Source organism: Akebia trifoliata, chromosome 7 (genome assembly GCF_017979445.1).
Source record: "Akebia trifoliata isolate Shusen 1 chromosome 7, ASM1797944v1, whole genome shotgun sequence".
Lineage (NCBI taxonomy): Eukaryota > Viridiplantae > Streptophyta > Magnoliopsida > Ranunculales > Lardizabalaceae > Akebia > Akebia trifoliata.
The window spans coordinates 17617647-17689735 of NC_141381.1; the positions used below are offsets into that span (position 1 = coordinate 17617647).

The 72089-nt window shown below is 34.8% G+C and overlaps 3 protein-coding genes across 3 annotated transcripts in view; all 3 read right to left on the minus strand.

Annotated features, from left to right (window-relative positions):
- Positions 1 to 23991: 23991 nt before the first annotated feature.
- Positions 23992 to 42009, minus strand: LOC147398298 (syntaxin-22-like). The gene is made up of 7 exons (XM_086447457.1): positions 41693 to 42009; positions 41498 to 41591; positions 33812 to 33951; positions 33631 to 33702; positions 25607 to 25764; positions 25391 to 25491; positions 23992 to 24231 (listed from the first exon to the last, which is right to left on the minus strand). Exons 1-7 carry the CDS (start codon positions 41992 to 41994, stop codon positions 24166 to 24168), a joined length of 933 nt encoding a protein of 310 aa, XP_086303583.1. The 5' UTR covers positions 41995 to 42009; the 3' UTR covers positions 23992 to 24165.
- A 10481-nt stretch (positions 42010 to 52490) lies between these two features.
- LOC147398299 (uncharacterized) lies at positions 52491 to 52799 on the minus strand. Its single transcript, XM_086446698.1, has one exon. It carries the CDS (start codon positions 52797 to 52799, stop codon positions 52491 to 52493), a length of 309 nt encoding a protein of 102 aa, XP_086302824.1.
- Positions 52800 to 61965: 9166 nt separating this feature from the next.
- Positions 61966 to 72089, minus strand: part of LOC147398300 (DEAD/DEAH box helicase) — a 17030-nt gene continuing 6906 nt past the window's right edge. The window contains exons 4-15 of the mRNA XM_086447458.1: positions 71605 to 71739; positions 70535 to 70659; positions 70107 to 70246; positions 68082 to 68152; positions 66974 to 67135; positions 65959 to 66045; positions 65577 to 65750; positions 65177 to 65221; positions 63789 to 64145; positions 62914 to 63291; positions 62732 to 62803; positions 61966 to 62258 (exon numbers count right to left, since the gene is read on the minus strand). Of these exons, the coding sequence (XP_086303584.1) occupies positions 63190 to 63291; positions 63789 to 64145; positions 65177 to 65221; positions 65577 to 65750; positions 65959 to 66045; positions 66974 to 67135; positions 68082 to 68152; positions 70107 to 70246; positions 70535 to 70659; positions 71605 to 71739 (1398 nt within the window). The 3' untranslated portion in view covers positions 61966 to 62258; positions 62732 to 62803; positions 62914 to 63189. The remainder of the gene's footprint in view (positions 62259 to 62731; positions 62804 to 62913; positions 63292 to 63788; positions 64146 to 65176; positions 65222 to 65576; positions 65751 to 65958; positions 66046 to 66973; positions 67136 to 68081; positions 68153 to 70106; positions 70247 to 70534; positions 70660 to 71604; positions 71740 to 72089) is intronic.

Consider the following 72089-nt stretch of genomic DNA (forward strand, 5'->3'; position numbering starts at 1 on the left):
AGATTTCATCCGTTTCGAGGTTAAACCGTCTTCCGCCGCAGAAGGAAGAAAAAACGACGGTGTCGAGATCTTCGAAACCACCAGGTTAGATTCGAAAATCAATAGTCTCGAACTTCGAGCCATCTTGATTTTTGCGTCGTTAGCCTCGATTTCCGTTCACGTGCTTCTATCATTTTGCACAGAGATTGTAAGGAACTCTCAATTTCTACTAGTAATCGTAGATTGTGAAAATTGCATTTAGGATTTTATTAAAAATTTGTGGTGAGTTTCCAAAAAATTTCAAATTCAATTGGTTATTTCCAATTTACGCCAGAACTTGCATGTTTGATATGTTTAACTGTATTTTATAACAAATTATACGTGGGTAGGATATTTCATCGGATTATTTCCTTCAGTTGGGTTATGTGCATCGTTTGGACCGCATTTTGATTTAAGTTTTGTACTTTTTCAATGTTATTGATAAAAATAAATTTCATAGTTGGAAAAATGATTTAATATTCAATGAACTCATATTGAGTTGATGAATATCAAAAAGTGGATATTTTATTTGAGAGATTGAAAACTGTAAAAAAATTGAAAAAATAGAAAAAGATGATGAAACGGTAAAATGTCAAAGTCACATCCGAAGGGTGATGTCTGCATTTTACATTGTTGTGTTGTGTGTAGGTTGGTGAACGGATATCCAAGGATAATGACTGGTTGCATATTTATTTACTTTCTGTTAGTGCGAGGCGTTGTTTACTTTTCCGTTCTGTTATTTATTTTAGGTCGGTGGCCATACTTGCATGGTAGGAAATTGGATATCCATTCTCAACCTTGTATTGTTAATTTCTCTTTTGTTTCAAATGAAAATAATATATATATAGTTATTTTGTGAGCTATTAAAGAGTCTGTGAATGCTTGAAGGGATAGTGCGTCATATCATCCGGAATAGTGTACTATCTTGGGATGTACGGTAGGGACCACCAAGCTCATACGTGGTATGGGACGCGTATGAAAGTGGAGTCACAACTGGAATCTGGGTTTATTCCTCTCTATTTTTACCAATGAACTTGTACTGTAAAGGTGGTCGTATATGAATGGTTTGTATATATGGGAATCACATCTACGCCTAATAGGCATAGACGAAGATGATTAGTTAGTGGTCACTAACAATCTACAATAATCGAACGTTCTGATACATCGAAAAGAAACCCATTGCTTACGATCACGTCAAACGACTAGCCTGAGCTGGATAAATGGTCAACCGAACGTGGTAAATACAACGATCAGTCACAAAATCAGGAACTAAAAATCATTAAAAAGTGTAACATCATGTCCCGACTGGGAACGATCCAGTCGTGAATCCCAACTCTCTAATTCCACTACTCCACCATGTGTATTATGTATATGTTACCTTATTTTAATTTATAAAATGAAATGCAAGTTTAATGTTTCCATTTGATCAATAGATTTGTATAAAAAGAAAATGTTATAGTTAGTATTGTTGGTTGATGTAATATCAGTTTTAAATTGTTTAGTTGCTCATCTCTGACTATACATTCCAGTTAATCGTAGTTTTTTTTATAAAAATTTGCATATGCTAAAATGATTCAGTATATTTATTCATTCATGTTAGGAGAGGTTATTGGCAGAAATTGCTTGCTTCCTTACTGGATAACCATTGTTACTCACCCTTTCATTCTTTATTTTTTAGTTTCAGCACTTGCAGTTACCGAGGCAGACGCAGAGTCGGTAAGTGAGGAGTGCCTAATCGATCAGATTGACGATTAGAGTCTGTTTCATGGTAAGCACTAGGGCTATACCCTTTAGTGTTGTCAGTTTCGTCCAGGATGGATATAAATTTTGGGGTCGAGTGTTAAGTTTATATTAGAGTGAGAATATTTTTTGTAATCCTATATATTGTTAAACTTTCGCACTCTGATCCACTTACGTGTTAATTATATTTAGTCTTCTACTGTTATCTCGTTTTTGTAATTTTATATACAGGATTTGTTGTTTATTGGTTTATCAGATTTTGAGTTCTGTGAAATGCTAACATAAACAGAGGAGACCATGTCGAAATTTTGAGGTGCCACCTAGTACCTTGAGTTTTGGCATTGGAATTTGTGTTAGCGTTCAGCAGGGCACCACATTACTTGATTGGACTTCCTGATTGCAATACAGCCTTGGTTGATTGATTTGTTGTTCATCTAGATGGGTTGATCATTGACTTGTACAATGAACACACGTGATCAATTTTTCGAAAATTACATTTATTTTGTGAAATTAAGCCTAATTAACATGGTATAACATGAAATGTGAAAAATTAAGGCTTAACATACTTATTTAGCGAATGCAGCAAGCCTTTAAATCGCTAGGTTACCCCTACTAAAACTCTAAACTTTTTTACTTTGATTCTTTTGAATCTTCCTTTTTCGCTTTTAAGGTACCCAGTGTAATTCAATGGTTGTTGTTCAAAACATATTCCAGTTCTGTTTTTCTTCTAATTAACCAATCAAATGAACAAAGAAATAAAAGTTCATCAAATCCTGATTTTTCCTTATACTCTAAGTAGAAAGAAGGTAACAAGTTCACTCAATTCAACCTAGACTCTTGGTAACCTTATTAAAAGTGACTATAAACAAAAAGGTAACTTTGATTTAACTTTTGCCTAAAAGAAACACAAATGGAGACCCTAGATCAAACCTTCCAACTAAAGACTAATTTAGTGTTTTTAACTAAATGTTTAAAGATACAAGCTAAGATCTTGAACAAAATTCAACAAAGTTGCCAAAATATTATTTTTTTCAAAATTTTGAAATTTTTGAATACAAAATAAAATAAAATAAAACATGTAGAAATCCGACCCTATACCCCCAAAGTTAAACTAAATTTAACAAAAGGAAATGAAGGTTGCATAGCACCTGAAAATGATCCAACAATCTTATGATATTACACAATGTCTCTTGAAATGGGACAACACACAACTCACCACTATCGCAGCGTCAATTGTATATGTCGTATTAATTATGATCATGTTGTATGATGCTAGAAGCACCATGAAATATACTGTGATCATAGTCTAGGTAATTGGTTCCTAAGCTATGTTGGAAAGACACACCAGTATTTTCAGCCTATATTGTGTAAACTAGCACATGACAAAATAATTATGAAAAAGAAAATAATTTTTGAAAAATATTGCAAACAGAAACTATTTTTGGAACAAAACATGGATATCACATTATTCAGATAAAACAAAAACAACTACTTAACAAGGTAAAATAAACCTAATAGCAAAACTAATAAAAACTCCTAATGAAAACATCTACTCAACCATTTAATCCCTTCAAGATCTATTTCTAGGAGTGGCTATCTCAAACTCTCTCATTCTCTCGCGTTATTCAGCTGTATTGAGTCATCGCTCTAAAATCTTTTGTCCTCTATTCAACTTACCCATCCCCTTGAAATTTTTTGTAAATGCCTTTTGCAGGGGATGTGATTTGACAACATCTAAAAAGGACGTGTTCTCAAAATTTAGACTAGACGATCTAGGTTCACTTGTTCCAACCTTGTCAAATTTGTGTCTTGGGCGCTCATAACCATGAGGGCTTTCGTGCTCTGGTATCGATTTCCATAAATCTGGGGCACACTTTGCAAAAGACAATGAACCATTAAATTCTAAAAGTTTGACCATCTTGCCTTGGGGTGCTAGCACTACCATTGGTACTCTCATTGGTCTTTCAAAAATATGATAGACTAAGTATGAGAAAACTAGCGAACGACCCTTCTTCGGCTTGACGCAGGCATCGATCAGAGTTTCTAATATGAGACGAGACATGCAAAAAGTCAGATCCTTGGTTTGGATCGCGTACATGATGTACATGTGCTTTGCAAAAAGCAAAGTATTGTTTTGCATCTCTAATATGTTAGATGTCATCCATAACCAACAGAAATACTGATTAGCTTGAAAACTTTTTGATAATAAACCTCTACTCCTTTTGCTGATGCGTTATGACTCAATACCCAATCATGTGACAAAAAATTCAAACGGATGATGTGTCTGGGAAGTTCCATCCTCGACTTTCATAATGCCTAAAATCACATTGATATCTTTAAAACCAATGGCAAGCGTGATGCCACAGATGATAAACGACGGAACGACAGGATTGCCTGAAACAACGAAAGTATAAAATTCTCTCACTAATTTCGTACTATAAACTTCGAAACTGATGTAGATTGCTCCATCCTTTCTTAGCGATGGTCTTGCGAAACCATGACCCGTTAATGCCTTGAAAGTAGAGACCGAAAACAAACTCCTCAAAAATAATTCGTTTGGATGAAACCATAGGTACTAGTACAATTAAGAGGAAAAAATGATCAATTGTCTAAAATCTAGAGATGATTGGTGTTAGGATGACTACGACGTAGTGAATATGGACTGTGACACAGTGAAGGTGATTAATTTGCAAATGCAGTAACTACGATATGATCGCAATTAGATGCTGACTGCGTTGATCACTTCATATTTGCACAAATACAATGGAGAATATAGATTTGCAAAATAGATCTTTGAGGGTTATTGATTTAGAAGAATTTGAAAATGAAAAATAGAGAAGATGAGTTAGAGATTAGGGCTTGTTATTTGAATTTAAGGTATATGGGAAACTTCCAAAATAACCTTGAATCTAAGGAAAATCCTAAAACTAAAACTAATCCTAAAATGCTAAAATTAATGAAATAAACACTAATTTGCTACAATAAAGAATCTAAGGAAAGAAAATTAATAGTTCCTATAGTTTTGGATGGGAAGGTAGCTGAGAAAATCGCTTGACATGATAAAGGATTAGCTCGTCACTTTTTAGCACGTAGAGCTTGAGTGCATCGGGTATGTCGTTTCGATTCGTCGGTGACTATTTGAAGAAGACCAGCAAAGAGGAAACCTATCGATGGGTTGACCATTCATTTCTACTAAGTTTTGTGCAACCTTAAACATATGAGACCAATTATGATTTTTTCTTTTAGAACCTACTACTTTGATTCTGAACTGGTAATTATTCCCAATGAGTGAAATGATCAAGTTCTAGGCCTAACTAAAATGAAAAACTACATTATTCATCCAAAAACTTCTAAATCTAACAAAAAACAAAAACAAAAAGAATGGGTTACCTCCCAGAAGCGCTAAGTTTAACGCCTTCAGCCAGACAAAACTCTATTAATCCTGATAAATAGATTCATTGAGGAAAAGAACTTCCTCTGGAGGTACACACTTGAGATACAATTTGAGATGTTGGCCATTCATTTTAAAAGTGGATCCATCCTTATGATTAAGAACGTCAACAGCACCATGGTGGTAAACTGTTTGGATGATAAACAGACCAGTCAAACGAGATTTGAGTTTTCCTAGAAATAAATGGAATTTGTTGTTATGCAACAAAATTCATTGACCACGTTCAAAATTTTGTCGAACAATGTATTTGTCGTGATATAATTTTGTACGCTCTTTGTAGAGTTTAGCACAATCATAAGAGTCATTTCTAATCTCTTCTAATTCATTAAGTTGTAACTTATAATGTTTACCGACTTTATCTAGTTCGAAGTTGAGGCACTTTGTTGCTCAATAAACTCGATGCTCAAGTTCTACAAGGAAATGACAGGCCTTGCAAAAAATTAACCTGTAGGGAGACATCTCTATTGGTGTTTTGAAAGCAGTTCAATAATCATAATGCATCATTTAATTTCAAAAACCAATCTTTTCGTGAAATATTGATTATTTTTTCTAAAATGGTTTTGATGTTCCTATTAGAAATCTCTACTTGTCTACAGGTTTGTGGATGGTAAGGTGTTGAAATTTTATGAGTTATGAAGTATTTTCTCACCAATGGTGCAAAGATTTTATTGCAGAAATGCGAGCCACCATCATTTATGATAACTCGCAGAATACTAAATCTTATTAAGATGGTCTCCTTGACAAAGTTGATCATCACCTTTTAATCATTTGTTTTACACCCCATAACTTCTACCCATTTGAATACGTAATCAACAGCAATAAGGATATATTGGAAACCCTAGGAGATAGGAAAAGGTCACATAAAATCTATGCCCCAAACGTTAAAAATGTCGATGATCAAAATAGGGTTTTGAGATATTTCATTTCTCTTGAAATTTTTTTCTAGTTTCTGACATTGACTACAAGATTTGCTAAACTCATGGGCATCTCGAAAAATAGTTGACCAAAAAAAATCGCACTGCACGATTTTTATAATGGTCTTCTTACCACTGAAGTACCCTTCGCAAGCATGATTATAATAAAACTCTAAGATATTGGCTTGCTCACAGGTAGGAAAACAATGTCTAATAATCTGGTTAGGACAATACTTGAATAAGTATGGTTCGTCCCAGAAATACCATTTAGCTTTTGAAAGGAGATGGAGTTTCTCTTGCTTAGTCATTGAGATTGGCAATTGACCTATAACTAAGTAGTTGATAATGTCAACATACCACAAAATGTTAAAATTGAAGATTTGCATAAGTTGCTCATTAGGAAAGGATTCAAAAATGGGTAAAGATTTCTTAAACAACTCAGTAACAATCCTAGGTAGATGATCAATTACGACATTTTCTACATATTTTTTTATCTTGGATCTCAATATCAAACTCTTGCAAGAATAGAATCTAACAGATTAACCTTACTTTAGCATTTCTCTTAGATATAAGGTACTTCAAAGCAGCATGGTCTGTGTAAACCACGAATTTTAATCCTATTAAGTAGGGATAGAATTTATCAATGAAATAGACCACTACTAGCATTTTCTTCTCTATTATTGTAGACACCCCATTTTCGCACTCGCCAGATTAATCAACTCGTCAACTTGATTGCGACGATTCCCAATGACGGATGAATATTCTAATATTTTTGTTGTTGTTACTAGATATGTTTTTAAAATTCGAATGATATATTTCAAGAATTATACGCTAGAAAAATATGACCAAAAATATAGAAATCACCATTTTCGAACAAAAAAAGCTTTACGAGAAAAATCACTAAAAAATGATCAAATTATCAAAATACCCCTAACATCAAAACATCCATAGAGCCTACATTACATTTAGAAAAATCATTTCGAATACATAAAATAACAAATTAATAACAAATAAATTATTTCGTCAATTTTTACAAAATTGAACAAAATTACGAAGACGCCCCTCATAGGGTCCACGATTATTTCACGTCGAAAACCCATAAATGACAAAAAAACTAATACTCTCATTAAAATTCTTATGAAAAACTAATTCCAAAATATTCAAAAATGTCAAAAATTAATCTCTAAACGCAAAAGCCCTCTTTAAGGGCAAAAAAATAATTTTTCAATCCCTAAAAATTAAAATTTTAAATTTAATAATTAGAATATTAATTAACGTAAAATGAAATATTAATAAATCAAATTAAAATTTTAAATGAATAAAATTAATTAATTAAGCCCATGGGCCAAATTTTAAGTGGTAGCCCATATATTTAAGTGGGGCCCACATGATAAAACCTAATCAAACCTTAGTCTCCCAAAAGCTTTTTAAAAAGGAGCCTCCACCACCTAAATTCGCAGGTCAAAAAAAATCCTAGAAAAGAGAGGCCAAAAACTCTCCCCAAGACTTCCCAAAATCCTAATCTAAAGTCCCATGTGGTGCCCTGCCAAACACTAACACAAAATCCCATGTCAGATCTCGAGGCACTAGGTGGCGCCTCGAAATTTCGACATGCTCTCCTCTGTTTATGTTAGAATTCCAAGGCGTTCAACCTGCACTTGATAAACGACATACATTATCTTGCATATATATATACAAAATATAATAACAGCGAAAGCCTATATATATTTAATAACGTACGATAGATCAGAGTGCGGAATAAGAAATTTATATATGGGATTATTAAAAAATTTCTTATTCTAACAAAAGTCCTTACGCTAAGCACAAATCAATATTACTTTTGGATAAATAGAGTATAATCCCAATACTCACCAGGTGACAGACTCTGGTTGTCTATCTAAGACACCAGATGATCCTTACTTGTGCAATATACTTGCCTCGCCACGCTCTGAATCTGAAACTAAAAAAATGGATAAGGAAAGGGTGAGTAACAATGGTTACTTAGTAAGGAAGCAAACAATTTCTACTAATAACCTCTCCTAACATAAATTAATAAACATACTGAATCATTTTAAACTATGCAAAATTTTACAGAATAAACTACGATTAACTAGTACATATAACCAGGGATGAGCAACTAAACATTTTAAAACTCATATTACATCCATCCACAGTACCCACTATAGCATTTTCTTTTTATACAAATCTAATTAACCAAATTGAAACATTAAACATGCATTTCATTTTATATATAAAAATAAGACAACAGATACATTATACATAATGGTGGAGTAATGGAATTAGAGAGTTGGGATTCACGACTGGATCGCTTCCAGTCAGGACATGATGTTTCATAATAAAATATTAGTTCCTGATTTTGTGGCTGGTCGCTGTTTACTACACTTGAAGGACCATTTATCCGGCTCAGACTGGTCGTTTGACGTGACCGTAAGCAATGAGTCTCTTTTTGATGTGTCAAAACGTTTGACTACTATATATTGTTAGTTACCACTGACTAATCATCTTCGTCTATGCTTATCAGGCGTGCATGTGATTCTCAAATAAACAAACCATTCGTATACGACCACCTTTACATTACAAGTTCACTGGTAAAGATAGAGAGGAATAAACCCGGATTCCACTTGTGACTACACTTTCATACGCATCTCATACCACGTATGAGCTTGGTGGTCCCTATCGTACATCCCAAGATAATATACCACTTCAGATGATATGACGTACTATCCCTTCAGGCATTCACAGACTCTTTAACAGCTCACAAAATAACTACATGTATATATTATTTTAATTTCGAAATAAAAGAGAAATTAACAATACAATGTTGAGAATGGATATCCACTTTCTTACATTGCAATTGTGGCCACCTGGCCTAAAACAAATAACGGAACAGAAAAGTAAACAGCGCCTCATGCTAACAGAAAGTAAATAAACATGCAACCAGTAACATTATCCCTAGAAATCCGTTCACCAACCTACACACAACACAATAATGTAAAATGCAGACATCACCCTTCGGGTGTGAATCTGACATTTTACCGTTTCATACCCTTTTTCCATTTTTTCGATTTTTACAATTTTCAATCTCTCAAACAAAATATCCACTTTCTGATATTCATCAACTCAATATGAATTCATTGAATATTAAATCATTTTTTCAACTATGAAATTCATTTTTATCAATAACATTGAACAAGTACCAAAACTTAGATCAAAACGGGGTCCAAACGGTGCACAGGACCCAACTGACAGAAATAACCTGGTGAAATATCCTACCCACATATAATTTGTTATAAAATACAATTAAACATATCGAATATACAAGTTCTGGCATGAATTTGAAATAAAGAAATAAAATTCTATATTTTTGAAATCTATAACTAATTTCTGATAAAATCTTAAATACAATTTTCACAATCTACAATTACTAATATAAATTGAGAGTTTCTTACAATTTCTAGGTGACGGAATTGAAACACGTGCATGAAAATCAAAGCAATCGGTATGAAAATTGAGGTAGTTCGAACTTCGAGATGGTTGATTTTTTAATCTAACCCGATGGTTTCGAAGATCTCGATACCGTCATTTTTTCTCCCTTTTGTGATGCAAGACAGTTTGATCCTGAAACGGATGAAATTCGAGGTCGAAGTTGCGAAACCCCCGTATATATATACGATTATTTTTTTATGATATAGGACGAAAAAGAAAAGAAAATGGAAGGAAATTAGGTGAGTTTTGTAGATGTTGAGGCTGCAGAACTTTTTCCCTTCTGCGTCGGTTGTCAACGACGGGCTGTTCGCAGCAAATCTGAGTTGGAAGTCGAGAGAAAAATAAATTTTTTTTAAAAAAATATTTTCTGGTTTTGGATGCGTGAGAATGATGATAAATATAAAAAAAATTAAAAATTTTATTTATATAAAATCTTGGGACGAAATCGGTATTTTGCCTATTATTTCGATCGACAATAACTTGACCATTCAAACTCCAAAAGTAACGAGTAAATACTCTATTTTGTCTATTTTTTTATTTCAGGTCTAATGGTGTAGTTAATTTCTATAAATTATATCTATAACAAAAATTTACATTTTTAGCCCAATGTGACCCTTAAATTGACGTCGTTTTCGTTTTTGACGATAATTTGACTTCCTGATCTCCAAAAATAACAAATAAATATTCTATTTTTTATAATTTCTCGTTACGAATCCAATGGTATGATCAAATTTTTTTAAAAAAAATTCTATAGAAAAAAGTCATTATTTTAACAAGGTCTGACTTGGTAATCGAGGATTTTATAACTTTTCTGTTCGGACTCGCATTTGAGCGTGTTTACAGGCTAAAGTATATTTTTCAATCATTTTAAATCTAATGATGAGGTTAGATTTCATTAAAAATAGCCAGAACAAAATCCTATAATTTTACCTTAAGTCCCACTTTCAGGATTTTTTTCAAAATTCAACTATTTATTTTTCCTCGAGATACAAATCGAAAACACGAGATTTTACACCTCAAGTCCATACCTAACACCCAAATCTTATTTTTTCACCTAAAAAACATTCAAAAATTCTCAAAACACCCTAAAAAGACAAAAAATATTCAGATTTATGAGGAGAAAATCTTATATCTAATATCAAAATCAGATTTAGTGACGGAAACAAAAGTGGGAAGATTCACATTAGGAACGCTCTCCGCTAGTTTTGAGAGAATCGACCATCGTAATTTATTTTAAATTTTATACTATTTTTTCTTGCAATGTATAATTTTTGAGAAAAGTAGAAACCGACGTTCGCCGGACAAGATTGATGCCTAACACCTTTCAATCCCACAACATGATTTATGGACCTATTTTTACCTTTTATCCGTTTAGAGTCATGTTTTGATTCCTAAACCGTAAAACTAGGTAGCGACTCCCAAAAAATAAAAAGTAGATCCGCACCTATTGATCGAGGGTGCTTTCAGTGGCAACTCCATTGGAGATAGTTTGATGATCAAGCTTGAAATTTTTCAAATCTTGGTGCGTTGCAAAATTGGCCTAATTTATTTTTTTTTCTTTTTTGTTTATTTATTTAATTTTTTAAAATTCTTTTATCATAGTTATAAATTGTTTAGTTGCGTTTTTGTAAACATTTTCTTTTTCAATTATTTTTCTAGGGTCTTAATTAAGGGTCACGTGAGTCACGTTTGGTGACCCATAATAATTTTAAATATTTAAAAATAATAATGAATTGAGGATGGAATGATGGGATTGAGATGAGGAGCCATGGATTTTTTTTTTAAATCTCTTTTTTTAATTTTGGTGTGGCAGTAGAATTTTTATTTTATTTTAGTAGGCAGTGTGTTTAGATTTCTTTAAATAATTAGTAGTAGTTTTTAAACAAATATATATATATATATATAAAATAAAAAATAATTTATTTTTTTTAATTTTGGTGTGGTAGTAGAATTTTTCTTTTTTTATTGGACAGTATTTTTAGGTTTCTTTAAATAATTAGTAGTAATTTTAAACAATATATGTGACGTCCCGCTAAACGCTAACACAAAACCCCATGTCAGATCTCGAGGTAATAGGTGGCATCTCAAAATTTCGGCATGGTCTCCTCTGTTTATGTTAGCATTCCAAGGCGTTCAACCTGCACTTTATAAACGACATACAATCCTGCATATACATGCGTAATATAATAACTAGCGAAAGCTTATATACATCTAATATCGTACGATAGATCAAAGTACGGAAGAAGGAATTTATACACACGATTATACAGGAATTCCTCACTCTAACAAAAGTCCTAACACTCAAGACAAAATCCATAAGACTAACTGGAGGAACTGACACCACTAGTGGGTATAGCCCTAGTACTTACCAAGTGATGGACTTTGGTCGTCTATCTGACCCACCAGATGGTCCCCACTTGCTGGTTTTACGCCCGCCTAGCAAACTGCAGGCTCTGAAGCTAAAAAAAAAAAAGAAGGAATGGGTGAGTAACAATGGTTACCCAGTAAGGAAACAAACAATTTCTGTCAATAACCTCTCCTAACATGAACGAACAAACATACTGAATCATTTTAAAATATGCAAAGTTTTATAGAAGAAACTACGATTAACTGGTACATATAGCCAGGGATGAGCAACTAAACATTTTAAAACTCACATTACATCGATCAGCAATACTCACTATAACATTCTCTTTTTATACAAATCTAATTGATGATATGGAAACATTAAGCATGCATTTCATTTTATATATCAAAATAAGACAACAGATATATAATATAGAATGGTGGAGTATTGGAATTAAAGAGCTGGGATTCACGACTGGATTGCTCCCAGTTGGGACATAATGTTACAATTCTTCTCTGACTTTTAGTTTCTGATTTTATGGTCGATCGCTGCATTTACCACGTTTGATTGACCATTTATCCAGCTCAGGCTGGCCGTTTGACGTGATCGTAAGCAATAGGTCTCTTTTCGATGTGTTAGAACGTTCGACTACTATAGATTGTTAGTGATCACTGACTAATCATCTTCGTCTATGCCTATCAGGCGTGATAGTCATGTGATTCCCAAATATACAAATCATTCGTATACGACCACCTTTACATTACAAGTTCACTGGTAAAGATAGAGAGGAATAACCCAAATTCTAGTTGTGACTCCACTCTCATACGCGTCCCATACCACGTATGAGTTTGGTGGTCCCTATCGTACATCCCAGGATAGTACACCACTCCGGATGATATGACGCACTATCCCTTCAGGCATTCACAGACTCTTTAACAGCTCTCAAAATAGTTACATATATATATATTACTTTCATTTGAAAACAAAAGAGAAATTAACAATACAAGGTTGAGAATGGATATCCAGTTTCCTACCATGCAAGTGTGGTCACCCGACCTAAAATAAATAACATAACTGAAAAATAATCAGCGTCTCCGCTAACAGAAATTTAAATAAATATGCAACCAGCAATATTATCCCTGGATATCTGTTCACCAACCTGCACACAACACAACAACGTAAAATGCAGACATCATCCCTCGGGTGTAACTCTGACATTTTACCGTTTCATACCCTTTTTCCATTTTTTCGATTTTTACAGTTTTCAATATCTTCAATAAAATAGTCATTTTCTGATGTTCATCAACTCAATTTGAGTTCATTGAATATTAAATCACATTTTTCAACTATAGAATTTATTTTTATCAATAATATTGAAAAAGAAACAAATTTTATATCGAAACGGGGTCCGAGCAGTGCACAAGACCCAATTTATGGAAATAACCAGTTAAAATATCCTACCCACATATAATTTGTTAAAAATACAATTAAACAAACATGCAATTTCTTGCGTGAATTTTTAAATAACAAAAGAATTCTATATTTTGGAAATACATCAAAAAATTTTCGATAAAATCCTAAATACAATTTTCACAATCTACGATTACTAATAGAAATTAAGAGTTCTTTACTATCTCTATGCGAAGGAATTGAGACACGCACGCGGAAATCGAGATGAATGACATAGAAATCGAGGTAACTCATACTTCGAGATGACTCATTTTTGAAACTGGCCTGGTCGTTTCGAAGATCTCGATGTCGTCCTTTTTCTCTTCTACGGTGGAGGACGGTTTGACTCCGAAACGGATGAAATCCGAGTTCGAAATTTCGAAATCTCCGTATATACGTACGGCTGATTTTTGACGATATCGGATGAAAAAGAAAGTGAAACGAAAAAAGGTTGGGTGGGTTTTGTAGATGTCGAGGCTACAGATGTTTCTTCCTTCTGCGTCGGTCGTCGACGGCGAGCCGTTTACAAGAGATCTGAAGTGGAAGTTTTTAAAAAAAATAATTTTTTTTTATATAACGCGTTGGCTGTTGGATGAGTTGGAGAAGACGAAGTGTAAAAAATTTATTAAAATTTTATTTATATAAAATTTGGGACGAATTCGATATTTTGTCAATTGTTTTGATCGATGATAACTTGATCATCCGGACTTCAAAACTGACAAATGAATACTCTATTTTGCCTAATTTTTTGTTCCGGATCTAATGGTATAGTCAATTTCTACAAATTCTATCTCTAACAAAAATTTACATTTTTGGCCTGAGGTGACCCCTAAAATTTGTGTCGTTTTCATTTTTAACGATAATTCGACTTCTTGATCTCCAAAAATAACAAATAAATAGTCCATGTTCTATAATTTTTCGCTACGAACCCAATGGTATAATCGAATATTAATAATTATTTCTCTAGCAAAAAGTCACTATTTTAGCTTGGTCCGACTCGGTAATTGAGGATTTTGTAATTTTTCTATTCGGACTCGCACTTGAGCGTGCTTACTAGCTAAACTATGTTTTTCGATCATTTTGAATATTTTTCCTCGAGATACAAATTGAAAACTCAGGATTTTACAATATATATAATATGGGAACAGATCAAGGGACGTATGAAAAAACATATGTAAAAACAATGTAACATTAATAAAATTTCAAAATATAGGTTAGAAGTTTCAGATTGAGATGATTTTTTGTGAGGATGATCTCTATGATGGGACGATCATCCAAAAAAAATCAGTCCAATTTAAAACTTCTAACCCCATTAAAAGTGATTTAGAATATGGACCGTCAATTTTTTGCCAATAATTTTTTTAAATCACTTTTGATGGATTTAGAAGTTTCAGATTGAGCTGATTTTTTGTAAGGATGATCTTCTCATCATAGTGACCATCCTCGCAAAAAATCAGCTCCATCCAAAATCTCTAACCCATATTTTGAAAACCATTGTTTTTACATATGTCCCATGAACTGCCCCCTATATATAAAAATTCTTTTTAAAAAAATAATTAAATAAAAGTAGGGTTTTTTTTGTTTTACTTGGTAAAACAAAAATCAATTTACTTTTAATCAAAAAAGAAAGAGAGTCTTTTTATTTTGTTTATGTAAAAAAAAGGGGGGGGGGGGGTTGTGTCTATTTCAATGTTGGGTCTGATTGATTATTTTTTGTACTATACTAATTGATTGTCCATCTGATATGTCATAATCGATATATATATTTTTTATGTGCATAACTTGATTTGAATTTCGATGCTATGGATTTTATATCAATGTTTATGTGATATTCATATGTTGTTGGTTTGATCTTTCCAACGGGCCCATTTATATTAAAAGTGTCCCGGGCACACCCCACCTTATTTTGCACACACCACTAATACATTTAAATTACGTTGCATTGTACGTTTGCATGTCCCTTAAACCAACGTGGCCCTATCTCCTCGTGAGACGCGACGTCATTCATGAAAATCATAACTCCAGTCACCTACCTCTATCGTATATAAAACTGGGGCATCAATACCGTTCGATCAGGTGACCCTGAAAGGTATATCAATACACTCACGCTAAAACGACCTAAGCCTTTGTCCTATTGTAAGCCGCAAAGTCATATGTCCCGATTGCCAACGTATTACTAGTATGTGGTCACTCCCCTTGTGAGACACTAAACTATTTATGAAAGCTACAACCCTAGACTCATTCTGAAATGGTATATCAAATCAAGTTACCACGTACCGTCTGATTGAGTACACTCGAGAGGTATATAGGTGTATTTGAGTAAGAGTGGGCAGATAAATTGCATTGTATGTAGTAAACCTAAAATCTAGGAGCTTTCCTATAGTTCACGACCTGAACTGACTATGGGTGTTCCCAGGTTGCTCTATTTAACCCAACCAACCAGTAAGTGAGCGGACCGGTCCAGATAGTTAAAACTAAACCCGCAACATCGATCCAACCCAATCTATGTACCGATCAAGTTGAACCAATTAACCAATTGGCCAAATTGATGAATGGATCAAACTGATCAAAATCAAACTGGTTGGACTAATTGGTTTCACTTTAAAAGATTCAAACCACTTCATACAAAAAATATTTAGATGCTAGGGTCAAATTAATTTATCTAATCAAAGGTTCAACCCCAACCTAACATTAACCCGTGACTAACTTTGCTCACTCTTGAGGTCACTATAGACTTATAGTGCACATGGATTCAATGTTTCCCACCAGACTTTATATTAAATTTTAATCATGTGGTTAAGAGTCAAACCTTCAGAATCTATGGTTAATCTTGGTTTATTTCTAATCAGGTAATAGTTGCTCCTAGACATTCTAAACCCCCATCTATGCTACTCTAGGTCTACCAAAAGAGTCGTCAAGCCAAAGTACTAGTGTCAAGTCCAAGTAGTCTAACCTTTCACCATAGTATTATGCCCATCTATCCATAAGAATCTCCCTGCTTTGTAAATAAGCGCCCTTGAGTTTCCTTTTAGTTTCAGTTCAGTTTTCACCAGTCTTTAAATTCAGTTGGTTATTTCAATTACGTTAGTCTTTCTTTAATTTTTGAGTTTTGATCGAGTTTGTTAGTCTATGTTTTTTTTAATTCTAATAAAATAAAAAAGCTTTTGATTATCATGCGTGTAATAACGATTTGAGCATAATATCAAACATAAAGAATAACTCAAAACTCACTAATCGAACTTGATAAATATTAGAATTAAATAGTATACTCAAAAAGTGCAAATTGGTACTATATTATCATCAGAAGAACATGAGAAAACTCAAGAAATTCAGCAGTGTTCTCGCATGGATCCTATGTCAATATGGTAGTTACAAACACCATGTTGCTTATCATCAGAGTAGATTGCACCAGAATAGATCAATACATAAAGTCAAAGTCAAAGATTATCGATCAAGGATGATGAATTTGCAACCATAAACAAAGGTGTTAAGACCCACAAAGAGATCCATCATGTTTTTTACTCAAGAGAGAAGAGTTCTCATTGGCAAAATGATATGAAATTTTTTTTGAAGTTCGAAAAGGGTTGAATGAGTCAATGTCAAATACAAAAAACTTAATCATACTCGATTTCACAAAAGAAGATTAAAGACCATTCATTCTGAAAATAAGACCTTACTTGACAGAGCAATCAAGACATCAAGTTTCTAGCACTTTGATCAAATCAAGTAGTACTTCATTAAAGGATGTCTTCTTTGGTCAAACCATTTTCCTATCTTGCCAAGAAAAAATAACATTCGTTAGCTCCTCATAGCCTCTAAAAAAAATCAATAGCATTTTCCTTCTAAACCACACCAATCGACCTTGAGAAGGAACTCTGGTATGAACTATGTTTTGATCTGATCCCAAAAGAGAAAAGAAAGATTTGGGGCACGTAGACAACCTGAGAAGTGTCGATAATGCTATGACTCCAATTACCTCATTGTTCAATCTTGTCATAATTTCATGATTGCTTTCGTTACATAGGTGCATTTCAATTTGAATCATTATTGTCAGCGCAAAAAGATCTTTAGGACCTAACACTTTTTTAATCAATAAGAGTTTATTTTCAATGATCCGATAGAATACTCAGTAGGCATCACACCATTGCACACACGTGTACTTTTACATTAGTCAGGAAATTTTTTCTAAAATTCAAAGATCTGATATCGTCAGTGAGAGTTCATCCTTGAGGACCTGACAACTTTTAGTTTAGGAAAAGTTTTACCCTCAAATATCCGAACACTCTAACAAGTTGTTAAATCAGACTGCAAAATGAACTGTCACTAGCTTTGGCAATCAAATATCGCACTATTTACCAAAGTAGATTTGCTATCTAGTTTGCTTCAATCCTCTACCAAAGAGGGGCATTTGTAGACACCCAATTTTCATACTCGCCTGATTAATCAACTCGTCAATCCAATTGCGACGGTTCCCAATGATGGATGAGTATTCTAATTTTTTTTTTTTGTTACTAGATGTGTTTCCAAAATTCGAATGATATATTTCAAACAAGTAAAATTTTAAAAATCACTCTATACTAGAAAAATATGATCCAAAATATAGAAATCATCATTTTCAGACAAAAAAAAAGTTTACAAGAAAAATCACTTAAAAATTATCAAATTACCAAAATACCCCTAATATCAAAACATCCCTAGAGCCTACATTACGTTTAAGAAAATCTTTTCGAACACATAAAATAATAAATTAAGACCAAATAAATTATTTCACTAATTTTCACAAAATCTTACAAAATTACGAAGACGCCCCTTATAAGGTCCACAATCATTTCACTCTAAAAACCTATAAATGACACAAACTAATATTCTCATTAAAATCATTATGAAAAACTAATTTCAAACATTCAAAAATGTCAAAAATAAACCTCTCAACACAAAAGCCATCTTTAAGGGTAAAATAATAATTTTTCAATCCCTAAAAATCAAAAATTGAAAATTAATAATTAAAATATTAATAAATCAAATTAAAATTTTAAATGAATAAATCAATTAATTAAGCCTACGGGCCAAATTTTAAGTGGTAGCCCATTTATTTAAGTGCGACCCACATGATAAAACTTAATTAAACCCTAATCTCCCAAAAGTTCTTTAAAAATGTGCTTCTACCACCTAATTTCGTAGGTCAAGAAAAATCATAGGAAAAAAAGGTCAAAAACTCTCCCAAAACTTCTCAAAACCCTAAATCAAAAGTCCTAAGTCTATACCTAACACTCAAATCCTATTTTTTCACCTAAAAAATACCTAGAAATTCTCAAAACACCCTAAAAAGTTAAAAAAAATATTCAGATCTAGGAGGAGAAAATCTCATCTCGGAGATCGAAAATAGATCTAGGGACGAAGACAAAAACGGAAAGACTCACACGAGGAACGTTCTCCGTCAGTTCTGAGGGAATCGACTATCGCAATCACCCAAGTAAAGAAGGTAATTTTTTTATTTTAAATTTTAGGCCATTTTTTTCTTACAATGTAAATTTTTTGGGAAAATTAGAGACCGACGTTCACTAAATGAGATTGGTAACTAATACCTTCCAATCCCGTAATATGATCCCCAATCCCATTTTTTTGTAGATTAGTACATTTTATCTGTTTAGAGTCATGTTTTGATTCCTTAACCGTAAAGATTCCTAGATCGTAAAACTAAGAGGCGACTCCCAAAAAGTAAAAAGATGATCCATACCCGTGGATCAAGGGCACTTTCAATTGTAGAGTTGTTAAATGAGCATCACTAAGAATTTTACTAGCGTACTGGGTAATGTGAGGATGTTTATCGATTTGCTGACCCAAAACAACGCCTATCACATAATCTGAAGTATTGCATATAACCTCAAATGGAACCTTCCAATTTGGGGGTTGAATGATGGATGTCGAGGTTAACTCGAACTTAAGCTTGTTAAATGCAAGAAGATATAACACTAAGAAGTTGAAAGGAACATCCTTCCCTAAGAGTTACACATAACTTTAAGATATTTCCAAAATCTTTAATGAATCTATGATAAAAACTTGCATGGCCTAGGAATGACCTAATTTCTTTGACAGTCTTAAGAAGTAGTAACTTTTCAATTAAATCTACCTTCACTTTATCTATTTCAATCCCTTTCGCAGAAATAATATGTCCTAGCCCAATTCTGGATGTTACCATAAAATGACATTTTCCCAATTAAATACTAGGTTGACTTTTTACAGTGCACGAGAACCAAAGTCAAGTGATGGAAACATTTATCAAAACTTGATCTGAATACTGAAAAATTATTCATGAATACTTCAAGATATCTTTCTATCATATCAAAAAATATACTCATCATACACTGTTGAAAATTAGTTGGTGCATTGCACAACCCAAAGGGCGTGCATCGATACATGAAAATTTCGAAGGGATAAGTAAAAGTTATTTTCTCCTGATTGGTAGGAGCAATAGGTATTTGGTTATACCTAGAATAATAATCCAAGAAGCAATAATGAGAATGTCTTGCTAGACACTCTAATATTTGATCAATGAAAGGTAGCGGAAAGTAATCTTTGGGAGTCATCGAGTTGAGTTTCCTATAATCGATAGACACTCTCCATTCGATTTGGGAATTGACTCGTTGTCTTGATTTACTACCACAGTGATACCAGATTTCTTAGGAACAAATTGAATGGGACTCACCCAACGATTGTTGAAAATAAGGTAGATGATACTCACAACTATCTGAACCAGTTATTGACTCGAAACTTATATAGGAACAAAATTTATTTTAACTGTTTCATATATATATATATATAGGTAAAATACATAGGTAGAGGGTAATCGTAAATTAGATGAGAGAGCCAATTGTTTGAGAGGTCAATCTATACCTAGAACCAGTAAATGATCCATATGAATGGTATAAGAAACAGTTCAAGTAGATAAAAATCCACGTCATCATTCAAGATTTAAGGTGTGAATGGACACCAAATAGTGGTTTTAGAAAATTTATTTTTTTTTGGCTCATAGTGACTCACATGACTAGAAAAGAAGAGGTCTACTTAAGACCTAAGTAAGGAGGTTCGATTAAGGGAGATAGAAAGTAATAGGCACCTTGTCCCACCATCAAGTGATAGTTATCAAAAAATAGCCATTGGTGAAGTAGAAAACTGATTATTTTTAGGATTTTTGATGTTAAAGGAGATATAAGAAGTTAAGAGCTAAATGAATTATAGTTTGATTTGTAAATTGTTCAAAAGTGAGAACATGATAAAGTTAAAAAGGAAAAGGGGTGCTTGCTGGATTTTTTTGTGGGCTTGTGACTTGAGTATAAATCCACTTGAATTATACTATTTTGAGTCCCGAAGTACTACACGCACTTACATACTAACTTGGGAATAGTTTTATGTTGGTTTAGTACTTGGACCATGTCCATGAGTTAGACACAACTTTGATGGAATTAGAACTTTTATATATGAAAATGTAACCCTATGAGACTATTTTTGTTGGCTTGAAGGATTAGATATGGATTTAGAAAGATCCACACCTTTGGCTCATACCTTTTAAAAATATAAAAAGTGGTGTGTGTTAAAAGTGTATGTATTGAAGTTCCCAAAGGAACCTTTTACATGGACTTAGAAAATAAGGATTACTTCACCTAGTAAAGACTTGCTTTCCCCTGCTTAATCCATTAAAGTATGAAGCTAAATTAAGATCTTGAAAGAAATGCTAGAAACTTAAATGAAATGGAAAATAGCTTCACAAAGAAGACTTACTTTCTTATACCTTATGCCACTAACAAGAAAAAGAAAAAAAATATAAATTGTATTGAATTTTGAAATGTACTAAATAAAGAGAAGTGGTAAGATAGAAGGGGGAATTGGGGATTCAAGCACACAAAAATAGAAAATGGTGTCCAACACCCCACCTTAGCCGTTTTTTTTTTTTTTTGTTATTTCTTACTCTAGGCTCTAGGATGGACTAGAGAATAGATAGACAAAATTTTGTGGTTTATGTGAGTTCTCAAGAGGGTATTTTAACAAAATTTTCTTGTTTTAAAAAAACCTATTTTTCTTGAATATGCATCTATTTATAGAGTTTTGAGAGACCATTGGGGGCAAAAAATCACAAACTTTCCAAGTGCACAATATTCCTAATGATACCTCCATGGATGGCCTTCATTTTCTTCTATACCCTTGTCCTCAATAGTCATTTTTATAGTATTGGAGTTTCACCAACCAAAATTATTCAAGGGCAAAAAGGTAAAGGTGCAAGAGGTTCTAAAGGATTCTTCTTGGGGGTAAAAAGGTCAAGGCCACTTGACATTTTAGCAATTTACTTTGAACTTTGGTGGAAAGAGCTTGAGATTAGGGATGTGTGAAGGGCTCTTTGGTCTTTGGACATAAAGTAGTCTCAACAAAGTAAAGGTATGTAAGTCATTACTCATTTGTGGGGACCAATTATGACCAAGGTCAAGGGTAATAGAATGAGTGTAGAGTGATGGGAGAGTGTAAAATAGGGTCTTTGTAGTAAAATTGCTTGTGATCCCCAAAAGCTAAAAGAGTTAGTAGGGTGTGAAGTAGCAAAGTAGAGAGTCAAGGTTGAGAGACTTTGCCAAATTACCTTGGACCCAAAGGATGGAGTACTAGATAAGGTAAAAGTGGGGTAAAATGGTACAAGGGAGTGGTCCCAAGGGAATGAGATTTGAAAGTGAGCCAAGTGGAGTGGCTTCCCCTCCAAAAGTATTATGTACTATATGTAGGTGAGGTGGGGAAATGAGGTAATCAATGTTTGCATGGCTCACTTTAGGGACTCCGAACACCACCCATATATATATATACACACAAAGAGAGATGTGGCAAACACTCCATAAGTTTCAAAGAAGATGACCTCATCTCTAAGTATTAGGAGGGAGCTTACCTTAATATTGTGAAGCTAAGGAAAAACATATAATAATAAAAATGAAATGGGGAGAAAAAGGAAAGGAGCAGATGGAAATGAAAATTGTGTGCAAGAGGTAACTCTAAAGAAGTGAAAAGAATATAAATAGAAAGAAGTATAAAAATTAAAAATGGAGGGTAAAAAGGGAAGAAGAAAATGAGAACTAACAAAAGCTTGATAGGTAAAAAGTAAACTCCGTGGAAAAAGTCAATGGTTGAAGTCTGGCATTTCCAAAATAATGCCAAAGTCAACTCCGAGGAAATTCGATCTTATGTATTTGGAAGCTCATATTTTTCATCTTACAAACCTTAATCAAGTGATTGTAAGAGATCGTTGCTTAAAGTTCAAATAATGAACATCTTAGAGCCATATCGAGGACTCTACATTGTAGCATACATGTCCATATAATGACTATGCTATGTATATTTAAAGGTTGACGACTTGTAGATTCGAGTGTTGGAGTTTTGTTGGTAAATGGTTCATATTGAATCCCTTGAGGAATGAATTAGAGTTGTTGTGCAGAAGAGACGGTTCGTGGAATTGAAGTGTGAAGGATAGAAAGGTGCAAATAAGCAATCAAAGATTGGTTGTAGTGAATTGAGGAATCTGGTTGTGCGTGAGTAACCTTTTCACTCTTGTCAACTCTTTCCACATAAAAGAAAAAAAAAAACTTGGTGTATGTTGTGATGAGTGAATGTTAGAATCAACTAAACAATACAGTATACTCATATATCTGTACTAATCAGATTAATTCGAATATACCTTTTGTTATTCTTGTAAATCCATAGTCAAGGGAAGATATATACAAAAAAAAAATTCTAAGTGCAAATTAATGTAAATTTGATGAGAGTATTTTCATTAATTCATATTTGATGAGGTACTTTTGTAATTTTAATGTATCTTCCCTGAGAGGTGTTTTCGTAATTTCAGATGCATATCACTTTCGCAAGTATCGAGTGTTATTTTTAAATTTTGAATAATTCTTTAATGAAAAACATTTTGTAATTTCAATATACATTTTGTAATTTCATCAATTCATATATATGTTAGTTTAACATGGGTCCAATAATTTTTGCAGATGATTTGTAACAACTTCTTTTTTTCTTTTTTTTTTGCTGCAAATCTTTTGCATTGTATCTCGAGAAAGATCTATATGACTGCACAACCTTTGCATCCAAAAGCATAATAAGATGCCTCAAGGACCCAGATCACAAAATTTTAAGCTTTTAAAAGGAAATTTTAAAAAAAATACCATTAATTTTTTTTAAATTTTGGAGTTAAGCGGCCATCCATTTTCAAAAGCCTTAGCTTATTTCTTTTATTATTATTTATATTTTTAAAAACAGGATCTAGGCCATGAAATCTAGAGGGGCTACGGTGTTATTTGGCCATGGCAATCCATGTGAAACACATATTTTGTTTAAAGCAGGATTTTGGCTAATAAGATATTATGCTTCATGTTCATCACCTCTTTAACAGCCAAAAAAGAAAGATAAGTTCTCTGAAGTAACTACATGAAGTTACAGCGTTGCAAGCAGGCTTCCTCACCAAATAAAGATGAAGAAATATTAAGTAATGAAAACCAACAAACAAAAACATAAATAAACAAATGAAATGAAAATCACTCGAATTTGTGGAAACGAATTTTGACCACATACAAATACATCACTCAGGTATTGGGATGACAAACATTTATACATTAAACAGACTATACATAGTTCAAACTCAACTTCAAAACTCAAACTCACACTCACAACCACATCACTACACTTGAATTTCCAATGCCCACAACACCTTAGATGAAAAGGATGAGGAGAACGATGAACACCACCAGTACCAAAATCACTAACACCCACCAGCACTGTTGAATTAAAACAACATAAACACAGGATTCCAAATGAGATACAGAAGTTAACAAAGCAAAGAATAAATAAAATATACAACTTCCTCATTTTTAAACAAAATATTTGCAAGTTGGGGTTGAGTATTTCTTTCTCCAATATATGTTCTTTTGAACCATTTGATTTCTTTTCCTTGTAGTCAATTATGCATGAACAAATCGTCCTCTCATCAAAGCTTATCTCAAAAATTGGGGTTGGATGAACCATCCAAGTTCCTCCATTCAGTTCTGTCAAGAGTCTTGTCTTCTGCAAATGTAAATGAGTTCACATCGACTCTCATTACTTCAATCTACATCTTTTCTTGTCTTCCCATCGCGTTATTATCACTCTTTGTTAGACATGACCTAATCAACTCAATTGGCTTCTTTATCACTTATTGAGGCTTCTACATTTTCATGAACGCTTTCAATCCCAAGCTTATCTTTTTTAGTCTTTCCACTCATCCATGTCAGCATCCTCATCTGTGCATCTATGCTATGTCCAACCTACATGGTTTTAAATCTTGTCCGAGTCATCTCGGTATCGTCCAACAACGAGACAGATATACACTATGTCTCAGCCTTGACACCATGTCGCGAGATAAACGAGATGACTCGGATGATATTTTGAAAATCTCGGCTGAGTCAACTTGGATTTTGTAGATTTTGCTTAAAATAATTAATTATTTTAGAATTTAACTATTTATTATAGAAATAAAACATTATTTTATGAGTAAACATCTTCTAATCTACTTTATTTTAAAATAAAAATTATAATTATTTTCATTTAAATATATAGAAATAAATCATTCTAAACCGTTTGCCTCGTCCGAGTCAACTCAGTCTTGTCCATGTTAAGACAAGACGAGACATCAAACCGAGTTTTGAAACCATGCCAATCTATTAACATGTTGTTTCTTGATTGTTCAACTAGATAATCCAATGTTGTATATATTTCCAGTAAGCAAGCATGTAATGGAGGTTTTGTTGCAATATATATTTACATGGTATATGCGTGAGTTGTTAATATTTCATTTTAACTTAATTTATTTTTTCTTTTAATAGAACGAATCTCACAGAATTTGCCAAGCATCATCTTATAATCAGTAAACCAGCACCAGACACAAAGTTCAACACTTACCCAGGATGATCTAGACTTCACACTTTTGTGAGCCTTGGAGAGCTGTGTTTTAGCTTGGATGGTTGCGGCAGAAGAAGACTCAATGTTTGATGCAATATCATCTGTTAAAAAAATGATCACAAACATAACAAAACAGTAAAGAGTTCAAGAGGATAAGCAACAGCCTTGGGCAATAAAGAAGAAAATAATTATTCAATTGGGCCTTCAGGATCTTACCAATCACAACACCCTGCCCATGAACTAGAACGGCAAGGTCCTTGAATATCTCATTTGCCTGTCCAATCTGTTCTTGAATGTCTTTGAGTCCTTGTTCCCTTTCCTCAATTATGGCCTCATTGAATGCAACCTCATTCCCAAGCAGTAGTACTTCTTGTCTGCATTTAATTTTTTTCAAGAAAGTAGGTCATAAGGAGGGATTCTTGCAAGTTTTCTAGTCTGAGAACTGGTGGAAGGTCATAAAGGATGCTCAAGATACAAGAAATGTTAGATAATATTGCTTCAAAATTAAAGATGTAATCAATGATTCCTCTTTTTTTTTTCCAAATGTAATTAGCTTCCTTCCAAGCAGTGCAACACAAAAATGGTTTCTCCCAACATCTTCTTTCTCAAGTCCTAAAATAAACGATGCTGAAAAACTAAACTTGCTCCCTGTTTGTCCGTCTGTAGTACATGATGGGTTTAGAAACTCCATCATATACTTCAAATAACTCATCAACGTGACACAATTTAATCAAGACAAGTTAACATAGGCCCCAAGATGTCGTTGGGAAATGGAAAATGGCAATGTGCGTGAGACATCATCTTTTAAATTGTGGTGGGATGATGTCCAAGAGGCAGTGAGGCTTCTCTCGCATCACAAGTTGGATTACTCTTTGATACCAATGGGAATGAAGACGCAGGTGATCATTTCGTTGGAGAAAGAAGATATTGAGTAATGTGCTCCAAAGTCCATCTTAATCCATGATCAGGTGATTCACCTCAAGCTTCACTCGACCAGAGGGAGAGGAGCCAGTTGTCGATTCAATAGGCTGTCCATCCCTAGCTGCTCCTACCCAAGAGACTGAACTGCAGAACTCATCAAGTAGTTTAGCCTTAGAGTTGATAAGCCTACGCTTATTGTGAGCCAAAGAGTAGCTTGGCCACTTCGATCCTCTTTGAAGTTGAGTTTCCTACCTATTCTCACTAATGCCTACCATCTCGATCCAACTCCTTCAACATGACATGTTTTCCTGTCCCATCGCTCTCTCTCTCATCGTAGAAGTTAATAGACCATTTACTTGTCAGGTCTACCCCCTGAGATGAATATTCGAACTAATAGTGCTCTAGGGGGAGATATCATGTATGTTGGTGGGCTGATTGCTATGCTTACCGACTTCACAACAAATATGGGAGGTGGGGTGGGGTGGGGTGGAGGGGGAGGGGGGGTTGTCACTTAGTTGGCTCTCAATAAAGCTAGACTCCTGATCATGCAACCAGGAGTCCTATCTATCTCTCTCTCCAGACACGATATCTTGAGTACCTATGATGTTGACCACATCTGTCATGTGATATCTTGACATAGAAACAAGTCCTTATGAATGGGCAGAGCCAGGTGCTCCTTGTGAAAGGTCAATCCCTCACTAGACAACACCGGGCCAAACTTATAAAAAGCAGCCTGCCCGCTACCAAAGAACAATATCGTGGCAGCATAGACATAAGTGGTTATATTGGATCCTAGGGAACCATCACAAGTACAACCGACCTATATTTGAATGAGAATACCTTGGTTTGTGTTGATAATAAGCTCCTGGAGGAGTGGCTGGTTGAACTGTCGTTGGTTGACATGGTTGGTCTTCTATTCCATCTCTAGAAGATGTTGACTTTTCAATCTATCGCTGAATCACTTGGATGGTTGTTTGAGGTGGCCAACTGTACCCATAAGTTGGAGGATCTAGGTGCTTGAAGGACCAAGGTTTGGAACATTGAAGAATACAAGATCCCAAGGAGGATGGTGTCTAGAGGAAGGTTCATCTGTGTGGTTGGTTTGTGAATGTTAGAATTTGATTCTCTGCATGCAATGTTGGTTTTCGATGATCAGTTGGAGGGTGTTCCATCTCCTATTAGCTTTCGGAGGTGTCTAGGTAAGGAGCCGGTGTGATCCTGTTGAGAACAAGGATCATTTGTCTATTGGTTTGGGTTCATTAGGTCCAAAGTGTGGAGATGTGTAATACCCCGAATTCTTATTTGTATCTCGAGAAAATAAAATAGTGAAATTTGGAGAAATTCTAATCGATGGATTTAAGGTAAAATACTTAGAATTTGTTCTATCCATCTTTAACGAAATTTGACTTTGTCATTGGATTCAAAATAATCGAAAAACATACTTTACCCTGTAAGTACGTTCAAATTCGAGTTCGGATGGAAAAGTTACAAAATCCTCGAGTTTCGTTTTAGATATTTAGTAAATAAGTAAATGACACTTTAGAAAAATAATTTGAGTAATCCGATCATACCATTAGATTCGTATCGAAAAATAACTTGAAATAGAGTATAAGATTATCTAAATCGGCATTCGGGAAAAACAACTCCCGAAATGACGCTTACGTCCCACTTAAGTTACAAATATCTAAATTCTATTAGAAAAATCTGATTTCTTCTTATTCTCTTCTCCAAACAAAACTCATCATTTTTCCCTCAAAATTTGCAACTCAGATCTACACCAAACTAGAACGATTCAAGCTTTGCCACAAGAAGGAAAGTCGTGCACGTCGTCAAGGACTACATGGACATAAAGAAATTCGATCTTCGCTGGAGGAAAAATTTGGAGATTGGCCGGAAGCGATCTTAAACTCCGTTTAACCGTCGAATATAACTTAAAGTAAGTTGCATTCTCTTTTACCTTCTAGTTATGCAATAATTTCATAGAAAATCCATGCGATCTTCAATAGATCGATTGTTTCATCATATTTTTACATATTTGAACGTATTGGATCATGTTTGCATGGTTATTTTTGATTAATTTTAGTTCATTTGATGTATTTGATGCATTTTATGCATTTGATGAGTAGTGTAAGGTTTGTATCAATTTTTGTCGAGTTTTGACGAAAAACCAGCAATTCGGAAAGTATCCAAATGTTGAGTTTGGTTTCGATTTTTTTTTTGTTTCTTCCATATAGTATGTATACCCATTTCCTACCTTTATTTCATTAAAAACATTTAAGTATTACTTTAAGTTCCTTAATAAAATGAAGAAACCCTCCCATTTCGAAACGTTGGGAATGGATATTAAAAAAAAAGAGAAGAAATAACCCATTTTCAATTTCGACTTTGAAAAATCATTTTTTCAACACTTAGCCAAATTTTCACAGATTTCCAACTTTTACGTATTATGGTTTTATCTTTGTTTCCGAGTCTTTTGACTCAACCAAAACCATCGAATGGAATTAGTTGATGCTCTATGGATTTCGAATTACTTTAAAGGTGAAATTACCTTGATAGATATGTAGGAAATTAGATGATAAATTGATCGATTTAATTGATGGATGGATAGAGAGAACGTATGTTCTCGACTGATTGATGGGACAGTGCATCCAGTTCTACGTAGTGGCCATGCCACATAAAACATGATAGATAGATAGAGAGGATGAGATGGTTGATGGATAGAAATGACAGATAACTGTCACTGGAGGGCACTACCAAACTTTGTTTTTATTTTCGATTAAAAGAAATGATATACTATATACAAAATAAACTATTTTGTTTACCAGAAAAGGTTCGTAGAAAACCCATAAAGAGTGACGCGTTACAGTGTATCCGGAAGTGGCGAGTCAATCTAGGATAGCGCTAAATGGCATATGCTCTTCAGTAGTATGAGATACCTTAGAGCATATTACAGCTTATAAGATCCGGGAATTTCTCCTAATTATTTCCTGGGGAACGTTGTATGTAAAGGCGGTCTCTATATAGTGTAGAGCTAGGCGGGGTTCACATGCATTGCCTCTTGATAGACTTCGACGCGAGGGGTCTCTTGGACTAGTTAGTGATCACTGTTAGTCTGTAGTCGTCAAACGGTCGACCTCACCGTTAGTTGAACTCAGTATTGGGTTCTTAGTCAACAGTCAGTCTGAGCCGGATAAATGGTCATCCAACTGTGGTATGCTAGACCGGCCACAAAATCATATTGTAACGATGGGATTCCACGTCGGATTGGAAGTCTGGAATAACGAATTGCCATAGCTGAGGCGATTATATTGGCGTGTTCCTCTGCTCTCTTATCGACTACACCGCCGTGTTCTTATTATGTATCTTTTCCTTATTTTTGTGATGTTTGATAGATGTTTTTATTTGAAAGATGCATAGATTACTTTAAATGATATAAATGATAAGTTGAAATTATTTAACTGTTTATTGGGTATACTTAGACATTTATCGTATGTTACATTATGAAAAAATTTGCATTATTTAACTGTTCAAATGATTACTCGTGCATGTATGACTCGTTGTTAGAACGGCGTTCATCCTGCTGAGTAACATTCCCCTGTTACTCACCCTATCTTTCCCCTTTCAGATTATTCAGCTTTTGAAGAGCCGTTCCTTGAGGAGGATCAAATTGATGTCTTGCCGCCACAGTGTCTTTGAGGATTAATAGAGGATCTTAGCGGTTTTTGCTTGTACATAAGAAACATATTAGTTTAGAAATTTTTGTAACCTAATGTATTATGAGATTAAGGATCATGACTTATATCAGTGTTTGTCGATTTCTTCTACTTACTCTAGACTCTCGTATAGATGTTAGTTAAATGTTTATTCTGTTGCGTATATTTTCTTTTCCATAAGTATTATTATTTGTGAATGTTCTATCAGGTTGTGTGATTGATTACCTCACACCTCGAGATTCTGGCTGATGAATCATAGGGATTCGTATTGGGATTTTGGGGCGTGACAAGATGTGTGGTAGAGCCATTTTTTTCAGTAGCAATCAAAGGGACTACATTGAAGAAGGAGATGGTAGGTTCTGAAGTTAGTAACAGGGTTGGCACTATCATCTCCAGTAGGTAGACTTGAGAATGGATTAAATCTCCAGTTGGTGCTTTCAAATGATGGATGTAATTGTAAAGGAGTAGAGGAGAAGTGCAGATGGGCTGATGCATCTAGGTCTGTTAGGAGATCTTTTCGCCTCATAGCTCATAGATGCAGATTGGTTGTGAGGTATTGTATCAGTCTATCAATGCTTTGGATGAGTAGAACCACTTAATGTAAGTCGATCAATTCACCAATGAGCATCCAACAGTGTGGATTCAAGGAGCCTAACAAGATGGTGGCACAATCTAGAATTGGAGCCAAGTTTGGGGAGGTGTGCGAAGGAGGGTTATCTTCACGTGTCTCGTTCTCTGGCATTAGCGCCCAATAGCTATATGAAGCAGGCCCAACAAACAAAAGAGAAGAAAGAAAAGAACTTTACTGACCAGGTGAAGGAGACGCAGGACAAAAGCAAGGATATGGAATGTTAAATGAATGCACAATTGATTGCTCCCACATGTCAAATTCCCTGGAAGGAATACTTAAGAAGTGTGCTTGTCGTTAATCATGTGAGAGCCTCATCGTCACCTTGTGGGAGCACGGGAAGCTATTGATACGCATTATAGGAACGATTTTAATCATTAAACTGCTCTAGGGCTACTGGGGTGTTCTCAGGCCTAGGTGTCACTGCTTGGCCAGTTAGTAATGGGCCATCCAATTTTGGGTAATGGATGCCCAACTATAGAGAGACTTGGGGGAAAAATGCATTGCAAGCAGTGGGGTTTGGGTAGCTATGAATGCTCAACTGCTGGCCATATGGGTTTTAGGTAAAAATGAATTCATTTGGTAATGAAGTGCATCTTTTTTCTATCATCCTCTGTATTGGTTAATGGGTCTTCGATTGGTATATTTGGAGCTACAGCTGTTTAAGTCAAGGGACCCCCCGTCCCTCTTTCTCTTCATCATCGTAGTAAAAGCTCTTGGGAGGATGTCTGCAAGAATCGTAACTAATAGGGATTTATCGAGGTTTGTTGTTGAGTCAGGTGGTCTTATGGTGTCGCATCTTCAGTTTATGGATGACTCGTCTTTCTTTATACCTCGAGCAAGTAATAAGGTTTCTAAGAGGGGTCTTTTGTTGTTTTAAGGTCATATCGGGGATCCTAATGAATCTTAGAAGAAGTATGGGATTTTCCACTAGTAGTGTTCTTAATGTGGATGTTCTAACTATGTTGTTAGATTGTCAGATGAGAATTTTCCTGTCTAATTATGTTGGATTACCCTTGGGGAAGGGTCATCATAGTAAAGACTATTATGGGATCCAGTAATAGAGGGTGGGAAGGAGGTTGAGTTCCTGGAAAGTGCAATATCTTTTGAAAGGAGGTAAAATGACTCTCATTGAGAGTATATGGGCAGGCATTCTTGTCTACTTTTTACCATTTTTTTTTCAATTCCTAAAAGCGTAGAAGAAAAATAGGGTAAGATATTTCAGGTCTTTCTCTAGCATGATAAATAGGGTAAGAAGTTCCATTTGGTTAGTTGGAGAAGCATAAGCTCTTCCAAGAGGCAAAGGAGGCTAAATTTTCAAAGATATGAGATTGATGAATTCTACTCTCTTGGGCAAGTGGTTGTGGACGTTTAGTTCAAATCAAAATAGCTTGCGGAAGGGTGTTATTGTGGCCAAGTTCGAGGAAAAGGGGCTCGACTTGGAGAATGGGCTCCATCATTCTTCATATGGCTTTGGGGTGTGAAAATGAATCCTCAAAGCTGTTTCAATAAAAAAAATTAGGGTAGAGAAGGTGACCAAAGCTAGCTCCTGGCAAGATCACTGGTATGGATTTTTACCTCTCAAGGGGTAGTATTAAAATAATCAAATATGTTTGCGATGCCTCTGAAAAAGTATTGCCGATTTCAAACTTTATGGTTCGTTTGGGGCCTAGGTAGCTTAGGACTTTTGTTTTAGAAGAGATGTCAATAATTGGGAGGTGGAACCTATGACCAGCCTAACTATATGCATTTCCTAAGTCACCATTTATCCACAGGATGAGGAAGGTAGGTTGTAGGAAGTTAGTCGAGAAAAGGTGTTTTGGTTAGGTCTTTTAATAAGTCTCTCTTGAAGGCACCCCCACTAGTCCTTATGTAACTGTTTGAAGCCCCAAAATTCCATCCAAAATATATTTTTTCATTTAGTTGATTGTCTTGAGCAAGATTCCCATAATGGACAATATCATTCGGAGGAGGCCCATTGCCCCAAATTACTGTTCTGTGTAAGGTGAACAAAGAATCTGTTGAGCATGTCCTCATCCATTGCAACCTAGCTTGTGAGATTTGGTTGGTCATTTTACTTATCTCTGTCTGGAATCTTTGGTTGTTTTCCCAAGTCGCATCACCAGGGGCGGAGCCAGGATTTTCTTGTAGTGGGGGCAAACTATGGTTGGTTGTAGGGTTGAAGAATTTGAAGATGAATAGTTTTAGGGAGAAATTCAGAGGTTTTTGGTTAGAAGTTGAAGAAAAGGGTATTTAGGTCATTTCCAATTAGTATATGAGAAGGCCTGGTCAAGGAGGCATTGTCATCAACAAAAAATTGAAAGGGGGGGTGGGAAGGGAGGTGAGGGTGTCGGGGCAAATGGGGAGAGAGGTGAGGGAGTGGGGACAAATGGGGCATGTGATTAGTTGAAAATATAGGGGTGTTTCAAAGTTCTGTGGGGGCAATTGCCCCCACCAGCTCCTTACTAGCTCCACCCCTGCGCATCACTCCTTGTTCGAGGGTTTATTATTGCCTGGCAATGTTGTTGTTACCTTCAAGAGGTCCTTGTGAAGCTTAATAACTCCTGCAATATGTTGGGAATCTGGAAGGAAAGAAACTATAATGTTTGAGGATAAGGAATAGCCTCTTCAAGAAATCATTATTTCAATTTTGGAATTTTACGTGTGTCTTGGGTGGATGAGATTGTCTTTAATAGTATTTCATAGATATTGTCGGGTTGTGTTGGTTTTGGGTGGGTTCTATTTGTGTTGCTTATGGTTGGTCATCCTGATCTCTCCTTTTTAATGAAGTTTTACTTTTAAGAAAAGCTGAGTGCTTAGAATGTTAAGACTACACCAAAAAGCTTTCTTAACACGGGAAACTCAGTCAGGCAATCAATCTCAGATACAAGGCCAAAATACAATAAAAATTTCTACCAACTAAATTCATATGAAATACCGGAAAAACCCACTTGCAAGATTAAGTACTTGGTACATACCTCTTCTGTTCTCTAAGAAAAGGCCGACTTTCTTGATCCGCAACTAAACCGAGATGCTCATCTGAACTGGAGCTGTTTCAAAGAACACGCCAGATTCATTGAGTAGGTGATGGAAATACATAAAGGGCCAATCCAAATTGAAAGCCGAGATATTAAATATAAAACATGTACATATGTATACCTTGTTGGCAAGGATGATGGAGAAGCAGACGGAGCATAAGCTGACTCACGCTCAGCTGCAAGCTGTTGAACTTTCTGGTAATCTTGCAAGGTAGCTTGAAAATCCCTCGCAAGCTTAGCATCTTCTATTTTCTTACTTGGCTACAAGGATCAATAAGGACATGCCAGTCACATATTGAAAAAAAAAAATCATCTTAAAAACAAAGGCAAACAACTTCATGAATCACTCAATCATCCTCATCATCATTGCTTTATTCCAAAACAAACAAAAATTGGGGTCAGCTGAACGAATCTTACTCCTCCATTTAATTCTATTTTTAAGTCATGTCTTCCATTATTTCAAGGGTATTCACAAATATTCTCACTATCTCAATCAGCATCTTTTTGGTCTTCCTATCGCTCTTTTAGAACCTTCCACTTGAGTGTTCCTTCTATTGAGGGTAGTCATTGATCTTCATTGTACATGCCTTCACATGGAAATTCCTATCAATTATTTTTTATGAGTATAATAAAATTCCTATAAATTTTAATAAATAATACCAAAAAATTACCAATCCACTGCATTACTGCAATAATCCACTCTCCACATTACCTCAAAGTCCCCTTTTCAACTTTTACTCCCCAGCCCCACCTATTTCTCCTCCCCAACTTTGACAGATGAGTCCAGATAGTCACTCATTTAACCCACCGAATTCATGTTTTTTCAATAAATATAAATCGATCTCAAATTGCTTATCAAAAATAAATAAATTTGAACTCAACTTCCAGCTTTTTGAAACTCAGTACATAAATTAGATCAGAACTAAGAAGCTTCAATCATTCCAAGATAATTTGGGCCCAAGCCCTTGCCCCAACCATGGACCAAACTCCTGTTATTTGAATGAACTTTCATTGTGGGACCCACTTCATATTTCTGGGGAATTTGTATTGTTTTGGAGATTCTTTAATTCTCTTTAAACTGTTTTTTGAGAAACTGATCAAATTTATTAAGGCATGAATGAGTCCTACCTTGAGAAGCTAGTTAAAGTGTGGTCTCTCCACAACATTGGAAATATAGATACAACTGAACCCTCTCATCTCTATTTCATCTCCTTTTCTATGTCTATTATCTTTCCATTTATCAAAGCATTTTTATCATTACTTTAGAGGGCAGATTGCTTGTGTTGGGCACTCTAAGGTTGGAGCCTAGTATCTGGGAGGCTAGTTTGTGAGGATTCCTACAACACTCTATAGTCATGAATATTTGGGGGCATCTACAGCCTTAAGAATAGAATCTCAATATGTGCCTGGATTGAATTTACAAATCGATAACTTGATATCTATTTTTCCTTTTAAATTTACAGATATAGTGCATCCTCTCGGAATGTCAAAAAAATCCATGAATCTAATCTTTTTACAGGTAATCTGGGATTATTGGAAATAAAAAGCACTCTAACGGACCTAACCCCTCCTCCAAAAAAAAATAGGCTTGCCAAGCTAGAAAACCAAGTCAAAAACGTTACCAAATGGCTAGAGAAGATAGTGAAAGATTCGTTGACGAACAAAACCTCTTGGAAAAAAACTCTAAAGGCACAAGAAAAAGAACCAGAGTTTAGAGATGGAGAAGACAATTCCTCCAACACTGGAAACGACTCTAACGATACTAGTAAGGATCCCATGAAACTTTGAAAATCGACTTTAAAGTTTATTTACCTATTTATGATGGGGCGATTGATGTGGATAAACTGGATGGGTGGATTGATTGATTAGAAACTTATTATACTTTAAATAGGTATTCTAGTACACAAAAGATCAATTTTGCAAGTCTGAAACTATCAAGTCATGCTCTCACATGGTGGAAGTCGTACCGAAAACACCATGATGTGGCAAAATTGACATGGAATATATTCAAAGGTATGTTGCGAACGCAATTCTACCCCATAGGCTATGAGGATGAACATTGGTACAAGTAGTAGCACCTCAGGCAGAAGTTTGGGTAGTTGGTACAAGAATACACTACAAAATTTCATAATCAGGCTTTAGTTCTGGATATTGACGTCAATGACCATGTAGTCTTCATGAAATACATCGGGGGTCTTGCGGTATATACGGAAGGAATTGAAGTTGTTCACCGTAGAGACTATCGAAGACGTTGTATTGAAGGCCATTTTCATTGAGGCGAGAAATAAGAAATCTGATAAGAAAGATTACAAACTAAAACAGGGGAATAAGTCAATCTAGAAGGAGGGCAAAAAAGGGGAGCAATGGAAGGAGGGATCGTCCTCCAAAAAGAACTATTGTGACCTCAGAGGGCATGTGAAGGATAAGTGTTGGGCACTTCACCCTAAATTACGACTGAAGAATGGGAAAAATAAAGAGGGCAGGAAGGACAAGAAAACAACCACCTTGGCCATGCAACATGTAGAAGAGATTCCAAAGGTACAAACTGCGAATACCAAACTTGCTCTTATGATCAGACCAGTAGAGTCCTTAGAACACAATGACCGAGAAGAATTGTTTAGTGTAAGAATTCAGGTGAAACAAAGCATGGTAATGGTTATCGTAGATCCAGGTAGTCAAAAAAACTTAATTTCATAATCTGTAGTACAAAAGCTGGGGTTGGAGACTACACCTCACCCTCGACCATACCCCTTGGGGTGGATTCAGAAAGACGTGGAGATGAAGATCACAAAATAATGCACCTTCAAGTTTGCGATCACTGAACGATATATTGATGAAGTAACATGTGAGGTAATACCATTGGATGTGTGTCAGGTAATCTTGAGTAGTCCATACTTATGAAACCGAGATGTGATCCACTACCGACGTCTTCGCAAATATAAGTTTTATCAAAAATGGAAAATAATTCCATATTAATGCCTGCAAGGAGCAGACTCTGTTGACAGCAACTCAAGTCAAGAGGATGGTTAATGCATACGAGAAATTCGTATTGTTGATGATTAGGCCTCAAGAATAGAATGTGGTAACTGTGACATTATCCGCTATGTCTTTGTCTCTTAAGCAACAAATCGAGATTGAGAAGCTATAGGAAGAATATACCGACTTATTTCAAGACATCAAAGGGTTGCCATCGCGAAGGGTTGTAGAACATGATATCCAGTTTGTCGGGGACTCACCTTTACCCAATTTGGGTTTGTATCACACATCTATCATAGAATCCGAAGAGATAAAAAGGCAAATTCAAGAACTTCTTAAGCAAGGAGTTATCAAGCCCAGTTGTTCGACTTGTGGTTCGCTAGTATTACTTGTACCAAAGAAGGACGGCAATTGGGGGATGCGTATCAATTTTCGAGCATTAAACAAAATAACCATTAAGAATCGATACCCATTACCAAGGATTGATGATCGTTTGCATGAGGATACTTTTCGGTTGCTAAAACGAAAGATATCTGAAGCACCAATGCTAGCATTACCAAACCTGTAGAGGCCTTTTGAGGTTGAAGCAGATGCCGCTAACTATGCATTGGGAGCTATTTTAATATAGGATGGAAGACCAGTGGCCTATCATTCAAAGATATTCAGTGGGCCAATTTTGAACTATCCAACTTATGATAAGGAACTCTACGTGTTGCATCAGTCCATGAAGCATTAAAGAGTTTACTTGTTTGGGAAGGAAGTTGTGGTTCATTCTGATCATAAATCTCTTCAATTTTTGTCTACACAATCCAAGTTACAGCAATCTCGACACATGAAGTGGATGTCATACCTACAACAATTTAACATCATCATCAAGTACACAAAGGGAGTGACCAATATATTAGCAAGCATGTTGTCTAGACCCCCTATTTCAGTAAATTTCGCATTATTGGTGGCAATGCAAATCCAACCTATGGTTCTTTTTGAGTACGCAAAAGGGTATGACACAGACGTCGATTTTGGTTCTGATTATCATAAGCTACTACAAGATCAGACAAGTGAGTTTCAGCTGAAAGATGGGTTGATGTACAAGGGAATACTTTTGTGTATTCCAAAGGATGCCGATTGAGTGCATTGGATTCGTGAAGCTCATATTTCTAGAGTGGCAAGACATTTTGAGGTCGAGAAGACCTTGCTCAATCTTCGGCGTTATGTCCATCGGCCGAAGATGCAACTCAATGTCTCACATTTTATCCAAGGTTGTGTTTTGCGCAACATCTCAAAGCCTTCCAACATATAGGTAGGATTGTATCTACCATTACTAGTCCCTAACCAGCCTTGGGAGAGTATTTTGATGGATTTTTTAGGGGGATTACCAAAAACTAAGTCTAGACATGATTATCTATATGTGAATGTAGATCAATTCAGCAAGATGGTTATTCTTATTCCATGTAAAAAGACTGTTATAGGAGAGGGGGTGGCCAAGTTGTTCTTTTAGCATGTCTGAAAACATTTTAGACTTCCCGTATCGATTATCTCTGATAGAGATAGTCAATTTCTCAGACATTTTTTGAGGTCCTTATGGGGAATGATGGATACCCGACTAAAACGGAGTACAACTTTCCATCCGCAAACCAATGGACAAACCGAAGTCGTCAACCGAACCATGGTGCATCTATTGTGGGCCACTATAATTCCAAGCATCCGAAGACTTGGGATGATAGTCTCCCATACTTACAATTTGCCTTTAATAAGGTAGTGCATAGTTCCACATTGAAGTTGCCTTTTGAAATGTGTTTGGGTTATTTGCCTCAAAGTCCTTTTGACGTGGCATTCACTGTAAGTGGCAAACAATTGGGTGGAAAGGAAGAAGAGAATCATGCTCGAGTACAGAAATTTTTAGAGCGAATCAGTAAGGTTCATACATAAGTTGAAGCACAATTGCATAGGTCTCAACAGAAGTATAAAGCTCGCCATGACAAGCACCAAGTTCCATGCACATTCAAAGAGGACGACCTTGTTGGTTGTGTCTTGGCAAGGAACCGTTGCATGGTGAAGGCAAGAAACTCATGCCTATTCGCTATGGGCCGTTCCGAATTATCAAACAAATTGGTGCTAATGCCTTTCAACTTGACTTGCCGCCTTATATGCACATGTATTCAATCATCAATGTTGAATACTTGAAATTATTTGAACCATCACTCACTCCTTCATGATGACGCTAACAAAGACACTCGTCTCCCATCGATTGATAATCTATGGATTGACCGTGTAGACCCTTTGAAGGAGGAATACATTCTCGAAAGGAAGGTGACAAAAATACAACGAGGTCAGTATGACTCTTTTCGTATTGGCAAAAAGAGACAACTACCTAGCTAGTCCAAGTGATACAATCGAGACAGGGGGACCAAAACGTTCTCTCATTTACAGTTTTCGATTTAGCAAGAGCTAAATCCCCTAAAAGAGGGGAGCCATGATTCAAGAGGATCTATATGCATAGTATAGTAAATTTGGCATAACTTTGTCATAGGGACTCGGAATTCGACGATTCCAAAGGTGTTAGAAAGAAAACTCAGAGGGCTACGTGATCGAATGCCCAGAGGAATCAGAGAGCTACCCCTCTGAAATCACAGTCAAAGTTGTACTTTCTATTTATAGAATCTTAGACCGCGAATAACTTTAATCCGATTGTGATTTTGAAGTTGTGGCAGAAGAGAGTTTTAACGTACTTAGGATTCTTAATCCAATTAGGAAGTAATTAGGACTTTACTATTTTTAGACTTACTATAAATAACATTTACTATTTATAGTAAGTACGCAATTAGAATAGAACTAGGTTTTGTTTGTTCTTTCTTCTTTTATAAAAACCGTTGCAACTCCGTTTTGGAGAGAGAGATAAAAAAGTGGACACTTTATTCTTCTTCAACTATTTTAATCTTGTTCTTCATTACCGAGGATTGTTTAGATTACTAGGGCTATCAATGGATCGGATCAGACCTGAAATTTGAACTAACCATTAATGAGATTAGTCTTGAATCACTTATATCAATGTGTTTGAGATACATAAATGATTTATATCTTATCTAACATTTAAAATGACAAATCCAATAGGGTCCAGGTCCAAAATTTTCCATCAGATTGGTACAAATCCAATCTGAACTCGATCCATTGATAGTCCTAGTCTCCACCACATAACATAATTGATACCTCCCAAGGGGATCTCAACCTTTTTTGTGTTCTTTCCTCTCTTGGGCTTTCTACCCATCCTGATGTAGAACATCTTGCATTGGAATTCCTTGAAAAGAAAGATAGAAAGAAGAAAAATATTAATTCATCTAGAACTAGGTCCACTCAATCATCCAAGATGCCAAATCCCAACCCAACCACACCTTTCTTATGGGCCTAATCTGAAGTCCAACTGATTGGGTTTTATCAATTAAGATTTCTACTTATATCTTTTTAGTCCAAATAGTACTAGGAAAGTAGTTAAGAGTATTTTATTTAACGTACGTCTAGTTCCCCTAATTCAATTAGGAAAGAGTTTTTATTTGTTATTTTTAGATTAGGATTACTATTTCTTTTCCTTATTGAATAAGGAGGATTTCCCTATAAATAGAGACCTCCTAAGAGTATTGTAATTAATTCAATTATCAATTAAAATAAATATTTTTCTCTAAAATTTTATTGTTTTCTCTGCCTCTTGTGGAATCAAGAGTGTGTTCTCTTCTTCCTTGAACAATCAACGATTTTATTCGCTTCCACTTCTTCACATCCCTAGTGATGACCTCAAGGGCTCCCCCACCATTGGCATCATACATTCTTGAAGCTGCCACTGTCTTCTCTAAAGATTCACTCGTGTTTCCTCGCTCTGGTGCCGTTTGACAACTAGTTTGCTACAATGACCGAAGCCAAAACCATAACCCCTCGCCTATGTAACCCTTGTGCAATCCATGGTTGAAATATGTTCATTAAAAAGAACAAACTTGTTTTTCTCGCCAATGTCAATGATGTTGAGCAACAAACCTGTGAATTGCATCACATACTTAAAAATTGAATCTATGTGCCTCAATTGCTTTAGATGCTTCCTTGCCAGGTATTGTACATTTTGTGCCAAGAATTACCTTCTCAGCTTGCTCTTAAGGTCCTCCCATGTATGAATGGTACACAAACCTCATTCAATGTCGATCAACATCCTCTACCACCAAGACATCACACCATCCATGAAATACATGAAAGTCGCACACGATCATTCTCCCTCAACCTCAAGTTGAATGGCCTTGGAGTAAATAACTACTTGCCACATGAAGTTCACCAACTCTTTGGCATCCCAAGCACCTCCATCTGGTCTTAGTTATAGGAACATTACCAAGGCAACTTCCCTTTTTTTTTGACCCATTATCCACTGCCTTTTCCAAGACCATGACCTCTGCCTTGACTACCTTTTGTTGTATAGCTAACCTTATTCTCATAGCTTCTTCTTGAAAGCTGCAGACAACATCTTGAGCCACTATTGGAATCTCAACATGTAAAATGGCATAAACACACTAACCACTCTTCAGGCTCTACTACATGATTAAAGTTTCTTAACAATTTGTTGAATAGGGAAATCTCGGATTGCACAATAACCCTATGACAACATATTACCTCACCTCTCTGTCATTTCTTTCTAAAGGATTTACTATTTAATTTGTTTGAATTACACACGTTATTTCTAACAACCACTGTTGTTACCAGACAAAAAGATATGATTCATTGATCTTTTAGACATCTCAGGTGGAAAAACTCAATTCTTACAAATAATATTATATCAATAATGAAATTTATCACATACATTAACTTGGATACTGTGATCCGAATCACTCAACGCTTTAAGCTTAGCAGATGTCTCTTTCACTAACTGACCGATCCTTTGTCTCGTATTGTGCCTGAAGAATCCCAAAAACAAAAAAAATTATAGAAAGAGAGAACAAATTAATGGCCAAAACGAAGCTGAGACTGAGATAGAGATAGAGAGAGAGAGACTCACAGCTTCTGACGATGATCGGGAGTATCTTTGGCGGTTCCAATAGCATCGACGAGTCGCCGGAATCCGGTAACAGCTGTGTTGATCTGGAAGATTCCGGCAGACACAGCTTGAGAGGGATTCTGAGACAAATTTCGGGCAGAGGAGAGTTTTCCGCCATTTTCGAGATCTTGGAAACTCATTTTTATCTTTTTCGTGGCAAAAATAGCCAAAACTGAAGAAGTGAAGGAGTTCCCCCTATGGGAAAGGGCAAGAGAAAGAAAATGAGTCAGGTGTTCTTCACTTCTTCTTGGCTGCCCAATCATGCCCAATGACCACCGGCTATTCTTAATCTTAACTAAACTGTAAAGTGTAATTGTAATTTACAAATAGCTCCCTTGACAGTTGACTTCTAATTATGGGGTAGTAAAATGATGGAAATTCAAATACCCTCCTCATCATCATCATCACCCTCCTCATCATCATCATCTTTCTATTGTTCCCCCCCCCCCCCCCCCTCACAAAATCCTTCAATTTTTATAACAATAAATTTTCACTTTTTCAGTTGAAAATCAATCATCTTTGATCCTTGATTTATTTGGCGAAATCATTTAGTATGAAAATTTTATTTATTTTCTTCTTATTTATTTAGAGGATGAACATTAATTAAATAATCAAATTATGCAGGAAACATTCAGAATTTTGTCACCAAATTCAAATGTTGAAAACGATGGATTTTTTTGAATTTCTTTTTATTAGTTCTCTCACTCATAAAAGACAACATTAAAAATTTATAATAAAAAAAAAAGAAAAAGAGTTACTATTGCCACACCAACTTTTGCTAATGACACACCAGCTGTATTATTTAATGATTTACCTAAGAATTGGTGTGGCAATATCAGTTCTCTTAAAATAAAACATATCTAGCTTTAATATAGTTTATGAATATGACAGAATATATGGACTAAATCTTGACCCTGCATGTGGCAGGATTTAAGAGGGATTGCTAGCTGAGTTACTGCTTCTCAGAATAGAATAGAAGACCAAATGGTCAACTATTCCCATAGCCGGATGGGAAGTATATCCTCTAGGAGTAGTAGTTGATCGTGTCTATCACATTCCTTCTTACATAAATAACTTGTTATTTTGCGTGGACTTTCCTTTAACTAACCGAAGATCAAAAGAGACTTGTCGATAATCCCCTTAATTAAAGAAAGAGGTTATGAATTTATGGAAGCTGTTAAAAAAGGTATTAGAATATAAATAGAGGAGAAAATAAGATCATTGAGAATCCCCTTAAACAAGAGAAAGGGTGACGAGCGTAGTTCAATTGAATAACGATTGTTTCCACAATGTTAATTCTTATTTCAACGTAAAAAGGTATTTGGTAAATATCACATTGATGCCTCAACCCAATAAAGGAAGACAGAATCCATCATTAAGTTCGAGATAAATTCAAGAAAATACTGTTAGAATTTAGAGGGTAGAATTGGAAAATCTTTTAATATTCAATTAGTTTTAACCATATGGTAAATCAATCTATTAACCATAAGGTATTTTAATCTCATATTTGGTTTATGGTTTATGGTTTATGTTTTATGCTTTTTACTTTATTGCTTTAAGTTTAGTTGATAGTTTTGTTTTTGTCTTGAATAATTTTAGTTTCACATTGATTAAGAGAAGAAGTGATTTGCAATTCTTAAATAGTTGTGCTTCTAATAATTTTAAAAACGGATAAAAGTAGTGGGCGAGCTCACGCGCGCACACGGGGGGGGCCCAAGAGAAAAATCTAAGGTTCCAATTGGAATTTGGATCCTCCGGTCCGAAAATCTTAATGCGTGTACGCATGTACGACGTGCGAGCAAGGGGGGTGCAAAATCCGAGACTTACACCTCACGTTGGTGCGCGCAAATGCTAGTGTGTTTATTCTGAACCAGCACAATGTGTCTGTTCGGAACCAGTTTATGACTGTTCTAAACAGTCACTTTCTCTTTTATTTATATCAAATGTTTAGTCGATTTAAGCCACTTGATTTTCTCTGCTATTTTATATTTTCGAATATCAGTAATTTATTATTTGTTATGAAAGCACACAACATCGTCAAGTTCAAAGTTACATTCTAATTTAGAGTACCCTTTTGAATACGTGGGTTGTTGAATCCTGCAGAACGAATGCCTACAGACTGTGGTACCGTAGCAGGGGCGAATTTCGTTTTAGGACAGTGCTTTGTGTACGCCTCAACCATTTCTTTTTTAGGTAATATTTTTCTATTACATTCAATTTCAAAATTAAGATTTGTTCTAACTTCTTCTCTCTCTGCCATAAGAAATTAGTATTCAAAAAACAACAAATACGTCTACAATTTAATATACATACTTATTTATTTTTACGTTACCTAGACATCTCCCACACACTTTTTATTAATGTCTCCAATTTTTTATAAAATTTTCAAACTTGGAGAAATTGAAAATCTGTACGATTCTCAAACTTTGATTTTAAAAAATGTCTATCTTTACGAAAAGGAAAAACAAAAAGGGTTGAAAGTCAATATCATCCCGAGTCAAATTTTGAAGCGGGCAGTCTACTTCAAAATTTGAAAAAACCCTCCTCATTATAAGAAATGTGGTGTTTTTAATTCAATTCATGCCTCTACATTTGCATCAAAATTCGAAATACCTCATTGGCAATGTCACGTGTAATTCAATAGAGAAGGTTCCTCCAAAATTTTGAAACGGACTAGACATTTAAAATTTTTCTTCCCATCATCCCTCCTCCTCTTGATCAAATAATTCGGTTTGTCCTTTTCAAATGATGGGGCAAGAATTAATTGGTTGTGCAGCCAAATAATGTCGTTAAGTAACACTTGCACAATCAATCAGAATGATTGTAATTGATTGACAGTCGTTTAATCATTGTGTTGCAATACCATAGTTGATGGATGGTCTGGATCATTAGTTGCGGGGATGACATTTAAATTTTTTTGAGGAATTATATTGCGACATCAACTTTTGCTAAAAGCACCCCAATTCTTATGAAATCACCCAAGAACTTTTAACACACGTCATGAGTGTTCTTAGTAAAAGTTCGCGTGGTAATAAAATCTCTCTTTATTTAAAGAAACCTATATTATGGGATCGTCTCAACCACAAAGACACTTAGGCAATCGTCCTAGGCCGCACATTGATAAATATTTTTTTAAGATTTGAATCTTCTAGTAAGATTCAATGTCAACACGTGACATCTTTTTGTTTTTTGATTAGGAGACTACATACATTGAGCTGCATGTCACGTAGAAAGTTGTTAGGAATACAAGGGCTTGTTCGTTATAACTTCTAATATCAATTTCAAAAATTTGTTTGACAGATGCAGAAGCCAAGGGCGTGTTTGGATACCAGGAGCAGAACTATTGTTCCAAAGAGTAGGAGCTGGAGTACTCTGTGGAGGAGTTGGAAAAGTAATTCTGTGCAGAAAGGGCGTTTGGCAATCAACTCTGTGAAGTACTGACAGAAGTACTTTTGTGCTAGAAGTCTGTTTGGGAACCATACTGACTTCTCATGACTTCTAGAAAAAAGATCAGAATACCCTTATATTATACTAGTTACTGTTTTTTATTTTTTAGTATCATAATATGCCTTCAAACTATATTGTTTTTGACATTTTAACTATAAATATTAATATAATATAATATTTTAAATATTAAATATTAATATAATGTGTTTAAAACGGGGGTATTTTCGTAGAAAATTAATAAAATGGGGTATTTCGTAAAAAATTAATAAAGTTAGGGGTATTTCGGTAAAATGAGGCGTTAGAATATTACTCCTTGCAAGATGCGAAATTGAGAAGTAGGTTTTAGTGACTTTTTCATAAAGAGCAATTTTTTGCTTTTGCGAGGAGTAATTCTTCGAAAGAGTTGTTTATCTAAATTATCCAAACGACTTCTAACTCCCCGCAAGAGTCAGAAGTAGCCAATGAGTCCTATCCAAACGCCATCCAAGAGTCTTGGAAGCTACGACCATGAAATACAGTTTTGAGTTGTTAAATTTTGACAAATTGCTCTTATACCTAGAAAAACTATCAAATAACATATTTTGATATCTAAAGATCACAATATTAAAATAATATTAATTAATAAAAAAAATCAATTAATGTATTTTAAACTCCTAGCAAAAAGTGTCATCTAGACACAATTTCCATTCTACAAGAACGAGCCATGTACAATGCAGGAGCCGGTCCTCTATAGCTGATGTTCTATTCTAAAGAACTCCATATTGAAGGAAACTAACAATACAACCCTCTTGGATTTATAGTTTTGATAAGATTTTTTTTTTAATTATGAAAAAAAGATCTTAGTTTTTTTTAGTTTATTCAATTGTTTGAAAATAGACACTTACTAACACCTAAATTTAAACGATTGGATGCAACCATCTTCATGACCTGGCACACCCTCAAACATCGATAGGAGCCAAAGAGCGCCATATACTAATCTGACTATAGAGGATCTGTTCCCATAGAAAGCTGCTTTATTAGGTGTCACGTACTTTAAACTCCTTACCAAAAGGGCAAGGGAAAGAAAATGAGTCAGGTTCTTCAGTTCTTGGGTGCCCCATGCCCAATGACCACCGGCTATTCTTAACTAAACTGTAAAGTGTAATCGTAATTTACAAATAGCTCCCTTGACTGTTGACTTCTAATTATAGGGTAGTAAAATGATGGAAATACCCTCATCATCTCATCATCATCATTATCTTTCTATTGCTCCCCCCACAAAATCCTTCAATTTTTATAACAATAAATTTTCACTTTTTCCGCTGAAAATCAACCATCTTTGATCCTTGATTTATTTGGTGAAATCATTTAGTATGAAAATTTTATTTATTTAGAGGATGAACATTAACTAAATAATCAAATTATGCATGAAACGTTCAGAATTTTGTCACCAAATTCAAATGTTGAAAACGATGGATTTTTTTGAATTTCTTTTTATTATTTCTCTCACTCATAAAAGAAAACATTAATAAAATAAAATTAAAAAAAAAAAAAGAGTTACTATATCAGTTCTCTTAAATAAAAAAAAAAACAAATCCAACCTTAATATAGTTTATGAATATGACAGAATATATGGACTAAATCTTGACCCTGCACGTGGCAGGATTTAAGAGGGATTGGAATGATAGGAGAAGTTTTGCTAACCTGAGTTACTGCTTCTCATAATAAAAGAGCAAATGGTCAACTATTCCCATTGTCGGATAGGAAGTATATCCTCTAGGAGTAGGAGTACTTGATCGTGCCTATCACATTCTTTCTTAAATAAATAATTTCTTATTCTATGTGGACTTTCTTTTAATTAACCCGAAAATCAAAAGAGACTTGTCGAGAATCCTCTTAATTAAGGAAAGAGGTTACAAATCTAGGAAAGCCGTTAAGAAAGGTATTAGAATATAAATAGAGGAGAAAATAGGATCATTGAGAATCCCCTTAAACAAGAGAAAGGACGACGATCCTATGGAAGCAATTAAGGAAGTAGCTTAACCTATAAATAAAGGAGGGGACTTTTGAAGAGTAGTTCAATTGAATAACCATTATTTCCACAATGTTGATTCTTATTTCAACGTTTGAGGGTATTAGGTGAATATCACACTGATGCCTCAACTCGATAGAGGAAGACGGATCCACCATTAAGTTCGAGATAAATTCAAAAAAATAGCTCTAAAATTTAGTATACATATTTATTTATTTATTTATTGTTGTGTTACCTAGACATCTCCCACACACTTCTTGTTAATGTCTCCAATTTCTTATATAACTTTCAAATTTGGAGAAATTGAAAATCTATACGATTCTCAAACTTTGATTCTAAAAAATGTCTACTTTTACGGAAAGGAAAAAAAGGGGGGGGGGGGGGTTGAAGATGTTTGCAATAACTATAAACATAGTAGACATGGATCTAGGATTTGATCTTGAACAAAATAGAATAATCAAATCAAAAAGCAATAATTATAAAATACCTGGATTCGCTTTTCCGATTATCCGCGGAGAATACGTTAATCTTGATCTGCAAAGAATAGGTACACTACCCCAACTCTGCCTATACTTTTGGTGATGGGAACCTCTATCTCAATAATAGAATAATCTATGTGTAGAGAAGGGGGGACGGCCACCTATTTATAATAGAGGATACTATATTTTCTACCCATCGTAGAATTCTAGTATTAGGTGAATACCACTTAAGTTTTGATAGGATGTTCACTAACCCATCATATTTGATGCTGGTAATCAATGCTAGACCACTAACATGGTTTCCAATTTTATCCTTAATGTTTTGAATAAATTACAATCCAATATTTATATAAAATTTGTATATGTGAAAAGACCACAAAATAATTTTGATAACGAAAATAAATAAATAATAAATAATAATAATTCCAACAATCTCCCACTTGGCCTTCACATATACCTTTTGTTTAGAAAACGACTCTCTGGATTGTTACCTTTTGATAATCGAGTGCACTCTTTTGAAAAACAATTGTTCAAAACAATTCAGATAATCTTTAACTGTCACCTTCATTCAAGGATACCACTAATGATGGATCATGGATGTAACAAAGTACTCATTTGTCGACCTTAAGACAGTTCCATGGTCTCAAAATTAGTACCATCAATAAATTCAAGAGTTTACCTTTACGTGAACTTTCTTTGTGGTATTAGGGTAATGTACAGCCTTCAATGTAGTCTGTATATACATTCCCTAGGTGTCCAGCTTCATACTCATCGTATGTCATTCTGATATCTTACTAGCAACCAGCTATGTGATATTCCATCACCTTTCTATCCAGAATGAAGACTTCATCAACGTGATGCCAAGTCACGTCTAGTCCAAGCATTTCTTTAATACTTTACGAGTACATCTACTCACAGGCAAACATAACATGTGTACACAATAATACATAAACAATGACTAGTCATAATTAATTTATTTAAGCAGCAATAAATAGTCTATCAAGAGTATAAATGAATCAAAAACAAACATAAAACAAACTTAACACTTAAATAACATGAACAAATGACATGATAACTCTCATACGAGTTACATGTTCTTTGAAAATCTTAGGCGGGAGTCCTTTTGTGAGAGGGTCAGCTATCATATTACCAGAATCTATCTTGGCAATCTCGATCAATCCTTCATGAACCTTTTCACATACTAAAAGGTACTTTATTTCGATGTGCTTGTTTCCTCTGGTCACTCTTTCATTCTTTGCAAAATCAGTAACAGCCTTGTTATCACAATAAATAACAATATGTTTATCAATGGAATCCACAATCTTTAATTCACCGATAAAATTCTTCAACCAAACTGCTTGACGAGTTGCTTCATAACATCCAATAAACTCTGAATACATGGTCGAATATGTCAGAATGGTCTGTTTTGAACTTCTCCATGAGATAGCTCCATGCCCAAGCATGAAAATATAACCTAAGTAGACTTCAAGCTATCATGACATCCAGCATGATCTGCATCAGAATAACCAACAACTTGAAGCTCACTTGATCTTCTATATACTAACATAAAATCTTTTGTTCTCTGCAAATACTGAAGTACTTTCTTTACTACTCTCCAATGAGCAATACCGGGATTCTACTGATATCTCCCAAGCATACCAACGATGTAACTGATATCGGGTCGGATGCAAATCATTGCATACATAAGATTATCGACTATTGAGGCATATTCTGATGCATTGACTTCCATCTTCTCAAACTTGTTCTTGGGACACTGATCTTGGCTGAATATATCTCCTTTTACCACATTTATCCATACCAAATCTTTTGAGCACCTTTTCAATGTATGCCTTCTGTGACAAACCCAAAAATCCAGCTTGTCTATCTCTGTGAATTTTAATCCCTAAAATATATTGAGCATCCCCCATATCTTTCATATCAAAACTTTTTGACAGAAAATATTTTGTATCACATAAAAGATGAACATCATTGCTTGCCAGTAATATATCATCAACATAAAGTACAAAAATGATGAATCGACTCCCACTCATCTTGAGATATATACACTTGTCGACGACATTTTCTTTAAATCCATATCCAGTCACCACCTGATCAAATTTCAAGTACCACTGTCTTGATGCTTATTTCAACCCATAAATTGATCTTTTCAGCTTGCAGACAATATGTTCTCTTTTATCAACTTTAAAACCATCAGGTTGTGCCATGTAAATCTCCTCATCCAGTTCACCATTCAGAAAAGCAGTTTTTACATCCATCTGATGTAAATCTAAATCATAGTGTGCCACTATCGCCAAGATGATCCTCAGTGAATCTTTAGAAGAAACTGGAAAATAAGTTTCACTGAAATCAATACCTGGCTTCTGCTTGAAACCTTTTGCTACAAGTCTGGCTTTAAACCTCTCTACCTTACCTTTTGAATCCCTTTTAGTTTTGAAAACCCATTTACATTCTATTATCTTACGACTTTTTGGAAGCATCGTTAGTTCTCATACTTCATTCTTTTCCATAGATCTCAATTCTTCTTTCATTGCTTTCTACTAGAATTGAGATTCATTTGAGTCCATTGCTTCTTTGAATATTGAAGGATCATCTACATCACCTTTTATAGCATCACTTTTTATAAAATATACCTCATAATCATCTGTAATAGCGAGTCTGCGCTCTCGAGTAGATCTCCTAATGGGAATGATTGGTTGTGGAACTGGAACCACCACTGCTTGAGGATTAGGTTCTGGTTGGATTGCTACATCTTCTACAATAATTGTACGGATAGGTGATGCCACCAAATGAAGTAAAAGATTGTGGAATAAAACATATTGGTGGATCACTACGTTTCTCTTCAAATATAATCTTCCTTCGCTTTTCACTCCCACTGTTTTGACCATCTTCAAGAAATCTAGCACGATTGGTTTCAACAATCTCCATATGTCTCAACGGATAGAAAAACCTATAACCCTTCAACCTCTCAAGATAACCAATAAAATGACAAGTTGTCATTCGAGGATCAAGCTTTTTTTTTATTTGAATTATACAGCTTCGCCTCGGCAAGGCACCCCCAAATATGAAGATGGCCTAGGCTTGGTATCCTACCAGTCCATAACTTGAAAGGAGTTTCTGGAGCTATTTTGCAAGGAACTCTATTGAGAATATAAATTGCTGTCTTCAAGGCTTCACCCCAAAAGTTTTCTGGTAGGTCTGAGTGACTCATCATACTGCGAACAGCTTCTTGATAAGTCCGATTTCTTCTCTCAGCAACCCCATTTTGCTCAGGTGTTCCAGGTGTGGTATATTGAGGAACTATTCCTTGCTCCATCAAATATTCCACAAACTTCCCATGATTTACACCATCATTATCCATCCTCCCATAATACTCTCCACCTCTATCAGATCTGACAGCTTTGATCTTCTTATTCAACTATTTTTCAACTTCTACTTAATAGGTTTGGAAAACTTCTAATTCCTCATCTTTATGGTGTATCAGATATAGATAGGCAAATCTAGAATAATCATCAATGAAAGTAATGAAATAACGCTGACCACCTTGAGAAGAAATCAAAAAAGGACCACAAATATCTGTATGAACTAATCCCAACAAATCAGTAGCTCTAGTAACTTCAAGCTTCCGTTGCTTAGTCATCTTTCCCTTAATGCAATCCACACATACATCAAAATCTAAGAAATCTAGAGGACCTAGAATTCCTTCCTTAACTAAGAATTCTAGTCTTCTTTTAAAAATGTGACCTAACCTCAAATGCCATAACATAGAAGAGTTTTCTGACGAACGAGGACGCTTGGACCCTGAAACATGCGAATCAACAGATAAACATAACAGAGAAGAAGCAAATGAACTATCCAAAGATAACTAATAAAGGCCATCCAATAAAAAACCATGTCCAACAACGTTATCATGATAAAGAACGTGCATTCTACTATTTCGAAAAGTAAAAACATAACCAGAAATATCCAATCTAGAAATAGAAATAATATTTCGTCTAAAAGACGGGATGTAAAAAATATCTTCTAAAATCAAAGAATGTCCCGTATCGAGAATAAGGCAATAAGCTCCAACAGCCTCAACCTGCAATGCTTCTGCATTCCCAAGAAAAAGTCTATCCTCTGGTCTGGGATTTCTCCTGTTGACAAACCCCTGTAGAGAATGAGAAATATGCACAGATGCACCTGAATCAATCCACCATGAGTTTGAAGGAACATCAACTAAATTAGACTCATGGTAAACTAAAACTGAATTAATACCTCCTGGATTTTTTTGCAACCAATTCTTATAAGTAAAGCAATCCCTCTTCATGTGTCCCTTCTTCTTGCAGAACCAGCATTCTTCAGTATCTGTTTTTCCAGTCTCTGTCTTTTCCTTGATTGTTTTCTGATTTTTGAAACTCTTGAATCCTTTTCCTTGCTTAAAGTTCTTGTTGCTGCTTTTCTTGAAACCGTTAAACTTGAAATTTTTTTTACTACTTGCATGAACTATCAAGTGAGTTGACTCAACCTTCGATCCCCTCAATCTTGCTTCCTCAGTAACATAAAGATAAATCAACTGATTCAAATCCCATTTAGTTTCTTGTGCACTGTAATTGACTTTAGAAGTATCAAAAGATTTAGGCAGTGATAAAACTGCCATATGAACCAAAAGATCATCTTCAAAAACAATTCCTTGCTCACGGAGACCAATGACGAGCTTTGACATCTTCAAAATATGTTACCTCACATTTCCGTTACCATTATACTTTAGATTCATTAACTGACCCAAATACTCATACTGAACTGATCTCTTTGTTCCCTCAAACTATTTCTTGATAACTTGCAACAGTTCCTTAGCTGTATCTGTGGTCTGAATACCACCTCGAAAAGTCTCACTAATAGATGCTCGAATGATCATCATGGACAATTTATTAGCCTTTTCCCATTTAGCAAAATGGGTTCTTACCAACTCCGTAGAATCTGGAAGTGGAGCTGGTGGGATGTCCTCAAAAAGAATAAAATCGAAATCCATGCATCCCAACAAAATATCAATATTCATCCTCCAGGATGAGTAATTAGAGCCATTAAGAGGCTCAATCCTTGCCAGACTCTTTTGAATCAATGACCCATCCATAGCTACATTAAAATATGATCAAACATTAATATATATACTGTGGGATTCAATTCTTTCAATTCGTACCAGGGGTTTTGATCGAATCGTATCAGAGTGTTTTATTAAGGGTAAAACTTTCCACTCTGCAGGTACAAACAAGTCACATCATCAAGACTCGCCTTTGGGCTGAGATCTCAATATGTTATATGTTCTCTAAAATTGTGTTGGAGTTCGCACATAGACCTAGCCACTCATGTTCTAGTTCAATCCAGACACTATCTACACCTTTAGGTAAGAGGGTTATCCTTCTCTCCCCTTCACACTTATGACTATTCTATTCACTCGATCTACACAAACATCCCTAAATCACCTTTAGGCAGAAGTTAGTGATTTTATGTAAAAGAGTGCCACAAAGTGATCTTAGTGAGACACTAAATCTCAGAATTCAAGAACCCGTAACTTCCATAGAACGGTCACCTTTAGGCAGACTACTATTCTATTTCCATCACGTTCCTTGAACGATCACTCAAAGTATCTTCCTAAACCCCTATAGGCAAGGCCTATACCTTAATATATCTAAATTTGCTTTCTAATTATTATAGTTTTGCATGTGGATACATTAAAATAATAAAATAAATTATTTAATATAAAAGAAAGCAATTATAGATATATTCTTCAAAAGGGTACAACTTAATCTGAACTATACTGTTATATGTTGCTGTCAATGTATTATTTTAACATTTTTATTGAATAGATCTCGAAAAAATATAAAAATGGACTTTTGTTTTATCTAAATCGGAGTTAAAACGATTTAGTTATGATTTTTCAAAGTTTTTTAAAGGAAAAACTGGTTTTCTATGTTCTGGTTCACACTTGAACCAACTGAACCGGTTCGGCTGGACTGGTTTGACTAGAATCGGGTCAAATGTTGACCCAAACGGTTCGGTTAAGTGAATCGGTTCGAGTCTAAAACGGGTTTAACCCAACAGACATTTAAAACGTTATTTAAAGTGACTCGGGCTTGGCCCAATCATTACAGCCAAACGGGCTAGGTCCAACTGTAGCTTAAAACAGCTTGGCCCAAGAGAAATTTAAAACGGGCATAGCCCAAACTAAACAAATAGCCCAACCGAACAATTAAAATGGGCTTGGCCCAACCGAAAATTATTATCGGGCTTGGCCCAATCAAAATTACTATCGGGCTTGGCCCAATCAAAACCCAAAACCCAACTGAATGAACAGTCGTCTTCTTCATCAAGAAGAAGACTGACTGCAGCATAAACCCTAGCCGCCATCACGAAAATTGCAGCCGCCCAATCGTCGACCGGCAAGCCTGATCAACGGTGCCAGACGATACCTACGGCCAACGGAAACTTTCCGGTAACGTCCGATCAAAATGTTATGTGCCTAATTGTAGGGATGGGAGTAAAGTAGTTTTAACTACGTATGATGTATATAATATATTCTTAATAAGTAGTATAATAGTTAAAATAGGTTAGGTGCATGGGATCATAATCTATATTGTGGGAGAAGTTGAGTTGTGGGTTATGGGATAGTGGGTAGTTTGGAGAAGTGGGTAGTTAGGGTAGTGTTTCTCTTGTATTTAAATTTATTATGAGATTAATGAAAGGATATGCAAAGAAATTATTATTAAGATCCTATTGGATTTTGGAGATTCACCATCTCGAATTGGTGGCTTAGGAGGTCTGATCTCCCTCGAATGAGATTAATCTAAATCTTTTTCTTCTTTTTTATTATTTTTGTAAACCGATCTAAATAGGTACGTAACATAACCCCGTCAACTGGTTTGAGGATCGAAGAGTTTTTTTTTTATAGATCTGAAATCTCTTCGATTTCAGTTTTAATGGATTTCGATTTCTAACCAATACCAACATCACTAGAAAAAGAAAACGATTTCGATTTGTAATTAATTATCGATTTATTTCAAAAATAAATCTGGGTTCGTATCTGATTCAATCAAGATCGATTGTTTTAAATTTGACTTCGAATATATTCAAAGTTCGGTTCTCTTCAATTGGCAGAACGAGATTTATGCCTTTGTTAATCTTCTTTGAAATCAAATAACAGATTTAATTTTTTTTTTTTTTTTGAAATAAATCGTTTCCAACGAATCAATAAATAAATAAACAATATTTATTTCAAGATTAAATCTACTCAAATCAGATTTAATCAACAATTTTTTGAACAAGAACAATCCAGAGAGGCTCTGATACCAATTGTTTGCAATAACTATAAACATAGTAGACATGGATCTAGGATTTGATCTTGAACAAAACAAAATAATCAAATTGAAAAGCAATAATTATAAAATACCTGGATTTGCTTTTCCGATTATCCGCGGAGAATACGTTAATCTTGATCTGCAAAGAACAGGTGCACTACCCCAACTCTGCCTACACTTTTGGTGATGGGAACCTCTATCTCAATAATAGAATAATCTGTGTGTAGAGAGGGGGGGACGGCCACCTATTTATAATAGAGGATACTAGATTTTCTACCCATCGTAGAATTCTAGTATTAGGTGAATACCACTTAAGTTTTGATAGGATGTTCACTAACCCATCATATTTGATGCTGGTAACCAATGCCAGACCACTAACATGGTTTACAATTTTATCCTTAATGTTTTGAATAAATTACAATCCAGTATTTATATAAAATTTGTATATGTGAAAAAGCCACAAAATAATTTTGATAACGAAAATAAATAAATAATAAAAAATAATAATTCTAACAGAAGAGTCAACATCATCACAAATCCAACTTTGAAGTACTCCTCATTACAAGAAATGTGGTGTTTTGAATTCAATTCATGCCTCTACACTTGCATAAAAATTTGAAATACCTCAGTGAAAATATCACGTGTAATTCTATAAAAAAGGTTCCTTCAAACTTTTGAAGCGGACTGGCTATTTTAAAATTTTTTTCCCATCATCCCTCCTCTTGTTTAAATAATTCGGTTTGTCCTTTTCAAATGATGGGGCAAGAATTAATTAGTTGTTCAATCAAAAAATGTCGTTAAGTAACACTTGCACAATCAATCAGAATGATTGTAATTGACTGACAGTTGTTTAATCATTGCGGATCATGTTGCAATACCATATAGAAGGGATGAGAAAATTGATAGACGATCTGGATCATTAGTATCGCACTCTGATTGGATGCGGACTATCGGGACCATAGAGTTGCGGGGATCACATTTAAAAGCACCCCAATTCTAACGAAATCACTCAAGAACATTTAACACATGTCATGGGTGCTCTTAGTAAAAGTTGGCCTGGCAATAAAATCTCTCTTTATTTAAAGAAACTTATACGGGTGCAACTTGATCCGGGTTGGTTCATATTAGAGCAAAATCAGAACTGAACCGATCAAGATCGGTTCCATCATATGAGAACCAGAACTGAACCGAACCGATTTGTTTTATAATCGAACCAAGTCAAATCGACCTTACTTCGGTTTGATTCCGTTCGATTCCATGATTTGATCGTAAATCACAGTCGTAGTCGCAGAGAGAGAGAGAGAGGGAACCTATTGCAGGTCGCAGCCATAGAGAGAGAGAGGATCAGCCGCTGGCAGCCGGTCGCATCCGCAGAGAGAGGAGGGTTTGCCGCTCGCAAAGACGATAGAGATAAGGGGTTTTAGGCTTTTAGCCGGTGGCATCCACTGGCGGTTGTCGTAGAGACGAGAGAGACCAATAGAGAGAGACGAGAGTGAGAGAGAGATGAGGGGTTTTAGGCTTTTAACCGGTGGCATCCGCTGGCGGTTGTTGCAGAGACGAGAGAGAAAGAGAGAGACGAGAGCGAGAGAGATAGACGAGAAAGAAAGACGAGAGCTTTTAGCCGGTGGCATCCACTGGCGGTTGTCGCAGAGACGAGAGAGACCAGTAGAGAGAGACAAGAGAGACAAGAGACGAGAGAGACGATAGAGAGAGAGAAAGAGAGAGAGATAGAGAGAGAGAGAGATGAGGGTTTAGTTTTTTATTTACACAAAAAAAAAATCAAATATATATTAAATTAATATTTTATTTTAAATAAATATTGGTTCGATTTTCGATTTGGTTCGATTTTTTATATTGTCTGAACCGAGAATCGAATAGAATTTATTGATTTTTTATTTTTAAAATTCAAAATCGAATCGATATAAATCTAAATCGAATGAAACCAATCCAAATTCCACGATTTGGTTCGATTTTCGATTTGAACCGAATTAAGTTGCACCCCTAAAAACTTATATTGCCGCATCATTTTATTTATAGTACATAATAATTTATGGGATCGTCTCAACCACAAAGCCAGTAAGGCAATCGTCCTAGGCGCATTGATAAATATTTCTTTTTAAGATTTGAATCTTCTAGCAAGATTCAATGTCAACACGTGACAACTTTTTTTTTTCTTTTTTTTTGGTAAGGAGACTAAGTACATTGAACTGCATGTCACGTAAAAAGTTGTTAGGAGTATAAGGGTTATAGCTTCCAGTATAAATTTCAAAATATTGTTTGGGAGATGCACACAGCCAAGAGTCCTGGAAGCTACGACCATGAAATACAGTTTTGAATTGTTGATTTTGACAAATTGTCCTTATAGGTATAAAAACTATAAAATAACATATTTTGATATATGAAGATCATAATATTAAAATAATATTAATTAATAAAAAAATCAACTAATGTATTTTAAACTCCCAGCAAAAAGTGTTATCTAGACACAATTCCCATTCTACAAAAACGAGCAATGTACAATGCGGGAGCCGATCCTCATTAGCTAATGTTCTATTCTAAAGAACTCCATATTGAAGGAAAATAATAACACAATCCTCTTGAATTCATAGTTTAGATGAGATTATTTTAAAAAATTATAAAAAAGACAAATCTTTGTTTTTTTACTTTATTCAATTATTTGAGAATGGACGGTTACTAACTCCTAAATTTAAACGATTCAACCCACAAATATTGATAGGAACCAAAAAGCGCCATATACTAATCTCACTATAGAGGATCTGCTCCCAGAGAAAGTAGCTTTATTAGGAGCCCTATACTATATATTCCTACCAAAAGGTGCCAAGTAGACACAATTCCTATTTTATGGGAAGGAGTCTAAATCTTGATTCTTAAGATTTTTTTTGGTTGAAAGCAAATATTTTTAAGATTCTCACATGGTGGAACCCCAATCGAATTTGGAATTATACAATATATATATATATATAGGGAAATGTTCAGCACCCTAAGTTTTACCACACACTTTAACAAAACGTTTTTTGTCCTACATGGGTTAGAAGTTTTGGAATGAGCTGATTTTTGGTGAGGATGATCTCTATGATTAGAGATCATCCTCCCCAAAAATCAGCCCATTTCGAAATGTTTAGCCCCATGTTTACACGTTGAAAAATCGTGGACCGTCCAATTTTTGTAAATCAATTTGATGGGGTTAGAAAAGTTTTGGAATGAGCTGATTTTTGGTGAGGATGATCTCCTCATCATAGAGATCATCCTCACCAAAAATCAGCTCATTCCGAAACTTCTAACCCATGTAGGACAAAAACGCGTTTGTTAAAGTGTGTGGTAAAACTTAGGGTGCCGAACGGGGGATATATATATATATATATATATATATATATATATATTATATATATATATATATGGGAAATGTTCAGCAACAAACATTTTGACAAACATTTTGGCAAAACATTTTCAAAATATGGGTTAGAGGTTTTGGAATGGGCTGATTTTTGGTGAGGATGATCTCTACGGTGAGGAGATCATCATCACCAAAAATCAGCCCATTCCAAAATCTCTTACCCATCAAAAATGGCTTACAAAAAATGGACGGTCCACGATTTCCCAACTTGTAAACATGGGGTTAGAAGTTTTGGAATGGGCTGATTTTTGATGAGGATGATCTCCTCACCATAGAGATCATGCTCATCAAAAATCAGCCCATTCCAAAACCTCTAACCCATGTTTTGAAAAATGTTTTGCCAAAATGTTTGCCAAAATGTTTGTTGCTGAAAGGGACCCTATATATATATGGGTAGCATTCAATGGCAAACTTTTTAGCAAACTTTTTGGCAAAACATTTTACAAAACATGAGTTAGAGGTTTTGAAATGGGCTGATTTTTGGTGAGGATGATCTCTACGGTGAGGAGATCATCCTCACCAAAAATCAGCCCATTCCAAAACTTCTAACCCATGTTTACAAGCTGAAAAATCGTGGACCGTCCATTTTTTGTAAACTGTTTTTGATGGGGTTAAAGGTTTTGGAATGGGTTGATTTTTGGTGATGATGACCTCCTCACCAAATAGATCATCCTCACCAAAAATCAGCCCATTCCAAAACCTCTAACTCATGTTTTGAAAAATGTTTTGCCAAAAAGTTGGCCATCGAACGCCCCCCTATAAATATATATATATATATATGGGTCCCGTTCGGCACCCTAAGTTTTACCACACACTTTAACAAACGCGTTTTGTCTTACATGGGTTAGAAGTTTCGGAATGAGCTGATTTTTTGTGAGGATGATCTCTATGGTGAGGAGATCATCCTCACCAAAAATCAGCTCATTCCAAAACTTCTAACCCCATCAAAATTGATTTACAAAAAATGGACGGTCCACGATTTTTCAACGTGTAAACATGGGGCTAAACATTTCGGAATGGGCTGATTTTTGGGGAGGATGATCTTCTAATCATAGAAATCATCCTCACCAAAAATCAGCCCATTCCAAAACTTCTAACAAAAAACGTTTGTCAAAGTGTGTGGTAAAACTTAGGGTGCTGAACATTTCCCTATATATATATGGGTCCCGTTCGCCACCCTTAGTTTACCACACACTTTAACAAACGCGTTTTGTCTTACATGGGTTAGAAGTTTCGGAATGAGCTGATTTTTGGTGAGGATGATCTCTATGGTGAGGAGATCATCCTCACCAAAAATCAGCTCATTCCAAAACTTCTAACCCCATCAAAATTGATTTACAAAAATTGGACGGTCCACGATTTTTCAACGTGTAAACATGGGGCTAAACATTTCGGAATGGGCTGATTTTTGGGGAGGATGATCTTCTAATCATAGAGATCATCCTCACCAAAAATCAGCTCATTCCAAAACTTCTAACCCATGTAGGACAAAAAACGTTTGTTAAAATGTGTGGTAAAACTTAGGGTGCTGAACATTTCCCTATATATATATATATATATATATATATATATTATATATATAGAGAGAGAGAGAGAGAGAGAGAGAGAGAGAGAGTGTGTGTGTGTGTCTTACTAAGGCAGTGTTTGTTTGCGCTATTTTCAGTGTTTATTGCTGAAAAAAATTAATTTCAGCACTTTTTATCAAAATAGCTGTGTTTGTTTACTCTATATTTTCAACGCTTATTATTGAAAATAAGTGAAAAAAATTCAACAAGATTTTGATGTTGAAAAAAAGTGCTAAAGCGGTAAGCACTTCGCTTTTTTCGACACGGACAAATATGCCCTTGATTTTTTTTAGCATGGACAAGTATGCCCTCATTCTTAAAAGAATATTACCTCTTATATCCCATGGATAAGTATATAAGCACCCCACAAATTAATAAACCCACACCATGACTAAATTATTTTGTCTTATATGGGTTAAAAGTTTTGGAATGAATTGATTTTTGGTGATGATGATCTCCTCATTAGTATATAAGAACCTCACAAATTAATAAACCCACACCATAGCTAAATTATTGTCTTATATATAGGTTAAAAGTTTTGGAATGAGTTGATTTTTGATGAGGATGATCTCTACAATGAGGAGATCATCCTCACCAAAAATCAGCACATCCTGAAACTTCTAACCCTATCAAAACAAGTTCAAGAACCGTAAATCGTCCCTTTTTTTTTTTTTTGAAAACTATTTTTGACGAGTTATAAGTTTTAAAATGGACTGATTTTTGGTGAGGATGATCTCTAGACCATATAGACCATCCTCACTAAAAATTTGCTCATTCCAAAAACTTTAACCCATATAAAACAAAAAAAATTGGCTATGGTGTGGATTGCCCTTATTAATTCATAGGTTGCTTTTATAATTATACATCCTTCATTTCCATCGAAAATTATTCATCCATTATTAAGTTATTTTAATGTTGATTTCAAATTTTGGTGACTTGTATGACATTATTATTTTTAATTTAAAATTCGTGGGCTTTTATAAATAGAAATTATTATTTATAAATTAAAGATTTGAGTATTATTTATTATTTAAAAATGAATTGTATTTTAATTTTATAAGAAATAATATATTTTATTGTGTTTGATAAGAAATAAGCATTTGAAACATGCAAACAATGTATAATATGATTATAAGGGTAACAAAGACAATTTACCAACTTCAGCAATGTGTAACAAATATGATTCAACATCTAAACAAACAACTTTTTTAGCACTTAAATTCAACGCTTATAAATTTCAGCGCTTAATACTATTAAGCACTTATTTTTTTCAATTTAACAAGCAACACCTAACTTGGTAAGATTTCCACACTTACCATATATGAGCTCACCTTTTACATGCAAAAGTATGATCCTATGCCATGGGGTTATGGAGGACAAAATTCTATCCAACTTTGAAAAAAAAAAATTAATATTGTTTTCCACTATTGAATTTTAGTTTTAAATTTGGTAATCTATTTGAGCTCGATGATCCTTAGTAAGAGTTTAAACATTAATAAGGAAAGTTTTTTTTTTTAATAAAAGTTGCTAGTTTCCAAAAACAAAATCAAAAAATTCTCAAAGCTGTAAAAACTTCAAGGTTCTTTTCTTTTTTAAGTTGTTTTAAGGCCCTTCCCTTCGAATATTAAAAGATTAAAAAAAAATAAAAAATAAAAAACTCGAAGATTAAAAAGGCCTCGTTTAGAGTTTTAGCCTTAGCTCCCAACTTGCATGTATGGTACGCCAACTTTTACTTGTACAGAGTCGGCATCTTGCAAAGGAGCTCAAGATATAACTTTTTTGAGTGATCATCATGAGACACAATACAATGAACCACCCACCACAAGAGCATCACTCAAGTCCTACCTAAGAGAGACTAGTGTCTTCTTGTGCGTGCGCACGGCACGTCACGTAGTATTCCAGGCTGCACAATGGTTACATGCATCACTGAATATAGGTTAAAAAAAAAAAAAGAATACGGACATATAACGTATAGTAAGGCTGAGTGAAGAGGATTTCGTTTTCAATACAAGGATGCCTTGATTCTTTCTATGAAAATGCAAGCAACAAATAAATACAGCCAACTGGAGTTGATAAAGCTAAATAATCTAAAAATAATTTACTACATTCATACATTCAACAGTGATGATATATGTATATGTCCCCATTCTCTGATGTTATAACCTGACTGATTCCCTTTATCCGATAATTAAGTTACTAAACTGGTTGGAATTGGAAGTTGGAGGTAACAACTTCATGTCAGAGCATTCCCCTATAGGCTACAGGAACCACACGAAAAGAAATGTTAGCCAACTCTGAAATTCAAGATAGTAGGAATTGCTTGTTATGAAATAGGTTAAGCCAATTGGTCTTCTCCACAGTAACAAAGTTGGGGTTAGGGAATGATTCGAAAAGAGAGCTTCAGAAAAAGTTGGCAAAAGTGGAAAAAGTCATGAAAACATCGGATAAATTAAAAAAATAAAACTAATCTAATTTTTGTTAAGTATAAAAAAAATGTAAAAGATATGTATTTCATATATTAAATGATAAAATAACATTTAAAAAATGCTATAAAAAAAACTAATCTATGATTTTTTTTTTTTTTCAAAAAAAAATTTGTCCATTTGATTTTTACAGAAGCTTCATGATTTTTGGTAAAAAGAAATAAATGTGATTTAATCAGCAACTATTAAAATCATGATTTAATCACGATTTTTGTCACTATGGTCTTCCCAGAGTAGAGTTTTCTCACCTAGAAGAAAAATGGTAGCAGCACCTGAAGCCCACCTCTATATTTTGTAGAATTCCTTCCAGACCTAAAATTCTACAAGAAAGAAAAGAGAGTACAAATAATACTACAAGTAGTAAAAATATGTTAAAAATAAAAGACTAATTGAACAAGTAGGATGGCTTCAGACTGTCTAAATTACATACCTGTGAGCAAATATTGTAGTTCTACATGAATGAATATATATTATCTAATATCTAGTTATTGTGTCAATCGTTTTGAACTCTGCAAAGATGCCTTTATCTGATCTATAAAAAGGCCGCCAGCATTAGAATCCGAGTGATATCTCAAAGATTTCTGAGGCACCCACATTTTAGTATCACGATACCCAGCCAATGTTGATATACAATCTCGAATCTGCAACTGGAAAGAATCCAAGAACAGAGAAACTAAGCAAAGGAACAGCTTTTCTGTCAAGAGAATCAGTACTTCACAAGAGCAGGTAATGAAGCATGAAGTTCGGCCAAGCATTGATAAATCCAATTGAGGAGTTGTTCTCTTGGTAGCTCCAGAAGAAGTTCTGCCTGTCATACAAGACAGCAAAAAACAGCAAGGAACATAAGATCATCCTATATAGCTTTCTAGTTTTATTTATTTTTAATTCTTTTTGGAGGGAGAGCTGGTCATTTGTTTATAGGTGATGACAGGTCTTGAATCCCCCATCTGTGGTTAACTAATCCCACCAAAGAGATGTTGAAGTTGAAAAATTAACCCAATTCAATGATCACAACTATATGATTCAGAAAATTTTCTTATTTCATGTTTAGGACCAAAATATTGGATCGCTTTCTGGCATCAATGAAACTAAGACGTGTGTGTGAGCATCAGAAACTGATACAAATGTCACACATTGAACCCACTAACCCCAATATGACAACATGCCCACAAATATGAATCATTTGTTGAAAGAGAACATTTAAATACTTCTGGTTAAAGATAAACATATCAGGCAATAGAATACTATAAAGATAAGTTAATATAAATTAAAATCATATATACCGTTGAAACTTGAAATAGATACCTTAATTTGGTTCTCCTCAAAAACCAGAGAATTCCGGTGAACATCGGATGTCATCGACTCTGTCATCAGCTTGAAAACTTTCTTACTCATGTTTGTTTCCATACCAACCATCTTGCCTGAAGCATATATTCTAGTAATTCCAAGATCTGCTGCCATCCTCCTCACATAAAGCTTCTTTAATAGTATCTCCATGGAGCGTGGTTCTTTTCCATATTGGCGTCGCAGATTCTCTGTAAATTGCATTAAACTCCACGTGCCTTTTTCAGCGGCTTTCTCAGCCTCATCAATTATTTCCATGGGGTTCTCCAGATAATTTATGTACTCAGAAGGGAGATGAGGGGTAATATTTATATCAAGCTGGCAATAGAAAAATAAATAAACAGAAAAAAGATGGTCATTATTCAAAATACATAGTAACTGGATTTCGGAAGCCCATCATAAATGTACAAAGTTGTAGACTAAGGTAAATTTACAGTTTTACTATTATAAGCCAGGGTTACCTAATTCGTTATTAAAGTACCAAACCAGTTCCCAGTGCAGTTCGCTCTTGGTTTGTACAATGCAGAGAACCTATCGAACCTCATCATTTTACGTTGGAAAATGCTTAACTCACTTCCACTGCCATGTCAGCGTAGTGTTGACCGCAGCGTGGAAGGAAGTCAGTTTAGAACAACTCACATCTCCCTCCACATATTTATTGTATTCAAGATGTCCCCATCAATTTTCAAATTGATAGCCTACCCCTTTGACCTTAGTCTTTATTAATTGGCTAATAGAAAAAGACCAAGTACCCTCATCTTCAACCTTTAAATAATAAAAAAACTGATTTTTTTTCTTCCCAAAATCTACCAACTTCAACATCTTTTTACCCCTACTACAACCTTCAAATACCCTCCTCTTTGTATACCCCCACGTTTCATTATTGACTGGCAAACCACAAACCCTGATTCGAACTGAGCGAAGCCATTAATCAGGTAACATAGTTATAAACAGCTCAAATTGTCCATAAACAGAACCTCAGTGCACGTGGTGGTGGCATACATGCTGGTGACCGGACCCACCATTCAACGGATCCCACCTAAGAGAGTGCCCAAGTCAAACTCATTGATTCGAGGTTTGCTTTACATCTGAATATATAGACATTTTTATCGCCTATATTAGCTAAGAGTTCCTTTGACTGTCCAAAAGAATGTGGTACACCAGATTGGTTACATTCATTTGGTTGGGTTGATTAATTCCTTGAGAAAACTCATCTCCTAGGTGGGACCCATCAGGTTTGAACCTTATTCACGTAACATGCACCCTGTATTCGGTATATAGATTTAATTACTATGTATATCATCAAAACATAGATTTGCATGTAAGACTTTTTCAGATATGGAAAACACCTGTACATTCTGATAAGGAACCGAGGTTAGCCGATGATCTTCAACCTGGGGAATCAAACAGATCGAAACTAAAGCCTTAAAAGTTGTATAAATTAAAAAGCTGCATCAAGTCCAGCTATCTTCATCTTAAAGAAGTAGAGTTTTTCTTTTTAAAGTGCTGAAGCAGAAACTAGGGACATACAGTTGGTAATATATCAATCCATGAGACTATCCTCAGTTGAACAAAACAAAAGATGGAATTATGTACAATGAAAGATTAAGTTGAGAAGAGTTGGTGATAACTGTATTCATGTTTATGTATGTGAATAACAAGAAAGAAAGGCTCAGAGAACAGAGAATTTGGGCCTAACTTCCAGTATAGAGAAGATAAATTGAAATGGAATCACAACGGAGAACATACCTTGGACAAGCTCTCAAAAAGCATTTCAAAGAAAAGATCAATTCCTACATTTCCCACATCCCCGGTCTGCTGCTCACCAAAGATATTCCCAAATCCTCTTATACTCATATCCCTCTCTGCAAGTTGGAAACCTTGGCCAAGATCGCGGCATTCTTCAAGAGCTGCAAGCCTTTCCTAAAGTTCAACCACAAATAGTCATTGTACTTCAAGCCATAAAAATTATAGTCCAAATGAGTGCATTAGATCACAGCCTAGAAAACTCTGAAGAACTGATGCAAGAGAGAAAGTTGAGAAAATGAATTATAAATGATATTTGGTACATCAAAGTGGCCTACTTAGTTGACAATCAACAGCTAAGGGGAAGGTGATATAAAGGACACACCAATGCTTGATCAGACAGGAGCGACTTATCGGGGTAAAATAAGTGTGCATAAGCTTCCTTATCTGCTCGTCCCACTCTTCCACGCAGCTATTAGAATAATAGAAGTTCAAATACAATGATTAATAGTCCTGTATAAAATCCATGCAGCAACATAAAAGAGAACATAGATCAATTTAACAGCATTAAGTGAAGAAGACTGAAAATCTCATTTATTTCTATTATGAATTGAACATGAATAGTAGAGGAGCATTAAAATTTTCCGTATGTATCAATGGAATTATCCCTAAAAAACATACAAGTGTGTACAACATAATAAATCAACAACTACCTCCTTAACACTACCTCTCAAGCTTTAAAACGTGATTTGTGCATTCAAAGCTCGTTTGAAAGAGCTATCTTTCCTTTGGTAAGTCCTCAAGGAGAATGCTTCACCGGGTAAAATATCAAGAGCTTATTATTATTATTTTTATTACTAGGAATGTATATATATATTTTTTTAGGAGGGAAGCATGGAGGGGATTCAGATTTCCCATTGTGCAAGGAAAGAAAATCTAGTAAGAGAGAGGTCACTAGACACAACAAACAAAAACAAAGCAAGCTATTTCTCCTTTGATACAATATCCTCCCAGTTCTGTCTTGTGAAGTTGTAGTCTATCTCAATCTTGCTTTTCATCTTCCGATATATATTTTATTTAAACCTGCTTTGAACTTATGATTTTGGTTATTAACAAAGATAAATGCTGAATGTAAGGGTGCTCTGTTAAATGACTATTTTTTATTCCACCGAAGAAAGAAAGCCCATACATGAGGCAGGTGTCAAACAAGGAGGTTCAGTCTCTCCTTTTTGGCAATTGTACTACTGACACTACCATTTCTTGTTGGAACTAAGGTTCCTCCAACCAACAGATTTGCCGGCACTTTCACAACTATGAGTTAAACTCTAACCTACAAAATATTTTGATCTAACTAACTACTAATTATACATATACAATAGAAACAGAAGAAGCACCAAAACCTGATATAACTGTGCCAAGCCAAATTGATGAACATCTTGGATTATAATAGTATTAGCATTTTGAATGTCAAGCCCACTTTCTACAATGTTTGTGCATATAAGGATCTTAATTTCTCCTTGTGCAAAATTCTCCATAGTTTCTTCAAGCTGCTTCGAGTATTGCTGCAGAAAAAGATAAATTCATGTAATCTTAATATAGTCAGTACCAGATTATCTGTGAACAATCAGCAACACAGTGAAGTATACTAATAAAAATGTTACCTTGAGACAAGATTTTAAACCTTCATCAAATCTACTTACCTTATATGTGGTGGGTTACGTATACTAATATCTATTTTATTTGATCATGTTACTTTTGATCGAATCGTTATGGGACTTTTGATCGAATGTCTCACAAAACATGTTCACAGTTGCCCTATATATCTGCATTTCATGTGGACTAAATATATCTTATTTTACAGGGAGAACATTTTTATGTTTAAAAAAAAAAAAAACTCAATAGTGTTAATTATGAGAGCAATGAGACATTTGTCCGTGACTACTATAATAATTTATACATGTGTATAACAAGCGACTCCCACCTCTATGGGAATTGAACAACAAAATGCAAGAGTTAAGAGTTGTGGACAATTCCCAGCAGAATTCCTGGGCCCAACCAAACACTGGAGTTGATTTCAGGATTTGCAACCAACTCCAACTCCGAGTAACTGCCACTTCCAAAAACACTCCCAATAAATAAGAACTATTTGTAAGTTATTTCATGTGTGAAGGCATACCATTGCAGTAAAATTGAAGAGTAGTTACATACAAAATCATACAACAATTTACACATGATAGATGCTTCAATTGCAAAATGGTCATATAAAATATCTTTGGAAACCAACAACGAAAATGTAAGGTTTGCTGGTCTATTAGCATTTATAAACATTGTTTTCTTTTGACATTGCCAACCACTAGCTCTGACAACTCTAGGTAACATATATGTTATTACAAATGTCATTCTAATTTTGACAAAGAGGATCGACAATTATTTTTACACAAAAAAGAAGAAGAAAGACAGCAGGATATTTAATGGAATTCTACAATGGTGAATAAAAGTAGATAGTACCTTTCCATGCGCGATCGCTATTTCAACATTTGGAAATGACATCTCAAGAAATTCCTTTACTTCTTTGAGACCTGCCGCATTAGAATGGCAGAGAGCAATATCAACTAGCCAAAGCATTAAACAACTACACTTAAATATTTTGTGAAACCCAACTAAAAATGGTAGAAGGCAAGGTATTGAAGACCATGATTATTTCTAATGAATACAAGAAGCTCCAGAAATATTATTGCTTTAGTCCTTACAGATGATGAGATAACAAGGAAAAGCACTACAAAAGAGTAAATCCAACTCTTGAACCCATGGACCCAGGCCAGGTCCAGGCCTTGTCTCTCCCCCATGTGACAAAGTTTACTAGGCTTTACCTCATGTATTCACTCACAAGCCTAGTCTCCATGATGCCTTGGCTTGTCCCAAACAACAAGCATTAACTATTAAATTTAAATTCACCATTTTTTGGTTTGCAACACCTCCCTCATCTTCTAATAAACAAGTAACACCTTGAACTCCAATAGTTCAGATTTTAGATCACATGCCCGTTATTCTATTTCCCATACAAAAAGTAACAGATATCCAATCATGAATAATAATGTAAAAGGTCAAAAAGTGATAGAGATCCAATCATGAATAATAATGTAAAAGGTCGATCAGGGCCTAGAAAGTCATCTTTAAGGCCTGATTTACAGACTTTAAGAAGAATTATTTGATAATTCCCCCTAAATTGACCTAATACATTGCATAGTCCTTAATTATTGATTATTTTGTGTTAATCTTGATTTGGGCCTAATTTTAGTTATTTATTTTTTATAGGTCAAAGATATGACAGTCAACTCAACGAATCAGGAAACTTTCGCACGTTAACTACAATACAAAGTCTAGGTTAAAGGCCCAGCCCAACTTTTAGGCCCTTTTGGCCCACATTTACCGTGCCACAGTGAATTTCCCACACAGCACAACAAAGACAGAAAAGCAATTATTGAGTTGGCACCGACTTGCTTGTTACGCAATGAATTAGGGTTTGTTACGTTGAAGATATGCGAAGATATTGGAAACTTAGAGATAACCCTAATTATCTCTATAAATAGATACCAAATTAGAGCCAGAAGGGATCTTCTCTTAACTTTTTCTTTAGTTTTCTTCTTCTGTAATTTCTCTATTTTCTCTTCAAGCTTTTTAAGCTTCGTAATCATAAGGAGCAGACAGCCAGTTTTCAAATCAAGATTAATAAGAAGCATCGTTTCTCTTCCTTTCTCTTGTTTTCTCTTTAATTTTACGCTTTTCATTAACTTGCAATGATCTGTGGCTAGACCCTCCATTACAGATGTTGAGGCAGCTAGGAGTAAGATACTCATATTTGGATGATTTGTGTTTTGTGTTGTTTATGTTTAATGTTTCACATGTGATCACTTTTTAGTAGTTAATCATTAAAATTACTTTGCGTTACCTTAGTTTTGATGGTTTAGATTTAGATTAGTTCAAGTTAAATCATGTTTTATTAATAGTAATTAAAGGTAGTTCTTATGATTTTGTCTGTCTAAGATTAATTACAAATTTCAGGTTTATATTTGTGTTTTTTATAAAATTCATCTTCCGATCCAATAACATTAGATTGTTGATTGGATCAAGATAAAAAGGACCAAACACAGACAATCTGATAAGATTGATTGTTCTTGGTGGATTTGACCGATCTAAGTCTTTTAACATTGATGATTCCATCTTTTACTATTTTCAATTGTTTTGATCATTATAAATCGGTTTAATTGGTTTCTTTATCTCCTCTTGTTTTAAGTCAGAAATCTAAATCTACGCTGTCTCTGTGAATCGACCCTTGCTTGCCAAGGTTTTATTTTTATTTGTTCTGTGTTATTCTATTCGATAATCTACGACGAACAAAGGTTGTGGCAGAGCAACAACAATATATTTTAATATGCCTATGGAAACAATTTGATCAAACAAAAAATGTTTAAACATTGCACAGGATGAAGACATGTCTATGCAAAAAAAAAAAAAAAAAACAAACAAGTATACCTTTGATACGAGGCAAAACATAGAAAACTTGGCCACCACGATCCAACTCAAACTTGACGGCTAATAAGCTTTTTTCCTCACTATATGCTGAAAGATGAGTTTTTATAGGAACTCTTTCCGGTGGTGGGGTCGAAATTAAACTGAAATGTAAATAAAAGAATTTTTATGGGAACGTCAAAATTTAACAAACTGAGCCATTAGGCTGAATGCATTCTTTAATAGGGTGATGTTCATTGATTCTTACATAAATCAATGGAATTTTCATCCTATACACATTATTTTCATTGATTAAAATATGTCAGGCAGCTCAATTCCTTTGATATCGGCATGAATGAGAAATAAAACAATAATCTCATACTACCAAAGATAAAGCAACTTAAGAAACAAGAACAGAAAACTTCACATTCAAATCCATGACAAGTTAATACCTAGCGTCACGAAACCCGGTCAATGCTAAGTAAAGAGTTCGTGGTATAGGTGTTGCAGAAAGAGTGAGGACATCAACTGAAGTTTTGAATGAAGCTATTTTCTCCTTTTGTTTGACGCCAAACCTCTGTTAAAAAAACAAGAACACATGGAAGCCAAGAGTTCTTCAAAGAGTTACGTAAAACAACAGAAAGCTTTAAAAACAAGATCGAAGGATATCTAAGGAATTAAATATTTCAACCTCTAGATTTCTTCTGTTTCTTTCTTCATTTTGCTTTAATAAGTCCTACTTTTTCATTGGATGTCATTATTTTAAGGTTTCATTTTTCCAGTGAATAATGGATTCTATTGATGATAAAGGAAGAGAAAAATAAAATCTTGTCATATAACATCAATGTACAAATATGGACATTTTAATAGGCATAGACTGCTCCATAAACATTTAACTTATGTGTCATCTTCCTTAACAGGAGTACAACACTAATTTTGTTGATGAAATTATCAACCATTGATTAAGATAAGATTTTCAGCTTGGTTTGAAAGTTAGACAATACTTCAAAAATATAGTTGAGGGAATCATATAAAAACAAAAAATAAAAATAAACTGCTTGAAGTATTTTAACAGTTAAAAAAAAAAGGACAAATTTATAAGCAAACATGCAGAATCAGCTAAAATTGTTCATATAGAAGTATTAGATGCTTGTTTAAAGGCCCTCTAAGCAAAGATAACCAATAAACTAATTTGATCAATGAATAGAATTAATGTTAAGCCAACTCCATATGATAAAAATTCATCAATGTGTTAGGCAACTCTATTGCTAAATGTAAAAAATGCATAGCCAATCCAACTCTGAAACTCTTACATTTCATTATAAATTTCAATCACCAAATTTTGAACAAAGCACACATCCTATGTCAATTTCTCCTATCTTAGTACTGTTGTTCCCATTAATAAAATTATCAATGATCAAAAATCGTTTCTTTCAATTACCCAAGAAACTAAGCAAGTGAAAATGCAACACACATGGGGAGGTTCATGTCATACAAAAGCAATGCAGAACTAGAGGGACACCTGTTCCTCATCAACAACAAGTAGGCCAAGATTGTTATAGACCACCCGATTCCCAAGAAGTGCATGTGTCCCAACAATGATATCCAAATTCCCGTTTTTAATCATTGAAAGATACTCCTCTTTCTCTGCCTTGGTCTGCATATTGCAAAAGGTTAAATGTCAAATATGTGTATACATATACCAAGTGGGTAAAAATGAGAAAAGATTCAAGCATATCACCACTGTGGAAGAAATAATTTCCATTACTTAATTAATTTATATTTCCTAACTAGAGACTTAAATATTCTCAAAAATCATGATATACAACTTTCCTATTTTAATGACGTCCAAAAATGATTCGGTGTATCTCATGTACATTTAATCAAGCACCTCTATAATCTAAGAAACAACATCCATCATAACAGCCAGTTAAGATTTTTATAACATCACCATTATTAAAGCCTATTCCAAAAATTTGGGGTCAGCTGGAGGAACCAGTTCCTCCA

Excerpts from the sequence above, each read along its gene's own strand:
- LOC147398298 (XM_086447457.1), bottom strand. The coding sequence starts at position 41,994 with ATGATTGGGCAGCCAAGAAGAAGTGAAGAACACCTGACTCATTTTCTT. Across the intron at positions 33,952-41,497 it reads ATCACAGTATCCAAGTTAAT|CCAAGTAAGAAAATAGAAGA; the intron begins GTATGTGATAAA and ends TGATCCTTGTAG. Across the intron at positions 33,703-33,811 it reads CCATCATCCTTGCCAACAAG|CTCCAGTTCAGATGAGCATC; the intron begins GTATACATATGT and ends TCTTTGAAACAG.
- LOC147398299 (XM_086446698.1), bottom strand. The coding sequence starts at position 52,799 with ATGGATGGGTCATTGATTCAAAAGAGTCTGGCAAGGATTGAGCCTCTT.